Source organism: Paramormyrops kingsleyae, chromosome 19, assembly GCF_048594095.1.
Source record: "Paramormyrops kingsleyae isolate MSU_618 chromosome 19, PKINGS_0.4, whole genome shotgun sequence".
NCBI lineage: Eukaryota > Metazoa > Chordata > Actinopteri > Osteoglossiformes > Mormyridae > Paramormyrops > Paramormyrops kingsleyae.
In genome coordinates this window covers 21,674,176-21,746,264 of record NC_132815.1, presented here as the reverse complement: position 1 = coordinate 21,746,264, position 72,089 = coordinate 21,674,176, and the positions used below count along the sequence as shown (strand labels likewise).

The window sequence follows — 72,089 nt, the reverse complement described above, 5'->3', positions numbered from 1 at the left end:
GAATCAGTTAATTCAATATATGCATGAATACTCTGTTGTTTCAAGTTATTACACAAGAGCAATATTACTATAGTAAGTCACTTCTACAAGTAAGCCTGTAAGTCATATATTGTCAGACGACGTTTAAGCTGCTTTGGTTAACTGAGGATTTCCGGTTAATTTCCGGTCTTGTGATATCTGCTTTAATATAACACGAGATTTCTTCGGTTCTTCTTCAGAAAGCGTATTTTTCATTATCGTTTGTTTCTGTTTTCAGTATCTTACCATTTTATGTTTTTCGTGTTATTAGGTGTTTTCGGCTTTGAATCCATAGCGCGAGCCAACTGTTTCGGCGGCAAAACCAAGGGTTCCTCGCGCCCTCAGGATCGCTGCTACCAGGAAATTAAAATTATAAATGGGGGCTTCTGTAACACAATGGTATTAATAATTTCCTCGCATTTTCACAGTGGTAAAGCTAGTTTAATATTCAACGTTCATTTGATATTTAAAATACAAACCTTTTACGCGCTTCAACCATTTCAGTTCATTTCAAACCAGGGTTATGTTCTATTTTTGGGCCGCTGTCCGGGCATCCGAGTTTGTCCGGATTTACCGCTACAACCCGTATAACCCACTGTTGCAAGTTACAGTGAAGTAACAAGTGAAGGAAAAGTCACCAATTTTCAATATACGGCAGCCACTCGATCGGTATCATCACATAGCGCGTTTGCAAGGTCCACGTTTTTTACTGAACAAGTTTCCACACTTGCATAAAGGATACAAATATATTATATATACAGAAAAGGCAAAGAAAACAGATAAAAGAAAAGCAATTAAATGATATTGCGTCCGTAAACATACATGAAGGTAATATTACTGTACATTGAAATAAGAGTAGCCTACTGTATAAATATTTAACTGTTCAATGGGAAAACAAACTCCACCATTAGTACGCATGCATCTTTTTGTAATAACACAGAGTTCTAGGGGTTTTGAGTACAAGTCAATTTCGTTCAAGAAAAGTGGGAAGGATGGAGCAGAATTTGAAAAATTTTACTTCTGAATAAAAATATTCCCATACAAATTCTAAGTGAGTATTGGATGCATTTTCATAGTAACAACTTATTTTTTTAAGACTTAAGGTGTCAGTAGCCTGGATGGTATTAAATAAATGGTTACGTAAACTGCGAGCCAAAATTAATTTTTACTTTAAAAATTAAACGATATAAGTACGTCTTACGTGTTTAGTTGCCCACAAGTGACGTCAGCTTCCGGAAATTTATATTTATGGACATTTTGTAATCTTTTTCTCTTTTTTTTTGATCTCACCAAATATGGTATCTGAGCAACACAGAGACTAATGTCCTTCATATGTCACAAGGCTTGTTTTTGAAATATTCCTCTTGTATATAATAGCTTTATATGCATGTATATGTCATTTTTAATTCTAAAAAATATGTAGGTATACGAGGAATATTTCAAAAACAAGCCTTGTGGCATATGAAGGACATTGGTCTATATGCTCACAGTTGTTTTGACATCATCCACTGAGATGGCTGAAGCGCAAAATATAATTGTAATTTGAATGTCAAATAAATGTTTAATTAACATCAATCACGTGTTAATATGCTGTTTTGTGATTGAAATGTTTTATTCATTATTAACTTCATGTAACAAATCCTTCATTCATTTTCCATACCTCCTTGTCCTACAAAATATGTTACATATTTAAAGAAAGAGGGATGTGGTTTTGATGGTTACATTCTTGATATCCTTTTCTGTATTTTGCTTCAGACACAGGACACGTTCAGGTTGATCCAGAGGTTGAATCTGAATAAACTATCAGCTTTATTCACAGATACTTGTCTTTGTGCCTCTGGCTCTTGAACATTAAACACAAAACCGCAACTGACATAAAACTCCACACATATAAGCAGAGTAGTGCAACAAGAAATGAATGCATAGTACAACATTAGAACTGTGTAAAAGAGTGAAAAAATGTAGGTCACTCACACAATTACAGTATATGGAGTCTAGGCAGAAATCCACAATAACTAGGTATGCGGATCGGGGAGTACAGAAGAGTATAATTATTCTAAGGTTGCTTCCTAACCGGAACAGAGCTCAGGGGAAAAAAACTGATAAAATGTTGATTATTCTGGTTTTGATGCATCTTTAATTCCACAAGCTAGCCTGCAGTCCTGTGTTCTGGATGAGAGGGACCACCAAAAAAATGACCAACACTCATCATGTGATGACAGACTGATTCAGGGTGATTACATCATCACAGAGCCAACACATAACAGGGGAACTAGTTGTACTGCATCACCTTTTTCAATTTATGTATGAATATGAATAATATGGCAAACAATTCCTAAAGGAAAGTGCAGCTACCTTTCCCCCTAGGTAACCTCAGAATGCCTTGCGACTGACTAAGATGGAAGAAGATTTGCAGGTGGATTAAATTGGAGAAACCACAAGCAATTAACCAGTAGGGGGTGATACAGAGAAAGCCAAATAAAGGCATGTTTTAAAAACAAACGAGTGTGAATAAATTTGTGGGGTATATTCCCCTTTCAACATTAATAACATTCATACCGTAATTTTCCATTAGTATTAGCAATTCTAACAGTTTAATCTGGGAGTATAATACATACAATTAGTCAAAGAGATTCTTTGGTGGACAATGCAGTTCTTTTATGGCTAGACAGTGAACCTGGAGCTGTATCATGATGCAGGATTTCTTGCTTAGCTGAATAACCTGTTGGATTTTAGGTAGTCTGGGCTAAATGTAAATTAATGCAGATAAAGTCCATTTAAAGTGGGATTCCTGAAATCTGACAAGTTATCTGGCTAAGCAAGAAATCCTGCTTTGTGATACAGGACCCTGGTCCTTTCTCATTTTGCTGTCTTCAGTAACTTTGTCATCTCAGCAATCAAAGCAGCAGAATTTATATTTTTGATTTGGCTTCATTTCTGGACAAACATCCATTTCGTTTTTTAATTGATTCGAGTTGCGCCTACTCTAATTGGCCCATAAAAATTATGTTTTTTTTGTCACATTCTGGCTACTCAGCCCGCTAACATCCCCCCAACCTGAAAGCTATGTTCTTTGACTGTTAGCTTCTGGTAAATGATGATGAATGGCACACTGTCGATCTGGCTACAGAGAATGTGCGAAAATGCAGAAAGGAGGCGGAGCAGGTCAACGTGACGTGTTGGCCATGGTGAATCGGGTTAATTAGCATGAACCACAGCCCCATCCATCATAGCCATAACGAAACACAAACAAAGTGTCAGCTCCAGTTAACAAACATAACAGCCGGCTACTTAACATAAATTATTCTTACATGAAAAGCTTCTTCTCAGGCAGCGTGCCCCTCTGAGACATCAGGGGGGCGAACACTCACAAAATTGAAGACATGTGTTCTACTTAGGGTCTACTTTCCAAGACAGCTGGGGCAGTCGCAGTGACAGCTTCCTGCCAATGAGAGCATGGCGGCGATACGGGCCACTCCCAAAGGGCAGAAAAACCACCCTCGCCCAATTTCTGTAGTGCACTGAGATCTCACAAGGGGTCCTTGAAACTGGGCACCAGCATGACAGTGCATACTGGTTATTATGACCCAGAACACCTCCCCAGCATCATGGGGACGATGAATCCTTGATCTTCTCCATCGGAGAGCACAAACTAATAATCAACAAGCAATTATTTACTGTTTATGGGTAATGGGGTTTTCTGCATGGTTTTTCACATTAATTTGCTGTTACAGCTGTCACAGAAGTATTATGACATTAGGCACCTGCAGGTAAAGATAATGACCTTGATTTGTCTTTATTTGGTATGAAAATGAAACATTCTGACCTTTTAAATGTAACCTGAAGCAATTTTCAGTTTTTACCTGCTGGTGTCTAATAACTACATAAATTTATCTTTTTCAATCCCAGTTTCAGTAATACAAAATAAACAATAGTGTTAATAAAACTATAATAAAAGATTTGGAAAAAACAGGTATATAAGTATGAAATTCTAATAAATAGTAGCACAATTGCCTTAAGTCCTTTATACAGGTAAAAACACAGCTGAGAAATGTCATTGTTTGTCATGACGACCTTCCAAAATAACAAAGGATGCCCATTTAAATTCCCAAAATCCCAGTCCTCGGGGACCCATAGACAGTCCAGCAAAAATGTGGACTGTCTGGCAGGGAGCTGGGAGGAAGCAAAAGCGTAAACCGGTTGTTGATCCCAAAGGGCCAGGTTGGGAAACACTACCTTAAGGACAGGCAGTTAAATGCAGGGTTCAACACCACGGCAAATCCTGAATAATGCTGTGATCAAAATGCAATCTTTACCACTGACACATTATTTAGAAATGTAGCCTAGTTAGTTTTTTTTTCTTTTTTCCTTTTATACCACAGACACAGATGAGACAGGTTGACGATCCCTGGTTGAGTGTCTGAGGTCAACAAATGGTGGTTATAGAAAGTATAATGCATTACTTCACAGTCTGGATGAATGCTGTAATAACATCAGATTTTTAAATATTCACAATGTAATACTGTTGCAAATGAATTCCGATGCACACCTTCGGAGTTTCAGTGGCAACAGGAATATGCATGTGAATCTAAGGAAGATCCAACAGTGTTTTTCAAACTGTTTTAGCTCTCCGAACAATATTTTCACATTCCCCTAAAAAAATTCATTTTTTGAAACGTTCATTTTTGAAGCGTTAAAATTCAGTACCATGTGATGACTTCGGCGACTAAAAAATTGCAATAATAATCACTGTCTAGTGTCAAAACGGGCCGCGTTGTATTTCCCTCTCTGTACACTCGGGGGGTTGTGGCGCAAGTTAAAATAGATTAAGGGAAGGTAACTAGATATATCAGGGCTATTTAAATTTGGACCTCGATTCCAAACCCAGGCCGTGTTTTCAATTCTCCCAGGTAGTTAGTTTAATAATGACTGATTCTGATTGGCCACAGAGCGTCACACCTGGCTCACAGGTAAAAGAAGGCTGGAAAAATCAGCAGTGCTCGAACTTTGAGGACCTTTCCTGAATAGCCCTGAGATATGTGAACCAGGGGAAAGAAAAATAATATTATATATATATATATGATTCATCTTGGTGTCTGACACTGAGTTGGAACTAACACTGGCCAATTTAACTATTTAGCTTAGGATGGAAATGTTTCTAAGATCCCGATTGCATTTATATATTATTTTTAATACTCAGTCAATACAACCGATAATTTACTTAACTAGTTACAGACTTATTATGTAACTGACTGGACCAGACTCAAACAGGCTGGAAGCTGTGTCGTACTGAAAGTTTGAAAACATGTCTTCCAAATTTATATTCACATCACGGAACTGTTAAAGCGAATTTATACAATTTTTCTACAATAAAATGTTTTTTTAACTATATCTAAAAATGTACGTACTTTCCCAGCTTACTCCAATCTCAGACAGTTTCTTCTAAAACTACTGTATTTCCCTTCAGCTACTGTAGGCTTCTCTGATCCTAATAGAAATTCGATCGCCTCATACTACAAATTTTATCCACCAATATCAATCCGTCTATTATTAGTGCTTGACAATAATTCACAAAAAAATTCACAGAATGGTACTAATTTTACAAGCTGTATTGTTTACAACAAGGATGTTAGACCATCACTAACCCATTACAGTGGTACCTCGGTTCTCGAACTCACTAGAACTCGAATTTCTTGAAAGTCGAACAAACCAGTTTGACCTAGAAGTCGAACCGTGAACGCTGACCTAATATAAATTGTACGCGCCAGGAAATGAGTCATACTACAATGCAATTCTTACTTGAATGCTTTCTTCACAGACTGGACGGTTAACCAAATAAAGCAGCGCAACATTACAGTAACTAACAATAAATAAACCACTAATTTACGTGTACTATTAGAGCATTTATGTCATTTATTTAAACTTTATTTTACCATGTAAATGAACTGAAAACCAGTTCTCACTGCTTTACGTGATATTCGGGAGAAATAGCAGATTACACATCAGAACTGCCTGGGATACAAACGTCATGCGTGTAACTACTCTTCGGCGACTCTGTCGTCACGGAGGAGGTTCCGGTTTGTGTGAGAGGTCGCAATGCATTTACCCGTAATGCATTGCGTCAAGGGGCGACCTGGGTTCGAGTCTCTGCCTGGGTCACATGTGTGTGGAGTTTGCATGTTCTTCCTCGTGTCGTCGTAGGGTTTCCTCCGGGTGCTCCGGTTTCCCCCCACAGTCCAAAGACGTGCTGAGGCTAATTGGCGTTGCTACATTGCCCTTACAGTAGGTGTGCATATCTGAGTGAATGGTGCGATGGGCTGGCCCCCCGTCTAGGATTGTTCCCAGCCTCGTGCCCGTTGCTGCCGGGATAGGCTCCGGACCCCCCAGTAGGATAAGCGGGTTGGACGATGGATGGCATTGCGTCAGGATCAGAATGCGTTGCTTTAAGCCAGCGCCGTAAGCAAGTCCAACACACCCAATGACCGGACTGGGGAAAAAAACTGAAATGCGGACTTAATACAGAGGACTAATGACAACAACCTTACAGCTGATCACATGGGCACGTGGCACACGGAAGGAGCGGACGATTGGGGCTAAAAAAAAAAAAAATGGGGCATGCTAAAATGCTAAAAAAAAAAAAACATATTAAGGTGTACTTTTGCGGGGCTGGGAACCAATTAATTGGTTTTCCATTATTTCTTATGGGAAAAATTCGATCAGAACTTGAACTTTTTAGGATTCGATCCGAGGTCCGGAACGGATTAAGTTCGAGAACCGAGGAACCACTGTATTTTGTTAAAAGGCTGGTATCTAACTGTAGCTGTCTGCTGCCACCTAGTCAAACATGGTGTGTACTGCACCCCTGTAACCTGATCCCAGGCGTGATAAACCTCAATTTTCCAGTTCCTTGCTCTTTTCAAAAGAGCAGTCCTCAGAGGACTTACAATAAGAAATCAGTCCCCCGTTTAGTGGCATGCCAAACTGTTGAATTGCAAGACATATCGGTCTGGTCACATTATATCAGCATCAAGAACCCGGCATAACATATCCAGGTTTGTAAACCTCAAAGGGCTAAGCAGCGGCTGCTAACTCCCACCTGCCATGCTGTCATGAAGAACAAGACGAGAAGGTGAAAACCTGCCACAACATTTCCGGATTTATTAGTATTGTTTGTCCTGGTTTCATATGGCTAGTTAATTCAGCTAGAGTAAGAGTTACAGAATCACTATATTTTTTCTATGTTCTTTACTGATAATAAAACGTATATGTATGGGTTACGTAGCATACAAATAAGAGGTCCTATATGAGGAGTACATTACAGGCACACGGTGACGCTCCTGTCTGTCTGGTATTTTAACTATGAAAATCTAAAAATTAAACAACCTTCTGAAGACTAAAAATTAAACCTCTGAGCAAATGGAAAAAGCCATTTAATTAAAAGTTATATTTTAAAAAATAACACCATACAGAATTTGCCCATTTTTCTGCTTCACTGAAAGTTCTGCAGAAGACATGTTTCTAGGAATAATCTATTCCTTTCCAGAGTTATCGGGGAGGGTAATGTTTATACAGGGAGAACGGCAATGCTTCGATAAAAAGGTCTTTATTTAGTGTCCCGGTGGAGAAATAAATCTAATATCAGCCTACAGTTGAAGGAAGCCCATGATTCACTTATGGCAGAAGAATTCATCTTTGGAAGAACCTTCTTGGATGTTCTCTAAGGTTCTTGTTTTACAATACATGTGTGGGAGAATCATAACAGCATCAAAGCACATTTAGTTCTTCAGCAGTTCGAGCTATATATTAAAAATAGGCACATTTTGTCGTCCGGTTAACATCAATCAATATTTGCAGCGTCCACAAGTCATCATTCTTTTATAAAAGATTAGCAGGTGGTGAGGTCATACGTCTGTTCAACAGACAATGGTTGTCACCTGCATGCTGGAATTTCTAATCGTGTCCTCATTATTGGGAGACGACTCGTCCTCTTTAGCACATTTGGAGGAAAATTGGTAGGTGGGAAACTTTTATTACTTCTCTTTAAGAAAGCCCAAAGATGAGTGGTATAATTAGGAAAACATCTTGGACAAAGGGAAGCCAGAAACGCAGGAGCTGGCCAAACCAAAACTGACATAGAAAAAAACACAGCATTTTATATATTTTGTATATAAGTTGAGGGATCTTAAAAGAGTCGACATTTGTATTTTCACAAACTCTTTCGGCGAAGTCGGTCGGCAATAATGTTAAAGCATAAGGGAAAAAAAACCGAAGGCAAGGACTAGTTGCGTAGCGGGCGCTGTCAGTAGTGTTTCCTTTCATCCAAATGGACAATGACATGTGATTGACAAATAATGGTAATGTATGCGCACACACGGTATGGAGAACTCATGTACTCACAGCCTGGAACTCATAACGTTCCTCAAAGGAAAATCAGACCGCTGAAGCAGACAGACTTTTGAACACGTGCATCAGTATAGCCGTCAGTGATTCCAGACTTTTAAAATTCTGCGAATCCTCATTTAAAGTTTTCCCATTTACCCATTTTGTCCTCCACAAACACCCAACACTTATATGTCCCTTCTTGCTAAAGTTGCAGTTTGACTACAAAGTCTCTTGTTACTAAATTGCCATATCTGCTTCCGTTAAGTCAGTTTCTTAGAATAATCAGTTCAGATACAGTTACTACTTTTTAATGATTACTATGAGTGGCACTAAATCTGTTTATATTACGTAGGAAGTCTAAGTCGGGCAAAAATGGACCCATTGAAGAAATTGGACCTACATCAGTGTTCATTATTAATACCCATTTACAATGATTTTCATGTGCTACCATTAGAGGGCAGCATGCCCCTATTGCTGCAGTTTCAGCTTCAACTTTTGTTTCGCTCGCAGATCTGTTCAAATAGGGATTTCTACTTTGTAAAACCAGTTAATCGATGTTCTCTATGTTACATAAAAGCCACTATTACTGTTATTGTTCTAATTATCGTTATATTCACTGTATATGTGAATCGGCTTTCCAGAATGGTTCGTAACGCGAAGTAGTTATTTATCTTGTACTTATCGTTAATTAGCACGCGTTTCCCGAAACCCACCTAAAGTAGTTCGTTATCTCGTTCGTAGATTTACGACTGCTCCTACCCACTCGTTATTTTCTACGTCGTTCATTATTTGAAAATTTGCTTGCTGTCCTGTCACATAGACACAAAATTCGGCAAAAGACAAAAACACACTAACGCTCTTTTTTGGACAACGTAATAATGCTGATGATACAATAAGAGGTTAGTATAACAATATAAAACTATAATGCAGTCTATAAAATTTCGCAAATGGGGGTCGTTGTTCTAACACCTGTATGCAATTTGAGTATATAATAGGGTTGTGCACCATTCAGATGTAACTTAAGAATGACCTTTAAAATCAAATTCAATTAATAAATCGATTGAAAACACGGTGCAGAATTCCACTTTGAATATAAGAAAGTAGAATTGAAATGGAATTTATTTTGCATAAATTCATATACATAGTGTAAGTGCAGCTTTAACAATACAGCTTAATATTTCGACATGGATTACCCAGCATGTTAACAGAGACAGCATACACTGAATCCCGGCCCTGTCCCCTATCCATCTGACAGCCCACAGGAAAAGCTACTGCATGGTAACATACATAAACAGTTAAATATGCAAATCAATTAATATATGCACATGGAAAAAGACTTAGAGGGCTGGCATAAACCAAATGCATTTTGTTAGAATAGGCTAAAACAATTACACTATTTTTAACTTACACTCATGCAAATATAAAGTTTCTCACTAGTACATTTTAAGGTCAATATATACATCTACAATATTGGAAGTGAATCTGTTATGTAATTATTCATGTTTTGCTAGATTAAATGACATTCATGTGTTGTATGACTGCATTGAATTGAAATGAATTAAATTCTTCTTACTGTCATTCCAATTCAGCATTTTACAGGGTGTGGCCAAGTCAATTCAAAATCCAATTAATGAATTCTGAACAACCCTGGTAGACTACACAATAAGCTAACCAATCAACAGTGCTATGTGTTCAGTCACAGCTTTTGAATTGGGAAGGTGAATCGCCCCTAATGACCAACAATGGCAGAGAATTGTGCAAGTAAAAAGAAGGCAGCATTTGAGACAACGAGATCCAGGAAGCCAGGTTGCTTTTGCGGGTGGCCATGAAACCCTTGGACCATCTCAGTAAAGCACAGTTCCTAGAGTAAAACAGACTGGACTGGGATGAAATAATGTGTCTCCTTGGTCTGATGCAGGATAAGTTTAAAAGTGGAACACAACAGAATTTTGCCCTCAGTGCACCTAGTGGATTCCTGCAGACCTACAGAAGCCCTCGGCACGGCTGCTGTGTCCTGCATCTGTGCATTGATCACATTTCTTTTGTACCATGTGCACAACTACATACAATGTCCAGCAGGAGAGGATGCCTTGCATGACACTAAAAAATATATCTTTGAGCACCTCCTCAATAAGTTGTTTTAAGGCTTCTTTTGAGAAGTGCTACTTCCATTTCTTATTACTGCTCACCATTGCTCTTTTTTGTAAAGACGCAACATCACGTTTTATATTTTCAACAAATAGATTGATTTATTTTGGCCTTAATTATGGTTGCTTTGGTGTACTTTCATTGATTTTCTAATTAGTTAATGTTTTTTTTATTTGCATGTCTGGTGTGACTATCATATAACGTATTTCACCACTGAAATGTTCCTGTTATTGTCTGTCTGTGCTTTTCTCATGTGGAGGCTGGGGAGGAGCCAACAAAGTTTGTTTGTTAATTCTGGAATAATGGTTTCTGGAAATGCACGTAGGCCTCACTCATTCTGTACTTGTTTTGTTCATTATCTTGTTTATTATTCGCTTAGATCGATCGCTTTCTGGAAAGCCACCCTAGTTTAAAAAACATGGGGATGTGAATCTGGTTACCGGGTGAAATCCTAGGGAGCCCCCCCACCACTGCAGCACACTTAAACCTAGTCTGAACCTGAATCTATAGAGACTGGAGCAAAATATTTTTTTCTGAAATTCAGTTCTCATAATGTTGGCACAAGCTAATGGTTTTTGTCATAATTGTACAGCTGAGGGAAAGAGTTTGAAAAGAACCATTCACTCACTAATGTGTCGACATGGTCTGCATGAACACATAAATGTCTGTTACCAACATGTTGAACACGTAAAGGCCTGTCATCGATATGTATACATGGTCTGCTGGAACACATGAAGGCCTATTGCCAACAGGTCGAACATGTAGAGGCCTGTTGTCGACATGTATACATGACCTGTGGAAAAACATGAAGGGCTGTTACCAACATGTCTACATGGTCTGCAGGAACTCGTGAAGGCCTGTTGACGAGACACCTGCAAGGTGTGTTGGAACACCTGAAGTCAATGCCTGTTGTCAACACATCTACATGGTCTGCAGGAACACGTGAAGGCCTGTTGTCGACATGTAGACCTGGTTGGCAGAAACATGTAAAGCAGGGGTGCCCAACTCCAGTCCAGCACATTTTTGGGTTTCCCTTCATTTAACACACCTGATTCAACTCCTTGTGCTAATTACCACACAGCTCTAGAGTTGAATCATTTATGGTGGAACAGGGAAAGAACTAAGCTACACAGGGTTCCATCCCTCCAGGACACCCCTGATGTAAAGGCTTGCCGTCAACACAGCTATGCTATGACAGTGACAGTTTTTCCTCTCAACATCATCATGTTCTGCAGGATTTCCACTCCATGATCTCTATGGTGATCATCTGTCATGCCTCTTATCACATTCCATGCTATTAATGATTAGAAAAGGCCTTTCTCTAAATCCCAGCAAAATAAAATCTGACACAATGCAGCAGAACATATGCAGGATCAAGTTTCACAAAAAAACTTTACTTTTTAAGAAAAACAGTCCAAGATTTTTATCATGACCTAGGAAACATTCATTTAACAATTATATAATACACTATAGACCAGAAATTGATCATTAAATGGATAGAGAATATGACTAGATACAAAGTAAAATAATAAATCAGCAATATTAGTGAATCATTAGGGTACTTAAACTTTTTTGCCATTTTTGGGAAAACTGTCAGTCAGAAATCCTCTCCTGATCCTCAGTTCTATTTTACAAGTTTTTCTGGAAATGAAACATCTGGTAAACTATAATCATCAGCTAATTGGATCTGACAATGAAGTTCTGCACCAATGAATGAGTGCTTGGCATATTCAGGGAATTTTTGCCCACTTATTTTGTATGGCTGGGTGGTGACGATGCTAACATTTACCCTGTGGTCTTAACTGCTCAGATCCAAATGTGTCCCATCTTCGTGAGTGGGGAACTCACAGATTTGCATGTGATGTGGTCTGACCCAGCAGGTCACACATGGGAGATCGTCTCCACAAGAGAAGGGACCGCATTTACTCACCCCGAGGAAGACGTCACAAGAAGCCCATTAAACCAGAGAAAACACAGTCCCCGATACAGTGGCTGCCCAGCACCGTGAATCATACATTAACTATTTGTGAATGAATCAGCCAGTATGAAAAACGTAGATCTTTTAAGGTGTTTCGGCTGAATATTTAGTCACCCCTGAGATGACACTCCTGGAGGACCGAAGTGGGTGGGAAGAGTCAGTCTGCCTTAAAGAGCAAAACACTTACCTAATTTCCCAGGAGGTCTCACTGAACAGATGAAGCTGATCTCTCAGTACAGGCAAAGTAGCTGGAGAATCATCACTTTTGCTGACAGAGAAGATCGGAGTCCTACAGAAAAATATTTATCTGAAGATCTTATGAATGTATATCGAGTTGCATGGCAAGGATGTTTTTCCCATTTCAGAGGAAAAGCTGGAGGGCAATGTCCCTAAGTGCAGCAAATCTGTCATAGATTCAGACGGGCAGATGATGTAGGTGTTCCAGAAAGTTCCATGAGTCAAAAAACAGAAATCAAGAGTAATAAATAACTGCAAATGCTTCCCCCCCAAATCTGCTAGGGTATCCATGCCCCTCTGATACCCCTGGAGGTGACAGGTGTGACTGGTTGGCTGTTTCACGTGTCCATAAACTGCCCTGTTAACCTCAGCAGCCCCATTGTTTTATGTTTGTTTCATGAAGGGGGAGCACATACAAACATACAGAGCCAACCCAACCCTAAACAAAATTTGATTAACCTAGTTCTCATTTTCTATCTTTCTTCCCATTCTGACAGGCTGATCAGATGGAGGGTCCCCCTGGTGGCTGCTGGGCCCTAAGCAGCCGCTTAGTTTACATATGCCTTGAATGTAAAGCCATGTTAGTATTATAAGCAGCTCGACTCGCTCACCAAAGCAGCTGGAAAAATGGCCGTCGCTGTCAGCTGGCCACATGTGAGTGCCCATCCCTTCCCCCTCAGCACCATCCCTGGTGGTGAAGCTTAAGGCCTTCAACCAAGCCCCAGCTAAAAAACATTTTTGTGTCTTTTAATTAAATAAATACTTTAATTACATTTAATTAAACCCAAGAGCAAACAGTCCAGGATTCTATTTTCACTGTTCAAAGACTGGATTTTACAGCTGCTGTGGGCAATGTCCACGTCAGCTCGCTGCGCTTTTTGTGTCCCAACACAGTGCACTGTGCAGACAAAAGCAATTTAAAAAAAAACAAATAAAAAACAAAACAAAAGAAAAAAAGCAAATAAAAAGACCAAGCAATACGGTAAACGGGATGAGCCTTTGCCCTGACTGGTGCACACGGGAACACAGCATCACTGGATACATCAGCCTCTTCCTGTGTCCCATTTTCTCCTCCTGTGATGTTCATGTAAGACACATCCCTCCATCCCAGACTCTTTCAACTGGCATAATCTTGTTGTATTTAAATACTCATGTAAAACACAACTTAAAGGTGTACCAGTTTATCAACCAGCCATTGATGCTACAGCAGGACCTGAACTCTTTTAGTGCGTGTGTGTGTGTGTGTGCCTGTGTGTGTGTGTGCGTGTGTCAGACTCTCCCAGTACTGCAGGCCCTCAGCTCTATCCTGGCAGCTAAGCAGCCTGGGCCATACTCAGGGTGTAACTGGAAACAGGTGGTGCCGTCGTATAAAGCAGCTCCTTCCCGCGGTTTATTAATAACAAGGTGTCAGATTCGCCGTAAAACAGGCCCCCGTTGCGCGGCAACGACCTCGCCGTTAAAACAAACGCACGTTTCATGGACAGAGGGGCATTTTCCAGGCCGCGCTGGATCCAGCGGCTCCCACAGCTGATCGCCTGTGTGTCTGACATACAGAGCCAGGAGCTGGAGGTGTGAGTGGAACAGTGTGGAGCCATGGTCAGCTATAAGGCAGATGTACTGCCAGATCATGGTTATCACTGCTAACAAAACACAAAATCAGTTTTCAGGTAAACTATAACATGAAAGTCCTACAGCTCTTGCCAGGATGATGGATGGGTGTCGTAGTTTTTAGCTTCATTAGATTTGGGCAAAATATACTGGAACATTTGAAAAAAACTATATGGGCATGCAGAATTACAAGAGAGAGCATGGTTTGTATTGCAGATCTTAAGAAATTCAATTAAAAGTTGCATTATAAATAGTTTTTGTTGTTTTGGCTATTGTTGTTGCTGTTCTTGGGGGTCTATCTAGGGGGAGAATGATTGGTGATTGGTTGATGATGATTGGGGGACTGCAAGACGCTGAACCTGCGGGTTGGCATCAGCAAGGGAGGCTATTTAAGGGGGCGCCTGGCAGGCCTTCTTCCTTTTGGGTGGCTGCTCGGTTGGTGTTAGCAATGTACAGATTGGTAGGGTGCGGCTAACAACAGCAATTTTTAAAGTGTTCAGAGAAGCAGTCTATGTTTCCTTTTAACAAATTTAAATCTTCCATTCAACATTGTTGTACCTTGAAAAACCTGAACAGCTTTATTGCTTTATTCATCTTAGCAGCAATTCTATAAGAGTCAGGAAGTTTACTGCAGGAATGCAATTCAACCATATGTGTTTTGTTGAACATTTCAGAAAATGCCATCAGTGGCACTGTTCTGGAACTTTCCACAAGGGCTGGTTTGGGTTGAGACCTGCTTACCAAGGTGCCTGTGGTATATGGCTTACATAATTTTACTTTCTTTCTGACTATTCACTTGCCACTCACACCCTCTAGATGGTGGCGTTGTCATCCCACGCTCTGTCAACATGATCATTCAGAATGATTTAGTATTCACTGGCATTTGTCTCGCACTCTAGGGGCTTAAGTAAGCCATAGTCATGTCAGGACAATGGATCATACGCTTAAACTAAGCCTCCAGAACCCTTCAGTGAGAAGAAACTAGAATTTGAGTCTGTGTGCTCCTTCTCTCATGCCTTATTCACTGAAAAAAACACCTCTTTCTCAAAATGAGTGAGATTTCTTCTTATAGCTCTGTTGACCAAAATAATGGGCAACTGCCCTGCATTTTTAGATATGACCCTGAGCATGCTGCCGCTCTAATTGCATAATTAACCCAGGAACCAGACCTGTGTGTAATCATCTGTTTTCAATGTCTTGTATCCCTCATTTTTGAGTTGTTTCTTGGTGAAATGTACTATAACCAATCCTAAAAAAAACTGGGTAAAACAAAAACTACAAAAAACAGCCAAACTTGTTAAAGTGAAACTTGAAATGTTGTTCACATAATAAAAAATCAAAAGGAAAAGAAATAAAAATGGAATCAAAGCACTTTCTTTTCAGGCCCTTTGGTCTGCTTTCATAATCGCCTTTTCCCCGATGACTAACTTCCTATCATTGTCTTGGATCCCTTTTCCAGATGTTTCTGGGAACAAATCCAGTTGAACCCACAAGTCGTGTCATCTAGAGCAAAAGATGCAATCCCAGTATAACAACTAATTGTGCAATAAAGAATGATTATTACTATTTTTCTCTTTTGTTTGTTTCTGTGCATGTATCAGAGGAATAAAGCAAGTATTTACGTTGTTGAATTCTTTCGGACTAGTACCATGTACGGGAAATGAGTGTGGTACAGATGCTCCACATCACATTTTGCCACCAACACTTTAAAGTTCCTCTACCCACAATGCATCATTCTTCTGTTCTTATGTTGTCAGCCCGGGACAATGACAAACTGCTTCATCTGCTTAGCACATGCCTTGATCCAAAAATACTGAAGCCTCATAACTTGCAGTTTCACAGTTTTATCCCATTATACCATACTGGATATGTACCAAAGTCATCGCAGAGTGTATTAAAACAAAAGTTTTCCTTACTGAAATATACAGCTACAGCTAACAGCTACAGCTAACAAATCCTGTCTTCACCTAGAAAGACTGCAAGAGGACTCAAAACTTATGATTAAGTAAAGACGTCCTGTGTTTTATGCTTTTTTATCACGAGGGTTTTCATGAGGCATTAACAGCCTTACTTTATTATTATTAAGCTATGTCGATTCCTAAAAAATTTGGAACACAATTAGATAGGGTTAGGGGCTCGAAATCTCTAGCGGCACCCTGAATCCATGACATGTTGCCTCTTATCGAACAGTCCAGAACACTTCCTAATTCTTTTCCAAAGGAGGACTGAAGGCTGTTTTCTAAACCATCACTAGAGGGCACAACACACAGCACCACACACCCAGACAGGCATAACACATGTGGTTACTTTCATCACGGCTGCCCCTTCCTCACTTTGTTGCTTAGTTTTTTGACTGCATGAAATACTTTATACTTTCATATGCATGAAAGTATAAAATATGCATGTAGAGTTTCAACCCCGTTCAAAAGAACAATATCTTTATCTAACTTTGAGTGGTGTGAATGTTGTAATTTTAGACCCCTATAAACGCTATAGTAATGTATTAGTTGCACTCAGATCATTTGCCCGGGGGTCAAAATGCACGTCTTCACCAAGACAAGACTTCAAAAATAGCTTCACACAGGTATAAATCAGTGTGTCTTTAACCTAGGCTACATACATAAAATAGATTTCAATAAAAACATGCCCAAACTTCTCCAGGAACTACAGCCCAGACATCCACACTCATAAATGAACATGAAAGTCGTCCCTGTCAGTTCCCAAAGGTTACGTCTCTTCCAACATCATTTTCCTTCTCCTTAATTGGGCTCCCACATCAGATGCAGATGTAAACAAACTAAGCCGGGGTTTGCTTCCTCCGGCCCACAATGAGACCTTGTTCTGACAATGAATGGAAAGAGCGAGCATCACCGCCACTGATTCTATACTGGAAGGGCAATCACACACAGAGCCTGACAGTCACACGTAATTTGCGCTGCAGCTAAAGGTCAGACTGCATTTCTTTGACAAAACGCAAGCTCAAATGCAGTTTTGCAAGATTGTAATTCTGTGTCTTTAACCTGGGCTGCATATGCAAAATAAAGGTCAGGACTAGGACAATAAAAACAAGTCCCAAATTCTCCCACAGCTACATTATCTCTGTTCTTAATCAAATGTGGAAGCTGTCCTTTTCTGTCTCGAAAGGTCACCATTGTCTCAGTATCACCAGACCCAAAGAGTCAGAGCCTAGCAGTCAACAAGATCACTGACCTTCTTCACACGTGAAGACACTGACTTCACAGTTAGCAAGAAATCCCACACAGCTGCCTACAGAAGAGGTTCCTCCTTTTACCCCAGAGAAGCGGAAGCACGTATTCATGAGTTTTCTCTTTCTTTTCCCAATCCATGATGCCACCTCTCAAAAGCACTTTTATATAACAAATAAAATGAAACCAACAGCTATTAAGCAAAGAGAAGGACACCACGCATGGTTTTGTGGTACAAGGACGAGGGCATCCTTCTCATACGTCCAGTCTGTTAGAGGACCCCACTAATCAGAGGCTATTTACAGTAGGTACATAGCCCATACTCACAAAGACCCCAACCTCTGGTTCTGGCCTGTTAAAATGCCAGATAAGGCTCTCTTTCCTTTGTCATCACCCTTATTTGCAGGATCTTTAAAATAAATGAGGTTCACATAAAAAGAAACACATCTTTAAGGGGGAAGTTTTAAGGATCTCATATTTACTGAATGATGAAACTGGATATAAATAGTTTGGCACTCCAGCATGGAGGGGGGGTGCAAACCTGCCTAATCTCATGGAAGAAATTTAAGGGTTTGCCATTTGCAGAGTTAAACCTACATCATTTACATTTATTATGCCACATGTGGTTTCCAGAGGTACCGGTCCTCCCTGCAGCATATGGGATCTTCTCCCCAACGACCATTGTTGGGAGGCTCATGAATTTTGACTGTGAAAAGCGACAAACTATTACTAATCTGTCTCATTAACAGGTTTACCCAGGACTCAATAAAACATAAATAGCTTACCATTCGCACCACCACAAACGTGCGAGGAGCTTACATCAAAATCACAAAGCCGGGAATGTGGAATTCTCAGCGCCGAGGCCTGCAAGATCATGTGACTGTCAAGCATGAGGAGCAGCACTGCAAGGAGAAATGTGGAAGCAGCGCTGCTTGTACACATCTGCCCGCGTGGCTTTTTGCAAGACATAAACATTCCACAGAGACACCAGTCAATGCAAGTGTTATCATAGCTTTGACTTTTTAACTTTGCTTTTAATTTTCCATTATGTTGAATTTTCATTTGAAATCCAGCCTATTTTTACTTAGTGTGTAATGTGGTTTTGTTTTTAACATATTTTAAAGATGTATTTCTATTTTGTGTTTATATATTTTAGTTTCAATTTAAATTTTAGTAATTTCATTTCTAGGGATAGACAAAGTTTTAAGAGTCTGATTTTTAAAGAATACTACATGAATTGAATACATGAGTGCTCGTTAAGTACTAGAGTCCTCAAAACATGGCAAAACGTGTTCCAGGTATTATTAATGGTCATTAAAGATATTCAAGACATCACTTTAGATAAAGAGTATTTTTAAAGGGTAATGGAAAGTATGTGATGTTTGTTTTTTATAGTTTTGAAAGCAATATTTATAGTTTTTGTTTAGTTGTAATTTTATTTTCATGTCTTATTTTATTTCAGTTCACGAAAAAAATGTTTTCTTATAATTTTCATTAACCTTTATCCATGCAACAAAGAAGTATGGCAGACACATCAGAAAGATGGCCATTAGGCCGTCATCGCCTTTCTGTAGACGCACTTCCTGTTTATATACAGCTTGACTGTGTCTCTTTCAAAGTTTGTATCAACAGCAGTTATTAATTTAGTCTGGTGCCATTTGTGTGTCTTTTACCAGCATTGAGGTCACAGTTTACTGACAAAACTGTTATTGTGTGGCTGCTTACTGAAAATGCCCAAACTTGTGAAAATGAACCTTCCAGAGAAAACAGAAAAAGGAGGACATCGATTAAATAAGTTCAATAAGTCATAATGTGAGTTTGTCACAAAGTGCTTATGAGAGGATTCACATTTTTTCTACAGGGAATCAAAAAATAGGAAAAAACCCCAAAACTGGAAAAAGCTAATTTATTCCTTGGTCCCTCCTAGATAACGATCAAATACTATTCCAGGAAAACACTTACCTTCGCTGAGAGATACAAATAACATGTGCACAGTAATCAGTGCTGCAGATCCTATTAAATTCTCAAGATGCGGATGTTTTGGGGATGATATAAGATCCATCTGCAGTCTGTATGTGTGTGTGGATGAAGTGCTGGACTTCTCTATGAAAACTATGCATTAAGAACCTCTCTGAAGCATGGGCCTATACAGATGTGTATGACGTAATTGTCGAGCCAGTTTCTTATGAGCGCTCTGACCGCATAAACAAAGCCACTGAAGCCTCTCGAGAGGAATGGGGTTAATTCTAGAACATTCTGCTGCTTAGCACTCTGTAGAGACTTGTCAGCCTGAGATCAGAGCGCCCACCACCGATCAGGGTTGAATGAATTGTGGAGGCCTCACCAGAGGTGGCACCGTTCCAAGGGGTGATAAAGCAGACCCAACCGAGCGGCCCTGGCACAGCCGTGACCACAAGGGGCATGCCAACATGGCACAGGACAAGCAGAAAACATGGTTCTGCAGCTTCCTTAGCAGCATCTGGGCTGCAGCTGCTGCCTGTGGAAAATGAGAGGACCTGAACAGCATGGCGGGAAGGCTACAGACCACGTTACTGGAACTGTCCTGGAGTTCAAATGGACCTATCATAAGCTGCACCACAGACAATACACTCAAGATGGACCTATCATATGCTGACATCACAGACAGTACACTCAAGGTGGGCCTATCATGAGTCGGTATAATGTGAAGTACACTCAAGATGGACCTATCGTGAGCCAACATCAAGGGCAAAACAATTTCTGTAGATATTCAACAGGTTCATCCAGTTCACTATATGGACCACGCAGTTCCTTTGATACAGAGCTTTCACGATTACTCGATTAAACTCGATTACCAAAAAAAAAAAACACGTATTTAAAATTTCCTTCTCGATTAGTCAGCAAATTGGCGAATGTAGGTGAAAATAAAGAGCGAAAACCATCCGTTGTGTGGAAACAGTGAATGAAAATGCAGTCGTCTGTCAGTATTGCAAAGCAGAACGTAAATATCACCACAGCACGAATGCAATTCAAATACATCTGGTTTGACGGACTCACCCAATAATGCGAGGTAATTCAGAGATATGTGACATTTAGCCTCTCGGGGGAGCCTTTCTTGTGTTTTTCCATCACTTTGACTTTAATCACTTGCTAAAGTCTGTCTAATAAATTGGTGGTATTCCCGTTGGTTGTGCTAACAGACACAAAGTCGTGTCGACAAGCACTCATGGTTTTGCTCAATATATTATATATTAAAAATATTTCCATACAGCGGAAGAAAAATGTTTTTTTTTGTGAGGGGTTCCTGTTCGTTTTTCTGCTCATTTTTTGATTTCTCACGAACGGGCCATAGTCCCTAACTGACTCAAACGGCAAGTACGAGAATGATTACGATTCTCGGAGAGCGCGTGCGGAGCTCGTGCAAAAGCGATAAACATGTACTACATCATTTTGAAATGGAACCATTGTTAGAATTACAAAGCTTGTAAAATTTTCTTTCCGTTGACTGACCAAAAATGTTTTAACAAGGTATTGATGGTTTGAACCCAGCAGACTATTGAGGTCCGTGCAGTGTGATAATTGCGGGTGCTTATTAGCATCGGACATCATACGATATTATATTATTATAATATGTTATATTATATTATATATGACATTATATATGTTATATTTTATTATAAACGATTACTCTATGAATCGTTAAATTAATCGCTAGATTACTCGATTATCGATAGTGACACCCCTACTTTAATGATAAGGTCTTCTTTAAACACTTATGGAATCCAGAAAATGCACAATCTTGCCTCCAGGGGGCGCTTACAATCTGTTTCCAATACAGTCACAACTCACAATTTTAAGTTTTGATACATGGAAGGAAAATTTTGAAAAGACACTTTTGGCATGTGGTATAACTGAGAACTGTGGGTGTAAATGCTGGAATATGATATTACAATATAATTATAATATTTAATATTATAATATTACAGATTAAAATGCACTGAAAGGCTTTGTTTAGTTTGATTTTTTTATGAAAAAGTAGCAGATACCTGCCCTAGCCCTTCTTGGGAGCTGGTCCTGCTCTGTGATTTGCTAATCTCTCTCACGCCATCTCTCTTTTGCAACATCATGGGAATGGCAGGGAGGGTATTCCATCTGAAGCTATTCACCCAAAATGTCACCAGAGAAACAAAGGGCCAAAGGTCCCTGACCCCTGGGGTGTCAAAATAAGTCCCCACCCCCAGCCCCATCAATTTGCCTAAACTTCCCCTGGACCCCATTAAAAATGCTTTTATTTCACACACTAATGTAAACGCAGAGACACGCACGGCTGCACACCAGAAGCCGACATAAACACCAGCAAGAGGCTCCCTGTGCATGTTTGCATGCGGTGGGTCCTCTGACTTGCGGCGGCCTAGTGCAGGGCACTCTGATACAGAACCAGCTGGTCCTGGGGGCCATGTTGGGGGGGGGGGGGGGTTGCTGACGAATCCCCAGGGACTTCCAACAGTTGCTAAAGGCAACACAGGAATACCGGCACCGGGAGGAGGACGCCTGTCCCAAGCGAACGGGCCCCAGTGCTAAAACTCACACCTCACGCAGGGGGCGGCTGACTGCCTTTTCTTCTGGCATACCTCTGTTCCGCCTCTCTGGGCGGATGGGCTAGTGAAAAGTCTCAGGTTCTCATTAATTAACGGTATTTTTTTTCCTCCCCCCCCCCTCCCCCCAGCCCACAGGCCAACCCCCAGCGACGTTGAGCCTCAGTGGCGTTATTCTCCCCCCCAGTGCGGAGATGGAGGCTGGGCCGTAGCTCATAGCTCTTTCAGAGTGCTACTCTCTCCGTGTGACTGTTGCTCGCTCTTTTGTGTATGTGTGTGCATGCGTGTGTGTAATTACCTCTCCCACTCTCCATCTTTCACAAACACACACACACTCACACGCACGTGCAGTGGTATAAGATCTGCATGTTCAAGGCCTTTGACTGAGGTGTCTGTTGTCTCATCCCAAATCAGATGCAGCTACTCTCTTGCGACCTCAGAAAATGTGACAGTCAGCAAAATTAAACTTCTATAACAACAGAAAACTAACATTAGACCCCAAGTTGCTCCTTGACTCCATGCTGAATTTGTGGTGAGGGTAGTTCTCATTGTGAAATTTCATGTAATTTCCCCACCAATGGAATGTAGGTCTGAATTGTTTCATACCATAAGTAGAGGTTACAAGACCTAAATTTCCTCTAAAAGATACACAGATTATCCGCCGTTTCTCATTTCTCCCGGGAGGAACGCTGTCGTCCCAGGGCGCCCGGCGTGTCAGATATGAAGGGACATGCGCAGACTGTGTCTTCACAGCTGTGGCTCTGTTTCCTGGCACCCAGCCCAGTCAGGTCAGCCGTTCCTGTGCATCCGCGCGCTCGCTCAAGTCAGGCTTTCAAACGCATGGAGCGGGAGGCCAAATCGAGGCCCAGCACTGAGGACCCTTTGTTTGCCGTGAGCCGAAAGCTAACATGGCCACGTCCCTCGAAAGCGCATCCCGATTATCTTAACGCGCATCACAATCGGCCGTTTGTCTCCACTGCTTCAGAACACATGAATGCGCCGCTTAGAGAGTCCCACAGACACCGAATGGCTGTGCCTGAAGACCAGGATTGTTCATGGCTTCCTGTTCTGCTGGGAGCACACAAAAAATAACGGTTTTTCTGCACGACATCTAGATACAGACAGGATAAGGTTTTTTTTCGTTTTTTTTTTTTATTTTAAACTCAAAACACAAGAAAAATAAATAAAACACTATATTGGGAGCAGTGATCTGACAGTTCCGTTATGATATTTAGGGCACAGCATTGCGCTTCGTGACCTTGACCCACATGTCCACCAGCATTATTTTGGTGCTTCAGACTGCCAGTGTCTGGGTGTGATCCTACTAGAGGGCGTTTGCGCGAATGCGGCTGTCAGCAGATCCTCTGTGATTTTTCTCACTTCCTCTTTGAGGAAACCAATTGGCCAGATAACAACATCCAGATTGTGTACATGCTGTGGTCAGACTGACTGACAGTATATTTCTTCTCCAGTTATTTCATTTGCTAACCAGGGATCCAGATTATATGACTGTAGTCAACTTCTGAAATTCCCCCCCCCCCCCCAAATGTAATTATTTTATATATTAAAGTTTGTGAAGTTCTGGGCCCCCTGAATCTGCCAGGGTATCTGTGCCCCCACTCTGCCCCTACCTGTGGCTCAGGACTTGGTAACTGCTCTTCTCGGACAACAAAATTCTGTCCGACATCAACGTCATAGAAGAGGCGTGTTTCCGATGGGAAGTGACGTTTTTCGTGACGTTTTCATCCGAGTTCCGACTTGGAGAGAGATAATCGAACGCAGGATTATGTACCATATAGCGTGGTGGATTGTGGGTATTGTAGGCAGGAGCAGCATGGGAAAGCTTCCTCCAATTATTCAAGCCCTGCACACTGCCTGCCGTCAGACAGAAGAAGCGTCCTGCTGTTATATTATCTGTGTCGCCCAGGGATGCTGTAACTAGGCTAAAAGACGGCTGAGCTCAGGACGGGGGCTACAGCAGCTCTTCTTTTTCTTTGACTTCATCACCTAACAGAAGCTGAAAGAAATGTTGAATCAATGACTGCCTTCAAAAGTACTCTGCATATTGTCCATCTACCCAATTTCTGAAGCCACTTGTCCTATTCAGGGTCAGGGGGGGTCCAGAGCCTATGGGCACAAGGCAGGGAGCAACCCAGAACAGGGTGTCACCCAATCACAGGACACTCACAGACAATTTGACAACTCCAATTAACCTCAGCATGTTTTTGGACTGTGGAGAGAAACCAGAGTATCCAGAGGAAACTCCACAATGGCACCGACATAGAGCCCTGGTAGAGACTCAAACTGAGGTGGAAGGCAACAGTGCTAACCACTGCACCACCCAGCTGACCGATTCTGCATATTACGCAGTATTAATTTGCTTCATGGTGTTGTTATGACAGGCCGAAAGCCGAGATTTGAATCGTTAACGGTTTTTGACTTGGGGCTCCTTCTATAGGAAATCAGTGATGTTGGGTATGTATTGGCCGATTTTTTTAGATTAAGCTAAAGGTGACAATGGGGGTGTCAGAGATGAATTATTGGGGTTTGAGGTTAGTAGAGAAGCCATCAGACTAGATATATAGGATTTAACAGGGAAGGGACACAGGAATCAAAGCATTCATACTGTCGTTACAGGCAGCCCACATCTCAGGGTAGACGATGGCCGTCTCTGGATTGCAAAGTTGAGATGTGTTTTCCAATCACAGCTCCTGACACTGTTCCTGAAAAAATATACAGGTATAAAAATCAACTTTAAATAAAAAAAATATCAATAGCTTACCAGATGGCATGGAATGGGCCGTCCCATCACGGTGGCCCAGTCACCTGATTTTCTGTTTTATTTGCCATCTCTATCTTCGGGCTCCAGCTACAGCTAGTTACTGCAAAACAGGGCTTTTGCCCAATGAGGAAACAGGCTGCTTGTGTTCCCCACTGGCGGAAAGCACAGCTTAGCAGTAAACACTCCCAGGCAGACAGCTGCAACTGCATTCAGTGAGTCACAAACTGCATCCTAGTTCCAAACAAATGTGACTCATGTTAGCTGCCCAGCGTGTCTTTTAAGATTAACCCACTGATGGCATCGATTAAAGTGAAACTCCGTGAGTGACTGAAATCGCTGCATTAAATCAGCTTTCCATTGTAATGTCCCACGGCATGGGAGCCCGATGTCCCAGCTGCAGCCCATCCAAACAGTTAACCTCTGCCCTCAGTGTCACCATATCTCACAGAAAACCAGGTCATTCTTTAAGTGCAAGTCATGAATAGCTGGCTCACAGTTGTAGCTGGGAGTCAGAAAATGTCAAATTACCATTCGAAGGAGGGGTCCCTTTGTAATGACTGCAGACGGCACCAAAGGCAAAGCCTCCCGCCGCCCCCCAGGCTCGCTCATGCGCAACAAAAATAAACACGTCTGTCTAAGAGGAACTCAATGAAATACGAAACTGAAATGCTGCAAAATATGTTATTGTCAAGTGAAATATCATTGTTCCTGCCAAAAATCCTCTTTGAAAGGCGAGGGAAATGTGTGCTGTTGTGTTATTTATGACTAAAATTGAATTATTCATAAAGCATATGTTACCCGTACCTGTACTATTAAAGACAGAGTGGTTTTTCAATTGAAATAATCAAGGACAGGCCAAGCTATGAGCACCTTCAAATCTGCATCTTTGTTCTTCATACATATTTACTACCCTTAGTCTCTATATCTTCTTTTACTGCTAAAACCTTTTATGGACTTAAGAGATGCTATTGGCAGGAAGTGATGCAACCTGGCTCATTCTGGGATTCCAGGTGTTCATTAGAGCTGAAAAGTCACTGAGTCTCCCTGACATTTTCACAGCACCTCCAGACTGATTACAGGAATTTTCTGCAAGTTTCTTGCGTCCCGTGCAGACAGGCGCCTGCCTTTCAAGTGAACGCAGAAGCACTCAGATCCTGTCGTTTTCTGAGGAACTCCCTTCTATGAAACCTTCAGGACAGAAGCAAGCAAGCCAGCCAGAGGAAGCATTTTTTTTAGATAAGTTAGATGCTGTTCTCTGCATTGAATATTCATCATTATGCCTACTGGGTTTACTTTATACTGAGCTTTTACATGGTCTTACGTGACTTCCCTCATGTTATATTTAAAGCAAACCCTTATGTAAGGATACACTTTAATCTTTAATCAAGCACCGGAATTATTCATGTTCCGGCGCTTTATATTTTTAGCACTGTCTCTTTCAGTTGGATTTTAATTGCCAGAAAACATCCAAAGGTCCTGCTTAAAAAAAAAAATCTACAATAGGTCTGGGACATATTCATTTATAAGCCCTGTATACTGGCTTCACACCAGAATGAATGACATCAGAATGAATCTCCCCCTCCTCTCCTTGTAGCCCTGTATACATGCATACCATGGTATAAACAAATATGTGAAACAAATACTGAATGTTGAATTCCATTAGGACTTAAATTGAATGACACCATGGGGTCTGCTGATGTGGCGAGTACTCCATTCTGTATTCATTTATGGATACCGCTATGTATATGAGTATTCTGTGGTGCATTTCACTGTGTATGCCATTGTGTAAACAAGTATTCCATTACCGCTCATCTGGACCTCAATAAAACACCAGTGGTGTAAGTGCTGGGGATTCAGACCACCCTGCTAATGAATGAGGAGATTCATGTTTTGCGATGAATGACCAGGGACCGGAAATGGTGACCTCACCCATGCTCCAGCGTAAATTTAACTCATCAATCTGAGGGAAGATGCCAGGTCGGGGTGCGCCCAGTCGAGAAATAAACCAGGCTTTCTCAACCACGGGGCAGAGGTTCGAACTGCACTGGATGGGAGCCGTGGATCTACAAGCCTGTGACATCACAGAGCTAATCCTAGCGCTCGGTGTAAAACAAACTCCTGTCAACGAATTCCAGAATCACCAGAGCGATCTGCACTGCAGATATAGCTAAATGGGAATTGAAATGGGAGGTGACATTTAGGCCCTGGGGACACCTGGACAAGGCGAGCTTCGCAGTAATAACAGTGATTACCAGCAGGTTCTCAGAAGCAGGCAGCAAACTGTACCCAGGGGGAAGGTGTCACAGTGAAACGGACAGAGCAAAGGCACCTAGGGGAGCGGTGGGTTAGTCTCCTGCACTTTAACCAATCAGACAGCAGCACGGTCACTAAGTTTCCATACGCTTCATTAGTTCCTCTCTCTGCTTAAATTGAAAGGCGCTTTCCACTTTCACTTTCCTGGTATTTTGGCATAAGAATCATAATAAGTTAACTCCTCTTACTCTCAGGCAGTTTTTTTAAAATAAATATCAAAATCAGTATCACTTTAGGCACCCATTACAGGCACTTTTTATGGCTGTGCCTGGCTAATATTCTACATGAGGCTAAGCAGCAGCTCCAAACAGTGCGATCAGCGTAACATGCAGTCCAGTCAACACTGTACCAATTTGTCTTTACAACACAAAGGACTTGATATTAAGTTGGACAATAAATGCTCAAACAAATGCAGTGCATACATGAGCATGACTGGCTATGTGATTTGTTAAAGAAGCATGTTTCTATGTTGATTTAAAGCTGAATTTGATATCCTCAGTCACTCAGAGGGCTGCGAAGGGAGGATCTTTTCTTGCTGTGAGGAGAAGCACTGGTAAGATATGTCTCATATTACACTCTACAGGTGAAAATTACCAGTACAGCGATTTCCCCTCTGTAACCCTGTCCAACCTGGGCCTGGGGGGGGGTAGGGGGTAAGGAGGACACTCCTGAGAAGTGTGCTCCAGGCTGAGCTGTAAGTAGTGTCCTTAAAAGCTACTACAGGGCATGGGGGATGTTAATTCTGACGTGCTGCGGCAAGACCGAAAACAGAGACAAGAAAAACAGGAAAGGAAAGAACGAGGTGACTGACCTTTGCAGGGGAGAGGAGGTGTGCATGCAGGGTGAGGAGTGGGTGAAGGTGCCAAAGGCATCACGCATGAGCAAAGACACAAAATACATTATGGCCAAGGGCTCTGGCCTGGCTTCGGCATGTGTGACTGTCAGGTACAGATTACTAGTCATCAAATGAATGTTCAGGAATGGAGACTGTGAAGTGCTTCATTGCAGACCTTAATAACAGGGTTTCATTTATACTGAGATTTGTGTTTTTTTTTCATCTCACAATAAATCTTACACGTTTATCCAAATTGTACACATTTATCTAGATTATTTCCATCCTGAAGTCCCAGATTTACTAGCTGGTTCACTTCGCTGACTGGAAAGACAACCAAGCAAGCGTCAAATAAGCATCAAATAAACAAATACGGATTAAACTTCCAGCATTTAATGATTGTTCAGCTCCATTAAACAGTGTCAGACTGTTGTTCAACATAACAAGCTGACGAATTATGCTAAATGAGCATGAGGAAAACACCCTGAAAGTGGGATTTAATTCACAGGTGCCATGCCGCTTATACAACCTCTGTTAAACAAAAGCATCTGTGACCTATGGCTCACAATTAAAGGCTCATTACCAAAAAAATATAGGGTATAGGGTATAATATGCAAAGTTTGTCTACTACATGATGATACTGGTTATTTGAAAAAAATATTGTTACTCTTTCCAAACATCAATATATTTCAGTAATATTAAGCAAAATGTCCAATACACATTTACTTCAGTCTAAATTGGTTAAATTGATTTTGAATGCCTTTACAATGTAACAGCCAACCCCATCTATGGTGTGACCTTCAAAGAGCAGCTGCTTACTCGTACTTTCACAAAATAGTGAATCCAGGGCAGGGGACAGCTCAAATATCAGTAAACCCCAGTATTACCCTAAGAAATCTCCAGTTTCAGCATCCAGATGCTTTAAAAGCCAATCATTTTGGAATCTCTGTAAACAGGACACCGCAGACGTACTGTGGAAGACCCGTCATCGTGGGATGTATTGAATGTGAGGTCAAACGATTCTCCATCGTGTGTATGTTACATAATGGTCATATGACATCCATAGACCGCTTGCGTAACACCCTCCCTTAATGTGGGGGTGATGCCTGAATGATGCAAAAATCCTTATTGGCTGGGGTGAGCTTGAGGAGAAATCATTAGAAAAGATGCACAAGAAAGATCTAAGATGGCACTGTGCTGAGCTAAGCCCAGAGAGGTAAATAGCCTTCAAGTTAAATATACACAGCTACTGCTGTTTTATAGATATCTATTTTAACACTGGCAGCAGTAACTTTGCATGGACAAATCTACTCGATGATAAAAGAGACGTGCATATTAATGAGCTTTTCCTGGCTCTTCCTGCTCTTTAATTAGGCACAAAGCTTCCCTGATGGCTGCCCTCATCATGCTGAGTGGTCGTGACCCTCTCAGGGAAGGAGTCTGATGTTAACCTGGCTGGAGTGGACCTGCAGCAGCCATAGAGCTAATGAGACCGAATCAGCATTAGATCCGCAAGCTAGCAGCCCGCTAATTATTTCAATGGCATCGGGTCCTGAATTCAACTTCTTTTTGAAGATGAGAGACTGTCACAAAGTCTGTATGGTAAGCGCTCTGACCCCTGGTTGTGACCTGAAAGCCCTCCATAACTTCCCTCTACATTTCGGATCTAAACAAAGGCCATTAATTAGCTCATTGGGAGCAGATGAAGGGTACTGATAGATACAGGCTAGGCGGAGGATTAGCAGGAACGTACAGCAGCCTAAATGCCTGGAAGAGTGGGTCTGGGTCATTACCCCTAAGGTACCCTGGTTGTGTCAATCCTTCGTGTGGCCACCCGACTGAGCACGGCCCTGACGATGTTCTGGCAGGCCTGAAAGATAAGCCGGGCCAAGCCTGAGATCCACCAGGTTCCTCCCTGCAAAGGCCATCCACTTCCAAGCATGCACTCCTCCTCTGTTCATCTCCACTCACCCATTCACTACATACGTCAGCTCTGTGATTTATGCCAAAGCTCGATAAAGGCTCCCAGCCACTGAGAAAGACAGACAGCAAAGCAATACAGAAACCACAGTTGCATCATGGGTAATAATTCATCCGACCACTGTGTCAAAGTCTGCAATTTCAACAGTATTTACTAAATTATTATAAGGGGGAGGTGAAAAGGTAACACCACAGCTCTAAGACTGAAAGGGGCACAGGGCTTACACAGCAACGAACCACAAGCAGCAATACACAGTTACTCATTTTATTGTCTTAATTATTGTTGCAAGCATAAGTACCATTATTCATCATAAAAAGCATTTCGGTTGCGCCTAATGAGACCAGAGTGCTTGGAGCACTGCCTTGTTTCGGAGGAGCTCAGCACACTGCCCGCTGTTCCTCTCCCTATTTCTTTGCTCTCTCCTCTCTTTTACTCTTTCTTCTACTTCCGGCTGACTTTGTTTTCGAGTTTCCACCTTCACACTTCCATGAGGATAGACTCCAGAAGGTTCTCTGCAAATTTATTTAAAAAGAAATAAGATAAAGCCTCGTGATCCTGGAGCGGTAGCGGTGTTGTTCCGTAAAGCAGAACCGAAAGCTCGGCAGCAACCCCCCCCCCCCCCACCCCCCCTCCCCAACCGGCTTCAACTGGATCTGACTCCTGCTGCTCTTGTGCGAAGCTTAAGAACAAGAATTGCCTTCATTCACATTGGAAAGAACATGGTCTTTGAAGATGAACAAGGGCTTTAGGGATTAAATATACAAAAAAACGTCTTTAAGTGAGAAAATGTATATGTTTCTACAATTTTTACTGATCCTTATCTTGTACACATCTTGACAGGTGATGTTGAGTAGAGTCTATTTTTTTCCTTGAATTGGAAAACAAGAAGGTACATTTCTAGTCTGATCTTTGCAATGTTTCATGAATGATCTTGCTCATGGTGTTGTCAATCTGAGTCTGGACACACTGCAAGATACACCTATCACACACTAAGGCTGATTGCATTTAGCTTCTGAAATCTGAGTGGCTACCTTCACATTGTACTTTAGCCCTGGATTCTCTAGCGTGACACATAAGCATCGTTTTTAAAGCAGTTCTTTCACTTTTACTGAACTCCACTGTTCACTGAACTCTTACTCAGGAAACAGCCTAGAACTTTTTCCAGCCCCGAATCTCCCACGCTTGGTCAAGTATGAAATTTCCACCGGCAGTTGAGGGCACTTTATTTTTCACTCAGGTCGGGGGTTCTGGTGGGGCTCGTCTGTAGAAATATCATAACCCACTCTGGCGAAGGAGAGACACCTTCAATCCCCCACCTCGACGATAGCTTGTGATTGACTATGAGGGACCATATGTGAGTATAAATGACCGTCCTTCACCATGCTGTTTGTCAGCAGAGAAGAGCCCGTGAGAGACCATAAGATGCTGCGAAAGCAGTGACATCATTCTCATCCTCAGAGGCACTGCGCCCATGTAACTTTGCTTATTTGTTACATGGAAATGAAACAATTGGTACAATGCTAAAACAGCAGGGGAGGAGGAAGTGAGGGCTATGCCCAGGCTATTGTTATTTTATATGGAGAATGCTGAGCAGGAGCTAAAGGGGATGAACTGGAAATGCTTTATTTCCCCTGAGACAGTGGTGGGTGTATCTACCCACCACTGGACAATTACGCCACTGAGTCAATCTGGGGGAGGGTTTATGGAAGCTGTCACATAAAGGCAGAATCAGAATCGTGTTCATGAACATTGTCAAATGAGAGCATAATCAGAATTGTGTTTATAAACGCTGTCACATGAAGGCAGAATCAGAATTGTGTTCATGAATGATGTCACATAGAGGCAGAATCAGAATCGTGTTTATCAACGCTGTCACATGAAGGCAGAATCAGAATTGTGTTTATCAACACTGTCACATGAGAGCAGAATCAGAATCGTGTTTATCAACGCTGTCACATGAAGGGAGAACCAGAATTGTGTTTATGAATGCTGTCACATGAAGGCAGAACCAGAATTGTGTGTATGAACGCTGTCACATAGAGGCAGAATCAGAATTGTGTTTATGAACGCTGTCACATAGAGGCAGAATCAGAATTGTGTTTATTAACGCTGTCACATAGAGGCAGAATCAGAATTGTGTTTATGAATGCTGTCACATAGAGGCAGAACCAGAATCACAATCATGTTTTTGAACGCTGTCTTCTGAAGGCAGAATCAGAATCGTGTTTTTGAACGCTGTCTTCTGAAGGCAGAATCAGAATCGTGTTTTTGAACGCTGTCTTCTGAAGGCAGAATCAGAACCGTGTTTTTGAACGCTGTCTTCTGAAGGCAGAATCAGAATCGTGTTTTTGAACGCTAGTAATGGAAAACACCTTAAAATGCAACACATGACAGCTTGGAGGACGGGATTCATCCTTAGTAACAGCAAACAGCACTTTGACACACTGCAGCCCCACCAGCTGTGAATGGAGGCCCAGCCCTGACCTTCACATCAGCCCGGGGATGTTTTTCTCATCACTGCTCCATGAAGGCTTAAAGCCAGTTTGGGGGGGGGGGGCGAGAGGGGGGCTAAGCACCAGCTTGAAAACATCTCCTACCAGGGGAAACCTATTGTCCACCCACAATGCCCCTGGGCTACAGTCCACGCCGCTCTCCTCCGCTCGCCCCATTCAGCGCCGCCAAACCCAGAGAGGGGACGTCCGTGTCCTTTTCAGCAGGGCCGGTAAAATATGCACAGGCCACAGCACTCAAAGGCACCGGGAGAAAGGGGAGAGGGAGCCGGCCGAGGTTTACGACGTTCCCAACGCCCCGAAAAAAGTGCTGGCAGCGGGCCGAGCTGAGGGACAATGACGCACTTTTCAGGCCGCGGATGGCTCTGGCTTTAGCTGCTCAGTGGAGTGTTGAGCCTCCCAGAATGAGAATGGGATTTGGGGCTGGTGGGGGGGGGGGCTAGCAGCTAGGGGGCAGCTGGAGACCAAAGTCTTTGAGGGCTTTGAAGAGAAGAGGCGGTGAGGGGAGGGATGGTGATCTCCCTGGGCCGACCGCTGCTGCGCCCAGGACCCGGGGACAGGGCAGCGCTCCATGGCACTACTGCCACTGGCACCGTCTGAAGGGACAGAGTGGACACCTGGCTCGCACCCGCCCCCCCTCGCCACACCTCCCACCTACTTTATGCCTGTCTACCCTCCCTCCATCTACCAATTAAACCCCCCCCCCCCTCCAAGTGTCGCTTCAGGACATGCAGGGCGTGAATTCCAGAGCTTTCCGAGGAGAGGAGTGGAGCCAGGCACCAGCTAATCAGACCGAGAGCTTCCCTCTGTGCCACCCCCCAACCCCCCCACTCCTCCCCAACATGCGGAGGGCCAATAAAGCGAGGTTGTGCAGAAAGGAGTGAGAAAAGGAGAGCAGGAAGAGGATAAACTCTCACTTTCCCCCATTACATCAAAGGCTCAGGTCCATTGTGTAGAGAGCACAATAGGAGCAGAGGAGGTTCATTCAGTTTATTACTCTGCAGTAATAACCCCCACCCCCCAATAGACCCCCCCCCCTTGACACAGCCCACCTTACAGGCGCAATGGGGGATAAAGGGATTCATTAGAAATGGAGGGAATTTCTTTACGAGCACCCGCGGTGTGAGCTGATCTATACTGTATTTCCCAGAAGAAAGGAAGTACAAAAAAGGCTTTTTCTTCTAGATTCCAGAGCATTTCTAGCTGAAGCTGTGGTGAGCAGTGTTACTACAGCTGGAGGAGCAGGTCTCTAGTCTGCAAAGTCGTGCGTATTTCCTTCCTTATTTTCACCAGCGTCGCCTTTCTGCTGACTCCATGTCTTTGAGCCCCAGGCCAGCGCTGACGCTGGAGGTGGCTGGATCTCCCCTCTCATTAGGCACACAGACCAGCTTCAGTCCGATCCGCTCTCACTTTCGCTCACCAAATGCTGTATATGTATAAATATGCGCTACTAGCCCCCCCACGCAGCAGCGCCAGATGCAGCAGAAATGTGAAACCAGGCCATTACGTCACGTCACGTCTGATCCTCTTTTATTCACTTTTGTTGAGTAACCAGGAGAGCCTTTCTGAAGCCCCCACTCAGAAAAATGCTTTTGTAAATAAAGTCTGTAAATGGGCACCTGACACGTAGAAGGACACAGCCACAGACCTTTGCCAGCTCCGAGAATGAAAAGTACCTGGCGCTTCCCTATGGTTGGGGAACAGATGCCAGCCTTTCAAGCCGGCGTGACTTACAGCCACACAGAAGGTTCCGGAAATCCCTCAGCTTTCCCCCAAATCGCACCCGTGAGACACTCGGCCCTGATATTGACCTCAGAAGTGCCAGGGACCCAGAAAATGGGATTTCCCCGACGGCACTGACGCGAAGAAGTCAGCTTCTTCGTGCAGCTTGTGCAGCGCTCACATCAGCGCGCACACCCACGGCCGCGACTGCACGCGTTTGCAAAGTCGGCACCTGAGGTGTAAGTCCCTGGTCCCGCTGCGTTGAGGGTGTGCAGCCTTGCCACAAGTCTGGGGGGTTGGGCTGTCAGCTGGTGCCATGTACACAGTTCCTAGGAGCTCTATGGTTATCGTAAAGGGGTGGCATTAGCAGCAGCATCTGACAGTGTGACTGACCAATCATTACTGGCAGATTCTAGCCAGGGGATTATTTGATGGGTTCCAGATGATGCAATCTGTTAGGTCTAGTGATTTCCGTCTTTTTGGCCCTCTGGGTTCTGTGTTGAAGTTCTGCCCGGGATTGGGGGGAGGGTGTTGTTTTTAGACTGGCTTAGTCTATGGCGAAGGTATCTCTGTTGAGTGGCAGGTGTACGGTGTTTTGGACTTCTTGTAGCGGTTTGCAGGCTGCCGGACGTGTGGGGGGTGGTGTATGTGGATGGGGCAGGAGCATAGCGTTCCAGTGATAGGGGACTTGGTGACATTCGGCCGCACGTCTGCTTTGCGGGTAACTGGACGACCTTGACGAACCAGGGACAGGGCGTCCGTGGGACGCCCATGGGGTGCCTGCAGTCTGGAGATCACGACGTTCCTCGATCTGATCCATTTCCAAGAAATGCCCCCCAGCCAGATCGACGACGAACAGACTCTGGTCATTCCAAGAAATTTCACAGTAGGATGAAAGGGTTTCGGCTGTTCGTCCAGATGCTGAGATATTTGCGGCTTCTGCGTTGTAAGAGTGAAACTGTCTGGATACGGTTTTTATAGGACTTGGGTTGACTCACCACAGTCATGCTCCAAAAGTGGTGAAGACATGAGGCAGGTCCTCAAGGGAGACTCAGAGCCGGGTGTAACTCCCTCCCCAGGACAGGACAGAGACCCCTCTCACAAACACAGCACAAAGGCAGAATTCTCTGTTTTTTTCTTTTTTCATCTACTTTACTTTCTTCCTTCATTCATAACATGTCTTAATTCTCGATGATGAACCAAGAACAGTGAGCTCCCGGCTCTTTAATCTGCTCAGAGGAGAATGAGAAAACCATGAAGGATGCTTATGGATGAATGAGCCACAATGCACTGTTCCATTAACCTCTGACCTTTGACCTAAACAGCATGCCATTGGAGCCAGGCCCAGCAGCCCCGTAGTCTGACTGACACCTGTTTTTAAAAGGATCCAACAACCCATCCCCCGACATGTACATGCATAAACACACACGCACTGCAGAAATGTCACGCCAGTCCCTCTAGACTTCTGCAGTCCAAATGCTGACTTGCACATGGAGGTAAACAATTGCCACTTGCTGGTTTTCACATCAGCGTCAGAGTTCATGTGCTGTCCCGGGGCTATCAATCTCTCCAGCATATACGACTCCCCAAAAACCATGCATCCTCCAGAATAATCACATTATCAGCAGAAGTCCAGCTGGGAAAACCATCTCGCAGACACCGCAGTACCGTGCTCCCACCAGCAGTTGGCAGACTTCACTGCCGCTACCTTTGACCGTAACTCTGTTCCAGTCCTCCTGGGAGTCACGTCAGCACCAGAATTGCTGTTACTCATTGACAGAGAGAGAGAGAAGCGTGCTGGCCCACATTCAGCAAACATTACGCTGTGTGTGTTTCCCTGAAAATCCGCATTTATCTTAAACTGCTGTATATGCCATAGTTTGTTTGATGTTGGGAATGGTATGCAAATTATATATGGAAATGTTTATAGGGAAAGACAACAAAGATATCTAGTAATTCCGAATCAGGTCAAATACACACAAACAAACGCAGTAACAGTGCCATGCAGGACAGATCCAGCATGGAAACACAGACCAATCTGGTACTGCAAAGCATGCGTGTGACTGAGCATTCCAATGTGCTGTTTAATGCGTTGATTTAATGACGCGTGTGCATGTATGTGTTTGTGACCGTTCCCAGCGCCGTGGGTCAGTGGATCCATGTATCAATGCATTTGACTCCTTTCAGGGAGGATCACATGAAGTACACCCATTATAAATATAAGATTTTTGACATTTTTAGTTTTTGATTGCAGTCACAGATTTTTTTTTTATAATAAAATTTAGTTTCCTTTTGTGGAGACCAAAAAATGTCCCCTTAAGGTCAATTTTTATCATATTGTGGGGATATTTGGCTCCCACAATGTAATATATACATAACCACACACACCCACAGGCACACACACACACACACACACAAACACATACACATTTGTATTTACATCTTTGTGGGGACCGTCCATTCATTTCTATGGGAAAAACCCTGATCCCAAAAATGACATCCTTAACCTCTACCCAGCCCTAACCTTAACCATAAGTGACCAAACAAAGCCAAACAAGTCTTGGCATTTTTAGTTTTTTGATGTACAAAATTTAGTTTCCTTGAAAAATGGTCCCCACAACATCAAAATAAGTTTTTATTGCATTGTGGGAACCAAATGTCCTCACAATGTAATATATACATGATCCAAACACACACACACACACACACACACACACCCTCCCCACCCAGCCGCTGTATGTTCTTCACCGCCTTTATTAACAAGCCTAACATTCCCAGGTATTGTCCTGATTGACGGAACCGTGAATTATTAGGAAATCTGATCCCATAAGACAGCCCGGCTGAGTGAATGGCAGACACACCATTTGAAGAATTCAGTTTCCTTTTGGGAAATGAACCAACAGGCCACAGATTAAAAATAAATAAATAATAAAAAAAAAAAACGGTGATATTACTCCCTCACCCTGTGAACTCCTCCCGCTCTTAAAAAAAAAACTTCAGTTGAGACATGCTGAGCATATCCTGCCTGAACGGCCTTTTCTTCTCTTATGTATCCACTCCCTGATGTATGTTTATTGCACCTATGAGCTACTTTATAGCAGAGTGAAGCCAGCGCACCCTTTCCCACACACACCGACTCTGTTAACAGTATTGACCTCTGTTTGTTTTTGTTCCACCGCTTTCTTCTGTCACTTTCTTTGGATTGTGTCTTCTACATAAACAGATGCTAATGTAAATATTAGACCCTGTCCCCCCTCCCCCACCCTCAAAGGAAGATCCCCCACCCCCTCCCACTGTGCCTCCACAGCTGTCTGACCCCCCCCCCCCCCCAAATCCGTTCCCCCTGTGCAGTCCATCATCGTCCGTCGTACACCAGGCCTCAGACGCATCCTGCAGCAGGCCCGGTGACCTCTGACCTTACCAGGAGTGCCCAGGTCAGGGATCACTCCCGCCTGTGTAAACACAGAGGCCGAGGGCCTAGCAAAGCCTGGGATGGGTGACGAGTGGCGAGGGGGGGGGCACTCAGTGCATGTTTCAGGCACCTCGATGTATGTGTGAGGGGGTCTGTTTACATTTTCAGGGCAGTAGGTGGAGGTGAGTGACCTCTGTGCTTAAACTGACTCTCGTCAGCTGGAGAGTTCGTCAACTCAATGCTCCTCCCATGACTCACCCCCCGAGACCTCCCAATGTAAATCTGTGAGAGAGAGCAGGACTCGTTCGTCAACACGTCTTAATCATAACCGAGAGGCTGGGTGTTGGGGGGGAAGCAGTCCTGGCGCCTCACCCCTCAGACCCTCAATCTCAGCTTCCCCTTACTCAGCACAACCCCAACACTGAGTGCACGCAGCCCAGCACTGTGGCCCTATTGTGTTCCAGTGCGGCCTCTTCCTGGCCATTTCCTAGCAGTGACTCCTGACAGAGAGCCACATGAGAAAGACGCTCTCAGAGTCAACAAATTCATGTAAGAGAATCCCCCTCTGTTCCCTCCTGGATCAGAGAGGCTCCATCGCTATGGCAACCTGTAGAGCAAACCCACTGTCCCTACCCCCCCCAGCCAACCCCCCCCCCACCCCACCCTCGTCTGCCCAGCCAAGGTCTCATTTCCTCACCACTTCTCCATTTTCAATCGTTTGTTTCATCTAACTTCTTTCTTTAAGATGATGAGAGACGCTCACGACATCACTAACTGCATAATAAACAAATGTTATTATGATGGCACATTTAGAAAAATAATTATTCCAAACAGAGGAAAAGACAGATACTGAGAGCTAGATCAAGAATATCTAACCTAAAGCACTGCCTTAAACTCTATGCTCCGCAACTACCAAAACCGTCCAGAAAAGTGGCCTGTTATTGCATGTGAAATCTGAAATAGTTATTAGAGTGCTTTGAGGCTCACAGCCATAAGCCTTTGTCATACCTTGTAGGCAGCGCAGCACATAGCTGTGTGAGATATATAAGGCTGACTACTACAGGCTTTTGTAATGCGATTATTGTACTTGCTCATTGTATTCTGGGGCATTTGCATATCTATACCCCTCTGCTTGACTGAGGCTTCCTTTACTTGCACACAATTGCTCTCCCTCCCCACCTTTCTCCCCTCACGGCGGCTCCATATGCTCAGTATTACTTCAGTGAGGCCCCTGGATGTCAGGTCATCCTCAGTCCCCATCATCCTGGTTGCTGGAGATCAGGTTTTGCTGACTAATAGACCTGGAATGGTCATTTTTCTCTTGAAACCACTTGGGTTTGTTGAACTTAACTGTTTGAAAAGCCCTATTCTCAAAATATTGTACCATTTAAAAATGTTTTTCTGTTGTGTTTCCAAGGTGCACTTTAGAGCCGGACCCTCAGGCGCGTTGCACCGCATGGAGAAGGTGCCCCTCTCCGCTTCCACATACCCAAAATTCCTGAGAGTGACGGCGAACCAAACAGAGCGTGCTCACTTCCTGTCCACTAACACACACACACACACACACACACACGTGTAAATCATTATCCTTTTACTGAAGTCAGCACAATGTGGTGCCGTGCAGCCAGCAGATGCAGCCGATTGGTCTGCTCGGGGTGGAGGGGGGTTTGTTTTCACACACAGCACTGCCCGTCCCGCACCGCACACCCCCGGCTATGCGTCCTCCTCCGTACTGACCAGCCCGACAGCTGACAGCAGAGGAAAGTACAGAAAAAGCTCTTGGGTATCTGAGGGGAAATTTGAGGAAGTTACAACAGCCCACAAGCGTAATGTGTCAAATCATAAGCATTGTTTTACTGTATTATCACAGACAATGTCACAGTTTGTCTGGAAAAATACAGAGGATACTATATGTCACAGAAGCTCATCACATAACCTATGGCTTATGATACAAACAGTACCATTCATATACATAAATAGACATAACAAGAGAGCAAAGTGCTTGACGGAGTACAGTTCCTTCTTGTATATAATGGAAGAGACAGGAAAAACATTTTTTGAAGTTAGCAAAAAATAAAATAATAATACAAATAAAACTCACACTGGGTTCGAATGAAGTGGAAAGGAGACGTGTTGTGTCACATAAAAAGTATGAACAGATTTTCAACGTTCAAAGCCTAAGGGGACGGAAAAGTTGCACAAAAAAAACAGAAGAAATTATTCCCAGCTGCTCTGCGGTTGGTAATAAAGATTCCTCACATTAAAAACATTATGAAAACGATTTTGTCCCCCATATTTTAACTCCTAAAGTTATCTCCAGCAGGTTGCTCAGCAGGAACCAACAAACCTTAAGCCCTCACCAGGGTAATAGTAATACTATTTTGTCACCACTATACATACAATATATAAAGTTAACGTCTTAGCAAAAGTCTTAGGCATTCAAAGAAAATTTTGCTTAAAGGATTTTCATGTTGGTGTAAAAGTATGATTTTATGCCTGTGAAAGTGTGTTAGCTTAGCCATTTCAAAGCCTCTCCCAAAGTCACCCCAGTATTTCCAGTAACCATCCAGTACACCCATGTGTTTGTTGATTCAACTACTAGCACATTCTGTTTGGCTAATCAATTCCTCATCAAGTTACTTAACTAATTTAGATAATTAAGTAAGCTGGAGATGAAATGTAACGAATACATGGAATGGCTGGGCTGCCCCTAAGGAGAGGATCGGGAACTGAAGCAGTGTTCATCGACTTGATAACTTGATGGATTTAAAGTATTCTGAGCTAAATGAACTTCATCTTCATTCACTTACATTTAGCCTTAAAAAGCAATGGTGGCTTGTCCTGGTTAAGAAGTCAAGCCATAAGACTTAACCAACACATCCCAACACAGCCGTTAACACTGTCTCATAATACGAACTGAAACTCATAATATGAAAGCATCTGTTGGCACTCACTAGGCTCAGACTATGGTTCAGTACACAACACAATTGCACACTGCACTTTAATATACATGGATTACAGTACTTAAAATATATACAACAGTATAGAAAGGTATACTATTACTTAAACATATGCACACTGTGTACCTTCTATACCTTCTATATTTTCTATATTTATGCACAGTCTTCGGACCGTTCAGGTATATATTTCACCACATGTTTTACTTGTATAACTATGTACGTGACAAATTAAGGAATCTAGTTATCCAGGTAAGCAAGAAATCCTGCTTCGTGGAATACCCCCCAGAATACCCCCCAGAATAAGTTCTCTTATTTTTTATTGTGCCATTGTTCATCTGCATATATTCTAATGAGAATTTTTTTCCGAGCAAACATAAATTTACTACCCAGATAAATAGCTTTAAACAGACTTTTGCACAGTACTTTATACACAGGCACTTGGGCCCCATGTCCATTTATTACCATTTATTCTGAACATCACTGTATGCAGTCACTGAACGTCACTGTATGCAGTCACTGAACGTCACTGTATGCAGTCACTGAACGTCACTGTATGCAGTCACTGAACGTCACTGTATGCAGTCACTGAACGTCACTGTATGCAATCGCTGAACATCACTGTATGCAGTCACTGAACGTCACTGTATGCAGTCACATGGCTCTCCCCAGTTTTCATGCTGACATGCTAACAGCCAGTAGCCCTAATGACTCAAGGGCAAAAGTTTGTGGTGGTTTTCAAAAGCAGCTTTTTGAGCAACCGAGAGGTTGCACGATATCGAAGATTTCAGAATAACGCAGAGATTTAATCTGCAGAAATGTTCTGATACATCTCACCTTACTATTGCGCAGCTAAAGCCAGCTAGCTGTCACACCTCTGCCAAAACATGGTTTGGTATACTCAGAACGAAACTATCACCCCGCCTTTCCACCACTGCTTTCTAAAGCAACATGCACACCATCATCTCGAGGACCAAAATATGACACACAGATCTGTCATGTTGACAGCGTGTGGATATTATAGTCTGTTTACATTTACATAAATACATGATCTTTCAGTGTATATACCATTTGTCATTTTATTATGCCTTAGAAACTTTTACATTTTCACTAACTTTCACTAGTTTCTGAAGGACACTAACTGATTGGGAAACAGCAAATATGAAGGACTCAACCTAGCATTTTAAGGCTTAAGCTGTGCTATAAGGATCAGATGGCCACAGTTGTTACTCACTTGAGCAGAGGCATCACACTTGCTCACCATTGCACAGTACAGTATATGCTGTGAGCACACAAGCTTATCAACACACATCTCACTGGCCTGGTGTTCAGGTTTCTCAAGGTTAACTGTCTGATTGTATGTGTTACTTACTTGAAAAACCCACAGACTTCATTTCAGTCACCAGGAATAACTCCCTTTCAACAACCATATTAGCACGTCTATATTCTATACACCACTATTTAAAATTTTTCTAATTTATCTTTTATAACACATAGCATCGATGAGAAGCACACACGACTGCATAGGACAAGAGGGTATAGAAAATAGATGGATGGAAGTACAATAACAATAAAGATATTCTATTCTATTCTATTCTATTCAATTCTATTCAATTCTATTCTATTCTATGCTACCACAAAGTCATGTATCATGTGTCATGAAACACAAAAAGTTTTTCCCTAGTTTCATTCAGTTATAATATGCTTTTGACGCAACTTTAGAATCTGTTGTACCTCAGTTCCCAACATGTCTCAAAGTGACTCATCTCAGCGATAAACAGCCGTGGGGGCGTGACGAGTGACGAGCGCTCAGCTCCTTCGCCTCTTCAGGGCATCCAGAGACGCTGCAGCTCATTCAGGGATTATTATTCTTACTGTGTGCTTCCACCTGAGCTGAGCAGAGCCTCAATCGGTTAGACACGCCTTGAGTGCTCCAACAAAGGTCCCGGCAAGAGGAGCATTTTGAAAAGCACGTCAAAGCCACAGCTTTCTCTTAAAAGCTTCTTTTTTGTTCTTCTCGCATTCCTTTGTACCTTTTTATCTACAGTTCAAATTTATTTCCATCAGCCTACGTAGAATTTAGGAGGAGGTGAGATTACTGGCTGCTTCAAGCCAAAATTTCCCGGGACTGAGCCATTAATTTAGGAATCTGCTGCTCGTCAATCATAGAGACGGCCTATGGGAGGAGGAAGAGGAGGAGGAGCAGAGAGCAAACTCTCTCTCCCCACGAGCTGCTGTGTGGAAATGCTTCAGAGCTGCCCTGGTGTCACAGGTGCCCCAGGTGCTTGCGCAGGCTCATGTGCGCAGGCTCATGTGCAGAGGCTCATGTGCGCAGGCTCACACACGCTCGTCTGTTGGTTCACACCGAACACGCTGTTCCCTCACTGTGTTCTGTTGTGGCCTTGCTCAGACTCACTTATAGCAAACGGTTGACGGGGTGCGGCAAGGTGGTGTCTGCCACTGCAGGGCACTGTTGTCACCATCGAGGTGCCACTCCTGCTGTTGAGGTGTAGTCTGATGCCATTGCTATAGAGTGGTAACACACACAGACACAGTCACACAAACACAGACACACACACAGATACACACACAGACACAGTCACACAAACACAGACACACACACAGATACACACACAGACACACACACAGCCATACAAACACACACACACACATATACACACACAAACACAGACACACACAGCCACAAAAACAGTCACACACACAGCAACACACAAACACAGACACACATAGCCACAAAAACAGTCACACACAAACACAGACACACAAACACGTGTGTGCACATACACACATGCAGGGATGGATAATGTGGGTAGAGAAACCTTATAATGGCAGTGAAACAAGTCTTCAGTACATTAAAATTCACCTGTTTAACCACCTATCCTTTATAGCTGCTTGTCCAGTACGGAGTCACCGGGGGCCTATCCCAGGCAGCTCGTGCAGGGGACCCCCCCCCAAGCAGAGCGCGAGGCCGTCGGAAGACACACACATTATTACATACGACAGGCTCTTCAGAGATGCCTTACCACACATTTTTAGACTGTGGGAGAAACCCTAAGTGACTCGAGAAGAACACACACCAAGGTGGGATTTGAACCCTCACGCTTTGAGTTGTGAAGTTGACCAGCATACCACCAGCTCTTGTGCTACTCAGGTCAAAAATAGGCACTTATAAATAGTCTGTGCATAATGTTGATATTTTTTAAAAATCAACACCTAGCAGCAATGAGTATATGGAGAATATGTGTCAGACTGAAATAAGGCAGAAAACATGTCAGTGTCAAGATCAGATATATGATCATCAACGTGGGTTAATGTTTCCTCCTGAAGCTCAGCGAAGCCCCAGTTTCAGTGCATTCTCATGTACGCCTGTGCTTAGTGTGTTTTTCCATCATTACCACCTATGTAAGCTCTGTGAACCCTGAGGACTGTAAGACAGCGTGGGTTTGATGCGACATGGCGGCCGGGCTGCATGATGCCCCGTGAATCAGAGGAAGTGGCCTGTCTGTGAGGTCCAACTGGAGGAGCAAGTGGGGACCAGGAAACAGGATAGTATGGCTTCCTGAGATTCACCTGTCTGGGAGTCCCCGCAGAGACAAAGACACAATGAGAGCCAGGAATAACAGCACAACACCCACAGAGAGCAGTATTACCGTAATCTATATATTATCTGGTTATTCCTTGTAAATTTTCACAAATGTGTTTTCCCCTCACAAAGTGACAGTCTAGTCAAGCTGTCTCTAGCCCTCCTACTCCACAAATTATGAAAAGTTTGCAAAAAAAATTCTTTATCGGTATTTCCAAATGGGGGGAAAATAGTTACGGTAATCCAACTGTTCTCTTTAATTTTAGCAGAGCTTTTCAATATAGAGGCATGTTTTGTTTAATGGTTTGTGGAGCCAGAATGTTACAAATTGCTCTGGATGACATGTTTAGGAAAGCTGGATGACAGGCAGATGGTGAATACGCAGCCCAGCGCTCATAAATCTGCCCAGGGGAGAGGAGCATGTTTTCAGCAGACGCTGTTGCGGGGGACTCGCCGCGGCTGCCTGTCCTTCCTAAATTGGTAGCAAAGCCACCATCTTGAGCTTCTCAGCCGAACGCTTCCTATTGCCTCACTGAAGGCACTGCACTGGGCGTCTGCGCAGTGAAACCAAACCCAGGGCCGCGGACGATAGTCCCCCTACCCCCGACTGACACAGGCCGTTAATCTCTGCACTGCGAATTACAGTGAGCAGCTGCCATAAAACGGATCATGCTGGCACTGCGCATGCAGCACATGACGTACATCAGGCCAAGTTCCTCAAAATCCCCAGGATGTATCTCTTGGTCATTATGAGGCATTATGAAGCACAGATGTCTGCTGAGCATGTGTGTTTTTGTGCTTCGTAACCAGAGTATTGAGAAGAAGCGAGTGAGGAAATAGACGATTGCGGACATATAAAGAGATAAAAACAGTAAACAGTCAGATGTGGTCCAACCTCTATATAGTATATCTGACAGCTGAGGGCACAAACAACGATAAAACATAAACAGTATATGCTGTGAGCACACAAGCTTATCAACACATCTCACTGGCCTGGTGTTCAGGTTTCTCAAGGTTAACTGTCTGATTGTATGTGTTTATTGCATGAAAATGTAATCAAGCTATATTTAAATGTTAAAGCTGACCATAGTGAAACGCCAGCATAAATAAATAACCTATAAGAGAGGAGTAACCAAGAAGCGAAGGAAGCAGAAGCTGAAAGACAGACCAAGGAGGAAATACAGGATAAAAACACTTGTACTTGCTGAAATGACTCTTTAAACCATAAACAATTTACCAAGTTATTTTATTTAAGTAATTCTGGTTAAGTTCCTTGCTCAGGGATATTACAGTAAAGTCCTCCTTCAGCTCCTTAACTGCTGGTACCCAGCATGTGAAAAAGCACAACAGGACATCATAGTCATTCGGTGTCAGGATCTCAGCAGGTTACATAACAGCCCGATGGCATCATGTGACCCTGCAAAGTGTGGGCCAATGCCAGACAGGAACCTATGGGGCCAAGCTTTGACCCATGAGGGACTCCCCCCTCCCCCACTACACCAATGGCTCCTCCCACACACACAAACCTCTAAAGCTCTATTGTGGCTTCTACTGTCTTCCTACTCATCTATATGTGATAGATGAGTACAATTTTTTTTGTCATTTCCAAAGTGTGGCTAGTTATTTATAAACATGGAGTTCCCCGGCTAGCTCATCCTGCTGCTGTGGAAGCAAAAACACTGTATTGAGGAGCAGTATCTGTACTTGTCACTGTATGAATGCCTTCAGCTCACAGGCACCATGCTTAGTCTGTGGAAGTGACATAATTGAAATGCTGAGGTGATCTGTCTGCATTTGCTCCTTTGACCCCCCACTGCTTTCAGCCTCGATTCACGTTCAGCACAGATCCATGAGGGGCTGTATTTTCTGCAACAGTGTTTCTTACGGGACTGGAAAAGAACAAACAGCAGCCTGCGGGCTCAGAACAGGCTATGACACGGGCTCCCGTGCCAGTGTCCCGCCGACTCATGGTAGGACTTGTCCGTCTCTGCTCGGTTGTGTAACCGAACCAGTAGCGTTGTGCAATGGTTAGCAAGTGCGATGCCTCTGCTCCTAGTTTCCTGCCGTGACATGCCGTAAATCACGTCCCTTCTTTCTTTTTTCACTTCAACCGACCGGCCATCGAGACAGGGGACCGCTCACAGTGACACCATTGTCGAATCGTAGCCTGGTTTTGAGCATGGAGAAAATATGAACACTAAGAAGAGTAAGGGGGGAAAAATGGATTTTTGTAGTGGATTAAGAGCTTCTTTAAGGCTGATATAAAGACTTGTTCAACGTAGTTACTAATTGCGTGATGAAAAATAAACATTCTGCTGGATATGCCGCACATGTAAGCATCTTCTTTTGATTTAAAAGTAAAACATTCACTCAGGATTTGGCCTGAAGCCTCCTTGCATGGGATGGTTCACAGGCAGAGCAGAGCTGGGGACGGCCATGCAGCAGAGTGAACTCTTGGACTTCAGTTTTCCATCAATGTGTTTACTGTTCCAGTCCGTGTCATGTGCTCTACATCAACTATAGATATTGATGCATTAAACAGAACTTGAGGTTCTGCCCAAACGTTTTTCTTTTAAACCTCCACACTAACATACATCTACGATTAATGTCTATGTGTGGGAAAGACCACATTCTGTGAAGTTTTGTAATTTAAAAATATTTTTTATATTATTTAATGTTATAATATATAATATTTGAAAAATAACTGTATACTAATGGAATTGCATTAACAAGTGGCAGCGGACTGATTAAAACATTTTAAACAACTGTATTTGGCATTAGTCACAGTATTAATAATTTGAAGTTATATGTAAATGAGTAATAGGAATCTTTTTCCCAAGATGCAGTGCCTTCCAGGTTTGTTGAGAGCTTGTTCTAACATTTCCCCAAAGGTAATATTTAAACTCTGTCATTGCTTGTCTTTCCTTGGTTTGTCTTCGAATTACCGCTGGCTGGGCAGATGATTAAACGAGGAGACGTTTAGCTTGTCTCGCAGCCCCCAACCCCCCCCACACACACACACTTCCTGCCCCACTTAGAGTGACCTCACACACCTTACACTTCCCGCAGGTCCCCAGAAAAGCGTGCTCAAAATGCAGCTAGGGCCTCAGTGATGCAAAGTGGCCGTGATCACCTCCATCCACGCGGGTCACCACTGGTACCGGTAATGGCTCAGTGTCTGTGTGGGCCCACAGCTGGCCACGGCGTAACAGAGCCCCGTTCATTCATCCGACTCTGCACTGCGGGGTCTGTGTGTGGGGGCTTTAATATAAAACACATCCCTCCTCAGTGCCACCCCAGGACATCTGCCCCTGTCCTTGCTCTTATACCCAGGCTCCTCTCAGCTGAGCTGGAAAGCCCATACTGCTTGACATTTGTTTACAAACAGTACGGTCTGCCAAAGCTTTTTATACATGAGATTTTAAAAATTGCCACAGCACGCTGAACTACAATGGGAAATCCTGCCAGAAGAAGATCAGAAGAGATACAGTGTACAGTATGTCTCTTGGGTTATGGCATAAAATAACTAGACCCTACATGGGGACATTTCCAACATCTGACACGTTTTGGAGATCTGGTTTTGTAAATTTCGGAAAAACTTTTGTTCGATTGTCCGTGACATTTTCTCTTCCTACTTCGCTATCTGGACCTCTTGCGCTCTGCCTTTTGCAAACAAAATTTCCCTCTTGCCATTTCACATTTTTTTTCTGCATTTTGCCTCGCAGATTCAAATTTGCATCTTAAAGACAATCTTTATCTGTATTCCTAGCAGCCTGCACCACTATTATAACAGGGAGCGTCAGTAAATGAATGTTGTGACATTCCAAATTAAGCAAAAAAAATTCTCAGAGCCCACTCTCTCCATTTGAGTGGGTGTATATGTGTGTTTAGTCTACCTCCCAATCAGGGCCCTGTCTGCAGCTCAACCTGAATTGGGTTGGACCAGCCAAGCATGGACCCCACCCCGGAGAAAGCAGGTCAGCGAGTGGCTTCTCTTGGTTTGGGACAAGCTGCCACAGTCAGCAGTTATTTGTGGGAAGACCTATTGCCCAACTTCCACCTCTGCTCCTTGGCAACATGAATTACTCATTCGCTTATCGCACGAGTTTTTAAGGATCGTCGGGAAAAATACAATTTGATAGAAGTTCTGCTCTTTATCTGATAGCTAAAAAGAAATTCCACTGTGGGTTTGCAAAAGAAGTCATGTGGGAGGCAGAAGTCGAGAGGCTCCTGAGAGTTACGTGACTTACTGTAATCGCGGCCCGACGCTGCTCGCACAGGAAGGGAAAGCGTAAACGGCACTAATGGCCACTGATGCCCTATTTGTTCTACAAAGAGGAAGTGACTCAGGTTATCATGATTCCCGCCCTGCTGTCGCGCTTCGGGGGAATATGTGACGTGTTCCGGCAACAAGACGCTCTTCCACAGTTCCTCAGGCCACTGTAGGTGTCTGCAGGAGCCTAGAAAGCAGACGGAGGCAGACGGCCACAGCTACTGTCCCGGTGACGCGGAGGGCCGGCTCTACCCTCCTCCCCACAACACGGGCAGTTCTGTGTCACCTAATCCTGCAGCATCCTGTTCTTCTCCCCTTCTGGACACTCTGAGAAAAAAAAAATATATATAATTAAGCATTAAAAGTGAAAATAAAAGGTCTACTCACCACTGCAGAGAAGTGCTTAGGTCTGCTGCCCCTCAAAGTGAACACACACACGTGTCCTACACTGTGTTCAACATCAATTCCAAGATGAGGTAAAGCCTGCCAGCAGAAGCGTGCATCACTGAGGAGGCCCTGATTCGGGAAATAGGTGCAGGTTTGCGAGGGAGCATCTTCATGTATTGGGACACGAGGAAATCTGTGACACTGCATCTGTTGGTAACTGTAAAATTAGATATAAAATATTTTTAGATATAAAAATAATCACAGTAGCAGAAACCTCTGGTTCCTCCTGACAGAGCTAATCGTATGGACCTTTAAGCATCATGGAAGGTGTGGTCTACAGCACCACCAGGTATTACCGGTTATTGAACCGCTGGATGTCGTAAGCATAGGCTTGAAGTATTTTAGTTATTGGTTTGGTTTCCAAGCGAGGTCCAGACTAAACAACAAACAAACAAACAAACAAATAAAATGCCACAGAAAAAATGTTCCCTTCAATGAACAGAAATTTCCTGTACATTTATTTCTGGAAGTCACAAGATGAAACATGTTTGTCTTTTTTTTGCCTTTGTCCATCTTACCTAAATAAAATATAGTATAAAAGTAATATTGGTGTGACGCTGGTACTGATGCTGAATGATATTTCTTTTATTTCTATTGTAGCAGCAATGTGACAAAAGCCCCCCCCCCCAGCAGCAACAGCAAAGTCCCAGAACATTGACGTCTCTCTCAAAAACCAGCCTGCTGCTCTCATCATTCCCTGACACACTGTAATGCTGCAGGTTTATCTGAAGCCTTCTCAACAGACCTTATACTGTCACATAAACACAAACCCTTATCACATCTAGTTAACTTTTAAATGAGTGGAACAGTGACGGCAGCAATGAATTTGACTCGACCCGAAGAGTTATGGTTCTGCAAATTGACCTCTTCACTGTTGTGTACGTACATTCATGGGATGGAGATAGTTTGTTCTTTAATTGATTACTTTGGATTTTTGCCTGGCTTACTTTGGGGGAGGGTGGTTGTAAATAGCACACTCTTATATAACTAAATAATCAGACTGGTGTTTAAATAAAAAGTTTAAGGGTCAAAATCAATATTAGTGGGTCATTCATTGTTTACCTGAGCAATTGCGTTGTTCGCAATAAATAATGAACAACAAATCCCTTAATTATTCTTTGGATTATTATTATTATGATGATTTTAATTGTTTAAGCATTTTACTTAAGGCAGTAACTGTTTACTAGGTGATTAATATAATGCACACGCCCTTTATTCACAAGTACTAGACTGCAGAAACACAGATTCTGTAATGACGTGTTTGCACAAGTCTTAATTCTAAAATGATCAGTATTTTTCATTAAAATGCACATTAATCATGTAAATGTCTGGGAAGTCTTAACTCTTATACGTTACACGTTCATTAAAGACTGGCAGTATTCATTTTAAAAATTCAGAAGTTCAGAAATCAGAAGTAGTTACTGTCTACCACCTAACACTATGACATGATATAATATTGCTTTTTGAGGATTATGGTTTTATTAGGTAACATAATCCAAGATATTATGTGTCAAGGGTCTGCGTTATGTCATAAAAGGCTCATCTGAGTAGCTCTGTGGTGAAACAGGAAACACGAAGAGCTCCAGTACGTGGGAAGACATGTGCTTTGTAGAACTACTGTGGGAAGTTCACGGTTCGTCATTCACTTTGATCCACTATCCTCACACACAAAATAACTTGAGTACGTGATTCCTTGGGGTTAAAGAGTTAAACAAAAAAGTTGTGAAATGAGTGTTTGAACTACCTCCTCAGGGACAAGGTTCACAGTCTGCTTTTGGTGTGCTGTGGGTCATCTGACCATATAAAGTTTTCTGAACAACAAGAACACCTGGCAAATACAGATATAGGGCATTTTGGAAAGTACCTGGACCGTTCCCCTCACCGCAAATCACTTCTTTCCTCATACTTTCACTTTGGCCTCTAGTGAAATTGAACACAGTAAATCACAGGAATCCCCTTGCGGAGCTGCGTTCCAAACGCTGCTGAAGATAGTATTTTTGATGCTAATTTGCAGTGTACTTGCATATTTAAAACAATGTAATGGCTGATTATAGGACATAGATTTGGTTTTATGAGAACTGATATGAAAAGAGCTGCTTTTCATGTGTGGGTATTTACCAGAGATTCAAAGACACACCTTAGAATATACAGCAGGACCCAAAGCCAGGTCATTTCCCAGCTATCTGATGCAGTCTCAGGATGTGTGGATGCACTCATGGCTGATACTGGGAACTCTTCCTTTCCAAATAAAACACCAGGGGAGACAGGAAACAGTGCAGGCAGGCCACACTTTCCCTTCTGTTTGAGGATCGAAGTCCTCCGGTTCAGTGTTTGCCGATGTCGCGGGGTCTGGGCCTCAGGCAGAACACCCTGTCACATCACAAGCCTGTTCAATGCCACTATATGCTACAGGGAAATCTACTGCCCCCCCCCCCACCTTCCCTTTACCCCCAGCCTGTGGGTGCAGAGAGCCACGATACCAACAAGCAGCTTGACAGAACCTCAGCTCAGAAATCGGCTCAGCGGGGGAGTGCATGATGCCGAATATCCGGAAATGATAAACCTGAGGAAGAACATTTAAAAATCCATCCATCCATTTCCTGTAACTGTCCGGGGCCTATGGTCACAAGGCAGGGAACAGCCCAGGATGAGGCGCCAACCCATCACGAAGCAATAAAATCCATCAAATTTGAAATATTTTTAATCCATAGTGTTTCAGTGCAAGTATACAGGCTGCGTGATATGTGACACGCCCTTCTGATGGTGTGACAAACACAGACTCGAGATAGAAAGCATGAATTATGTCCTGCCACCAGGATACCCGGCAGAACCCACCATTATTTAAGAAACCATACACCACAGTCCTTGTGGTCACTGCTCAGCTTTGTCTTAACAATCGATACCTTGTGCTTTGACCACCCCCATTTCCTGGTACCCGCTGCTCAGTCACATGACCTGTGTCATTCACAGCACATGGGGCCAGTCGGTGAACACCATTATGATGCTGCTTCCAACATCCAGACGCTTCGGCATAACACCCACAAAACGGGCTTCAGTATATATTAAACTGACGGACCGTATGAAAGTGACTAATGCTGTGAAGGATGCTGAAGTCTGGAGTCTGAGACGACCAGACATCTGCAAGTCATCGTGCTGCGCTCTGAAAGTGGGTATGGGGGGGAGGGTTAGGGAGCTGTCTGAGGCACACAAATAGAACCCCCACTCCAGGCAATCACATGACTGGCAGGAAAGTGAAACCTTCCCTGTGTTACGGCTTTCCAGAATGCAGGGTTAGTACAGGAAGGGGGTATGACAGTGAGGATGGGGAGGATTTGGCACTAGGCTGCGTGACACAGGACACAGGTGTCTGCATGCACCGTCCCCTGCAGCACCGATTCCCAGTCCAGTCCTCAGGGACCCGCAGACAGTGCAGGTTTTTGCTCCCCCCTGGGAGCTGGGAGGGAGCAAAAACGTGTACTGTCTGTGGGTCCCCATGGACCGGGTGGGGAGACACTGCCCTACAGGGAACTTAAAGAGAGGCATCATCATGGGAGAACCCTGGGGCTCTGCCGCCCCTCCCCCTCCCCAGCGCCATCTCACCGCCCCGACTCTGACAGCTGCCTCAGATTGCGCCTGTCAGAGTCAGTCCGTCACGCCAGCACCCTCCCCTTCAGCGTTCCACAGCCGTGACGGGGCACTTTCTCCGCCTGCTCGTCCTGGTCCGACCCCCCCACCCCACCCGGGCCTTCTTGTATTTCCACTGCGATACATAGCTTCGTGACGCCTCTTCCCCACTAATCCCGCACTACAGTAATTTTTTTTTTTGTTCCGGTAAATTCTCATCAGGCTGTGGGAATTCATGGGAATAGCACTTGAGTTCCTGATCCCAGCGCGTCCCCACCCTCCTCCTTGCCAGGACCTTACTCGCAATTCCATTCAGCAGCTGACATGAAAAACCAGGGGACGAGCTGCGCACATACACAAAGGAATCCCGTAATGATATATGACTCAGCAAGACGGTGTCGCATTCAGATTGACTGACCGCCCGGCAACATAAGAAGCCTGTGATTACACAGCCCTAACGTAATCTGCGGGGACAAACACCTGCACCTTAACGCGGGCACAAAGGAGGGGTCTGCCCAGGACAAAGGAGAGCAGTCGATGTTCGGAGATGGCCGACGCTGGAAGGTAGAGGGGAGTGGGAGGTGGCAGGGGGGCTGGGCTGCAGAGTAGACTGAGCAGTCACTGTGCTACAAGAAGATCCCCCCAGCGGCTGAAACAAACCCCGAAACAGGACACCAGCCCAGGCAAGACACCACATCCAGGCACACAGGGACAGGGGGTATCTTCACGCGAAAGATGGCGGCCTGGCCTCAGTGCCTCTTTAGGGCTGTTGGTTTGTCAGGCCTGAAGAAGCCCCCCCAGGGCTGCATTAACCTCCCCACATGCAGACCTGCTCATACCTGCAGAGCAGTTTGCCCCCCTGCCATCCAAAAAAAATCAGAACCCAAACCCGGCCATTCGAGCTACAGACTCGAAGGCCTCCTCTGGACTGCTGGCCGTAGCCATTTACTTTCAAACTCACTGGCAAATAAATGACAGCCTAACATACGAAACACAGAGTATTAGCAACAAGAAGAAATCACAGCAAATATTATGGTTTAGTTTTTTTTGGATAAGACGAATAAGGCCACAATTTTTACAAGCTTTTAAACCCAATTATAGGGGAACTTATCCATGTTCTATTAAATTACTGCACATTTTTACAAATAAAAAACAATGGACTGTCTTTTAAAATGTCCATCAGGCTCTGGAATCTTTCACTACACTTCAAAAACAAAGGAGAATACTTCAATCAGATGAACTGTTAAATACAGGGCCTTTATCTTGCCAAATATCTAAATTATAGATGGTCAGTTTACCGCAGTGTCTCAGCTGAAATAAATCATAAATTTCTGCTCAGGAAAATGATTTTCTCTGCCTCCGCGAGTGGCTGAACTTACTCACCACCTCAAAAACCCAACCAAAGAGCTGAACTGAGGGAAAAGGAGACATACCAGTCAGGCTTATATTTTATTAACAGTCCTTCCCAACCTACGCAGAATGCCTCTGACACAGGAAGTCCACGCCATTTTCTAATGCATCGCTCTTAAATTCAGAGGTCTTCGCATAACAGCTTCTCATACCTGCACCACACTTAACTGAAAGATTACACTGTAAATGGAAACTCAGCATGGTAGAAAAATGCAGTCTTTGTGTTTTGTTTTAAGCCCGTCTTTTGTTTTTGCCCTCTGTGTGTGGCCCTCAGTAATTATTACATTTTTTTCCTTCCCATGTTTGGTTGTGGTTTGTTTACCCCCGGTGCTATTTGCTGTTCTGTTTGACTTGCTCTGGATATCAATTGCTTCACTTAAGGCTTTTCTGCTCAGGCTGTATATGCAAAGGCGTCTTCCAGCACAAAAACAAACTGGCTCATCAGCAGAGCAACCATCTGTGTATTTATTTTCCATCATGCCCCCTACATAACTGCAGTGTAATAAATAAAAAATCGAAGAAAACCGTCTGTGTGAGATGAATGTGTGAGTTTGGTGCTGGGAGGGAGCCGGGCCCTCTGGGAGGGGCTTGCCGGGTCCTGGTGTCGGCGCTGGGTGATGGGGGCCTGTGGGCCGTGAGAGGTGCTACGGCACATGGGTCCACAGCGTGACACACCTGCTTTATACACACAAAACCGGTGCCATCACCTGCCTATAGGGGGCAGTGTGAGAAAACGTCACACCCCCCCGCTCCCCAAAGACAAACTGCAAGTAAAGATGGGATGTCGACATTCCCAGCACGATGTTGGAGGGATAAGGTGTGTGAGGAATTAGCCCACAGTGGAGGGGGGGGGGCATGGAAACTAATGGGGCCTGGTTACTCGGAGCTCTTTATACGCCACATAATACACACAGGAAAAGAGACACACCTCATTACCACCCCCCCCCCATGCCGAAAGGGGTTTTTTAAGTGTCTTTTCTAACCTCCAAGCACTATTAAGCATGGAAACATGCATGCAGGCTGCCGCGTGTCCACGGCCTTTATAACGTAAGCAGCCATCGTCTATTTACCTGCCCGGGAATTTCCTTGGTAATAAACATCCCTAGACAGCATCCTCTCCCTCATTCTCCCCCCTCTCCGTCATCCTCCCGTCTCTCCATCGGCACACTCTCTCACTCTCCCCCTCTTTTCTGCCGTGCCGTAAGCTTTAGGTCTTCGGCCGGGTCACAGGGAACGTGGCGCCACAAAGGAAACGTGGCGCAGCTCAGCAAGTGACGTTCTAAGATGCCAAACAACATCTCACGACGGCTCATCAATCGACTTTGTGCTTCACCATCCCAGAACTTTTTCTGGGCCGCATCTGTATTTGTAAACGATGCCGGTGCCGGCATACATCCGCCTCGCATACGGGCAGTGGTGGGGGGGTGACTCACACTTCTGAGTCACACTGCAGCCTTAAACCATCACCTTACGCAACAGCTGCTGTTAAGAGCGCGGTGCCACACTGTTCACTGTCTCTACATCTGACAGTTTAAGATACTAATGAATGTACGTGGGTCTGGATGTTTCTTAGTGGCACGTAGCCTAAAGTCACCCCAAGAACAGAATCACGTCAACCTCCGACCTCATTGGGTAACATCACTGCAGCCTTATCTCGTCAATCAATCCTGGGCCAGCTCACAAACATTCTTTAGGGTGCCAGGAGTATCAGCTTGCTCCGAGACTAATGCCATTTTTTTCTGATATTCCTCCTTGGGATTTCAGACATTCCCGTTTCCCACTCGCATAGTTTACTCAGATCCTCATCAAGCAGAGTCTGGCTGATATCTCCCTAATGCCTATTCATGACTGACACCTTCCAAGCCCACAAACTGCCCACCCAAAAAACAAACATGCCCACGTTTCATGTTCTTATTCTGTCTGAATTACTGCACTAACATCTCGGGCCAATAGGCAGTTATATGATACTATGACCTTTCATACAGTAAATACAAGCGAATCCAGCATATACAATTTTCTGGAACAGAAAACACTGGAGGAGGAAAAGAAAGTAAAGAAAACAAGAGACCCGTGACCATTTCGAGCTGGGCCAGCGTTAGGCGATACCTTACATTTTCTTCCCTAACATCCAGCTCGCTTCCTGATTGCTGTCGGAATGACCCAGCACCTCAGGCCAATCTCCTAAACGCAGAACACCCTCCACCCAAAGGGAGCAAACAAATATCCTAACTGCAGGAGCACTGGATTTTAGCAGTAAAAAAGAACCGTGTAACAAAGAATTCAGCAGAGGAAATTACACTGACACAGGGTGTTTTCTTAGGCTCTTTGAGCAAACAGGCCCTTTCTCTGGCTCGTAGATGGTTTCTGTTTCTTTGCTTTCCTCGCACGCGTCTCTCTTTAAAATTTAAGCAACTCAATTTGATGTCCTCGCCGATTCTCAAGCGCCAGAAAGAACAGCGGCGAGAGGACCGGTGTGGTAAGGGTGAACCCAAGCAGCTCACGATGACAAGAGCACAGCTGTGCGCCTCTGACAGACCATAATGTAAATCTTACTCTTTCACAAGACTATGAAGAAAACTGGCTTCGGTTTCAGCAAAGGGAGAAAGGAATCAGGGGGACTAGAAGCAGTTTTTTGTACTGTTCCTTGGAAGCATAAATTCATTTAAATGTTCAACAGTTTAGATGCAGGTAAAATTATTAGTTTCATTCGCTGACATGTTAATAACTGATTTTTTTCATATGTCTTTCAGAGTAAATTACATTGGACTGTACTATTTGTAAAATGGGGGGGGGATCAAGGTTTATGAGGCAAACCTGCAAAGAAGCAGAATTTGTTCCATGACACAGGTGGGGTGAGGCCAAGAACCAACTGCTGGTTCCAAATGGAGAGGGCGGGAAAGAACATCATTCCCCCCCCCACCCCCACAGACGGTCACTTGGGTCCTTCTCAGGCTGCTCACATGCCAGGGTGAAAGGGCTCACAGGGGAGGGTGAAAGGTACACATTTAAAGTATACCATATCAATCAGAAATGACCATTTGGACATTTGACCCTCGACCTTCGCCAAACAGTGGAACATCCACAGCCAATCACAGGGCAGGGGGTGGAGTTCTGACATATTTAAAAGCCAAGAGGTCAAAAGGTGCGAGTCTGATGGCTGTGACTAGGGTGTAGATGAGCTGGGCAAAAAAGTAGGGTTTGGGTGCAGTAATGAAGTTTGATGTTGAGTACTGAAGGACGTTGGCCATTTGCCGCCATATTGGTAATATCTGGATCATTCTATGGAAGGCCCGCACAGAGAATCCCACAGAAAAGCGAAATACAGAGCAAAACATTTCTGGAGCTTCGTGCCATGACTTAAATGAGAGGGGAAACTGGTGTGGTCCCCCAGGACGGGTCCAAAGCGAGAGCAGCGCAGGAAACGCCGCGGCCAGCTGCCAACTTGCCGGGCCGAGAGCCTGACAGTGGCTCATGGGAATGTGGCTCTGAGCGTGACGCCTAAGCAGCTGCGCATCTGCCTCATCCTGCAGGACGCTGGGTCTCATGCTTGCCATCTCATCCAAAGTCAAGAAAGGCCTCGGTGCTCGAGGGACACATTGTGCTTTCTAATAAAATTTCTTCACTCTCGTTCTTTCTGCGTCTTCCTCCCATGTCTGGGATCGAAAGTCAGGCGTTCCGTTATTCCATGTCGGTGCATTTCCGAAAAACCACTTAAGGGCCACGTGAGCCTGCAGCCTGTCCCAGCAATCACAATGCAGGGATGTGAGCTAATCAAAGAACACACACACACACACACACACACACATGCATCAGCAATTAATCAGGGAGAGTATCGATTTCCCCATAATTGCTTTTCAGCCGCATACTTCTGCTAGGACTCATCGCTCACTTCTGTCATCAGCAGGAGGGAAAAAGGACATTTTACATGAAATTAAACAGCAGACAGAAACAAATCCAGTGTAACATAGAAATATGTTGAACAGAGTTTCTGCCCTCTCTCACCGTGAAGTTTCTATGCCCCAGACAGGACACTTAAGTACAGCCAGAATGAGAAATACCCAAGCACTTAATTTGCATGTAATTCTGTTTCATGGCTCGCCTGCATACGGTCATTAATCGGGGTAAGTGCAATGGCATGTTGTGTTAACAGTTTACTGACAGTAATCATGCCTAGAGTCAGACAACAACAGCGTGAATTATACCTGCAACAGGATCACCCAAAATTCAGGAAAGGCACAACTCAGTCAGTCCATCACTATGCACAACAGAGGGGGAGACACACACTGGACACACTCATCATCCGCCCTCAAAATAATGTTACCCACAGTGCTATACAACATAAAATAAAGAGCAACACATTAAATAATAAGCACTTTTAAGAGTTGTGTTTCTGAGCAGGGAAATCTGCAAACTGTGTTGTAGCCTGGCCCTCCAGGACCGGAACTGGGAAACCCTGCTTTATGGGATGGAGGAACCCCCCCCCCCACCACCACTCCATACAGCTATAGGTGTATTGTTCAGAAATACAGTTTAGCGGGTTACGAACACTTAAATGAGCCCACTATGGAAGAGATTGCTGCATCCTCCTTAGCAGTGTTCCCAACCCAGTCCTCAGGGAACCCCAGATAGTCCACATTTTGGCTTTGCACCAGTCAGTGACTGAGAGCAGGTGATGACTTCACCCACCTGCCTCATCACCAGCTGATCCATTGTTGTTTGGACACTGCTTCATGCGTACAGTACATGATCCAGTTTGGAACTGACAAGGTAAAGCAACAAAACAGCTATTTGGAGCTGCTAAACACTGGTTACTGGTGCAGGGCGGTGTTTCAAGGACTAACATCAGTGGAAGGCTGTTCTGAACAAATAAAAAATGAGTTGTGGTTTTTTCCACCAGATCTCTATTGAGAATTAAAGAGCAGATGTCATCTTTCCTTACATGAAACCCACATGGTTGTAAGAACATTTAATATAATGTTTCTCAGGAGTATTTCTGTTTTACTTACCTGCCATAACCGTTACGATCATTATTTTCACCTGACAGAACCATCTGTAACACTCCACAATGTAACACAAGCTATGCAGTTTAAAGAAGATTTTTAACATCAAGAATAAAAATGCAAAAATGTTTTTTCCATCTACTGCAACTAATCTCCCTGGGAGAAAACAACGGCAAATATCCGGCATCACATATTTCTGCGTGCGAGCTTGCCACGACCGGCAGTGCATTACGGAGAGCACACATCCAACATCGAGCCATCACTGCTGATGCGGACTTTCCTCATGAGGCAACCCGTGCCAGCAGGTCCTTATAAACTGACCTCGCAGTAAATTAACAGCATGGGATAAACAGGATCCCGGACCACGTGCAGGCCGCTTGGAGACCGGTGCAAAGACGCACTCAAAAATGCAGAGCTGGGTTCTCTGACACCATCAGACGGAACTGGACCAAAATGGCAGGCATAAGAACCAATTACCAGGCACAAACCAGCTGAAGAATGCCCAGATGCGAACAGTCTGACTGATAGTAAAACGGCTGACTTCCTCGATTGACATTCGTCCCGTGAGAGCTTGAAGTGGCTTATTTTTTCACACAAAATAACAAATGTGTTTTAGTAGCATCTGAATTAGGTGCTCATCGTGGATCTCGTGCTGCTAGCTCAAAACGAGTCGCTTTCCTTCCCCATGATACGGCCCTATCTGGTCACAATGAGTTCTGGACCTGAGCAAGCACCTCTATCGAAACATCACAAGCAATGTCCACCCACTGTTAACAGAAGCCACGATTACTTTTACAGATTAGGATCCTTCAATTGCACAGCCTAAACTCACCATATACTCTCCAGATAGCTGGTCCTTTTAAGTCCCTCCATGACTAACAAATGGGAAGTGAATCCGGGCATGTGTTCTGTAACAGTAGCTGGCCCCTCATGTGACCTGCTTTATAGGGGGGCCTATATAAGTGACCTCCGGGTACAGGTGTTCATGGGCAAACAAGCCCATGTGTCCTTCACCCAACACAAAAAGGCTGGTTAAGAGGACACCAGACCTTGCATTCTGCTCTTTGGCTGCACCCAGGCCTGCTGGGAGATCGATTTTAAAACCATGGGTGGAAGAAGAAGAGTGTGATGCAAGAGACTAGAGCAGAACTACTCAAATCACGGTCCTCGAGGTCCGAGCCCTGCTGGTTTTCCAGCCTTCCTTTACCTGTGAGCCGGGTGTGAAGCCTCTGACCAATCAGAATCAGTAATTATTAAACTAACTGCCTGGGAGAACGGAAAACAAGGCCTGGATTGGGAATCGAGGTCCAGATTTGAAGAGCCCTGCATCACACTCTTCTTCTTATGAGCATATGTTGAAAGACAAAAAGGAGCTGAAGGTCCAAGATAGTAAAGGTGGGAAGTTCCGGTCCAGAAGGTACAAATCCAGACCAAGATTTTGTTTCAACCAAACAGTTTCAAGATACCAGATTCATCACAGACATGTACATACACTTTATTTGTCACATACATGGTTATACAAGCACAACATGTATATGGTTGACGATAAATAGTCACATTCACAGAGTAGTCAGCTGGTTGATTGAAACAAAATCTTGGTCTGGATTTGTACCTTCTGGACCGGAACTTCGCTGCAAGATATTATCTGGCACAGAAGCACATTGATTCTGACGATAATGTGTGGCAGAAAAGAGCAGGATCAGAAGACATAATAAAGGAGGGATGATGAAAACAAGCACAGATGGTTTAGCAAAAGATCCACAGAACCTCTTCAGAAGCATAGCTCTGCTGAGAAGGTTCCGATATGAAGGAGCTTTCTTACGCACAGTGACCAACTCAAAACACTACAGAAACACGAGGCCTAGCAAGTCATACCGGAGGCTAGCAGAAACCGTCGCTCTGATCCACATCAGTCATTATCAGAAGCTTTATGACTCCTCATTTAAGGTGCCTATTAGTAATGCATACATGTCTCTGTTAAATCTGAGAAACAGATCATTCTGGGATAGAAAAGGATCTCAATCTGTGATGAGTGAGAAGATCTCACTGCCAGTGTTCAGGACAGTTGGAGTCATTTCCAGTTATGCAACATCTGGCCCTATTCACCCTCTTCAGGTAAGCCTAGATAAGAGAAGGACGGTGTTACAAAAGAGGACAGTCTTATCAATCCTCTAAGGCTTATGGGGTCTGTGCGTCCAGTCTAAACAACCACCAGCTCAAGCAGCATCACATATTAAATTATTAAACCCTTTCATTTGTTCCATACTGTCATGTATGAACTTTAAAATCACAGAGATTTTAACATGATCAAAACATGTTGATTTCAGTGCTACATCTAAAATACAGTTCTCACTAAAAATGTGCAATATGGAAGCTTTAAATCTGCTCCAACAAATGTCGTCAGAAATACTAAATCTTGATTTCATTTTTAAAAGGCAGATATAAGAAGCATGTTTCGTTGACCAGCACAGCACGAGTTGGACAGGGTTTCCACTTCCTGTTTCAGTCCCACTCCCCCTGATCACTCTGATTTCAACATCTGAGATGCTTTGATATCACCGCATTCTTTTTCCCTGACAGACACCCTTCCTGGGTCTCTTAGGCCCAATGTTCTCGTCAGCACATAAAAATGGTCAGATGCAGAGGGACATCGCCCCTTGTGCCTGACATTAAGCTCACAAAGACTCCTTCAACAGATTCTTCATAAAACTTCATGCGTGACACCATTCCCTGTGGGATGTTCAGTTCTCTCTTGTGAGAAAAAGCGACGGGGAGGTCTTTGTGGAAAATGGCCCTGCAAGGACGACAAATCAAAATGTACGTTCCATTTATTCCTCAACATCACTTGCAGCAAAAGTTACTTTTCTGTTGCATCTGCAAGGCCGGTGACACCGAAGTCATAAACAGATTACTTTAAGGCACCTTAAATGTAGAATCTGAGCTCCAACAAAGACTTGAGATGACTTGTATCACAAAATAAAAATTCATGATGCATTAACAAAAGAAAGAAAAGGTGTTAAGCAGCAGCTGTTCCTCATAAGCCGGGCAAACTTGGTGGGTCTGATTACCATCTCAGGTACTGATGTGTTTTCCCCCCGTCTGTCTGCTTTGGTTTTGGCCAGGTACACAGGATGCTGACACATCCCCCAGTACCCTTCAGCATGTGAGGCCACCTCTGATTGGCACACACATTTCTAACCACAATCCAAAAGCCAATAACAGTGTTCCACTCAGCTTTGTGACTAAGAAAACTGACAGAGGCGAGTGGTTTACATCTTTAAATTCCACACAATGGGAATCCAAACACAGCACATGACTGGGCTAAAATCCACAAAACCCATCAGTGAACAATAAAAATCCCAGCTAGTCAGATGACATATGATTGCCTCCTGTTTTTCCAGCAGATAAATCACACTTTTTTTCTAAATGAAACTTTATTTGCCATTTGTAAAAGTACACTGGAATGTGTTTTTTCCCCCCACATTGTTCTTTTTTTTGAAGTATTTACATAAATATATGGAGGTGAAAGCAAAGCTTGGGGTTGGAGTACATGATCGGTCCTCCATCCAGCACCCCTAGAGCATATTTGGAGGGGTTAAGGACCTTGCTCAAGGGCCTACTGGTGATTGGACTATTCTGCTGAGGCCACAAACCCAGAGGCCGAACCCATTGGGCCACACACTACCCCCAACCCCTTCCTTTTGAAAACCCCAAACAAAACAAATGCAACTAAAGGAAAAGCAGAAGGTGAAAGACTAACTTCCAGTAGCCTGCACCTCTAAACTTTCATATCTGCAATAGCATAGTCAGGGTAATTAGTATTATTAGCAACTTAGACAAAAGTCTAAAAAAAAGTCAGGAAAAGCTGTTTACTCTCTGCAACTCCTGTCTTGCAGTACATTTAAAATTTGTTAACCATAGCAGGTTTACGGCTGTAGCCATTAGGAATTTATTACTGTCATATGCTACTTCTTGCACATTTAGTCTCATTTCACTGCTGTATACAAATTTGAATGAGGTGCTTCTGAAGGTCTCTAGATAATCTTCATGTAGTGGCAGGACTGAGCTATTGCCCAAATCTGACTTGAGACCATCAAAATATGGTGTAAATACTTACTTGTTTCAGGAGAAGCTACAATTGTGAAGTATTCTGAACATTGTTAACTGATGGATATTGAATGCGGTCCCCTTTTATCCAAACGACCGGCAGTCTGTAGCTTTCCCCAGAACTACTGGCCTCTCTGTGACACCCCTATAACTTCCCTCCTTGCATGGCTGCCTAGTTTTAGATAAGCTTTAATTTAAACTGTGTCTGGAAGGTAAAATGAGCCAGTAAAATACACTGAACAAACAAAATGACTCTTAGCACAAACAAATACCACACCAAAGGAAAGTGAATACCTTAGCAAAAGCCTGGGCCTAAATCCCACCGAATGTCTGTGCTACAGCTTCAAAAACCATAAATCAATAAATAAGCAACTTGAGAAAATCTGACCAGAAGGGGCAATCCTTCTTAAAACGCTTCTAGAAAAGTACTGAGTTCAGAAGTGTATATGCTTATGCAATCAACATATCCCTCTTTTTTCCATGAAATTGAAAATTAATCTCAGTCCCAGAGATATTTCAGATTGATAATTCATCTCAGGCAGTTTTTCCAAAGTAACACACACTAACACCCTTTTTCTGTCGTCTTGAGTGTAAAAACCTAAGCTTCCATATCAATTGCGGTTATAGACGTCTTTTTCAAAAAAGCAGTTGTCATGTTTTGATGCTTTAAAAGTAAATTCAACGCTGGTTATGCCCCAGTAATGTTTTGTCATTAATAGGAGTGAATAAAGCTAAATTTATAACAGAAAAATGACTTAAAACACAAAAATCATATAAATAGAATTTAAAAAATCGCCCACATTCGACGCTCGCCCTCCGCTAACGTTTTAGGTACGATAGTTCCGTGAACATACTAATATATAACAACTGAAAACACTGTTCAGTTGGAACTTCGTTGCATTGCATGCATCTGGAAAGCAGGGCACCAGTGGAATTTCCGTTCTTCCCTTTTGTTTTTGGTAAGATTATACCATAAAATACCACGACGATATGCGGACGACACAATCGCTCCTTAAAGTAATTTAATGAAATGCAATTACGTATGTACACCAACTTTTTATAGCATTCTTGTAATATTCACACCGGCACATGCACCGTGTTTAATCATAATGGCGGATCTGACATCCAAGCGGTTACACACTCCTCGAGTCAAGGCGTTTCCTTCCGGACAAATGTTTTACCCTGAACAAAATCACGTATCACTTCACACCCCCTCGCACTATCAGCGGCATGGCGCAGCGTGTCGGGTGACTCGCGCCGCTCGTCACGTGACCTCAGCGGAACCGCGCCGCGCGTCCAGTCGCCGTAACTAGTCACGTTAAACTGAGCGAACCACCCCGCAAAAAAACTTCTCGAATACAAAGCTGGCCAAAAGAAAATTTGGCTCCGGGTAAAATAACTAAAATCGTCTAATTTCTGAGTAAAACAACCACCCTCTAAAAATGAGCAGCAAATTATAGTTTAGAACGGTTTGGGATTTACGCAAGAAATGTGTGTGGTGGCCACTATGTTTGGATCACTAAGTTACAGTAAAGCAAGCAGAAGAATTAATCAGAAACCCAAAACCTGGAAATACCGTCGCCTCGCCATGTGATTCGGGTCGAATCTCCTTCCCAGCGCATCGAAATTTATTACACAATGGTGATTAAATTCCAAAAACAGTTTATATAAAGTCTATCAAGGCAAATGAAAAAACACGAGAGGAACTGTATAAACAAAACATGGCGAACATGCTTCCCCCAGAAACAATGAAGTGGTAAAAACTATATTTTGACCAGATCGAAACAGTCATTTCAAGATAGACATAAAGGGCTGTTTTGGAACAAAAAATATCCCCATCACTGAACTTTGAAGTTTAGTATTAGTTTAGTTTAGATGGCAGTCGGCTGAAGCCCTTCCTCCTTTTTCTATTTCCACAGCTTAAGGAAGAGGAAAGAGCGGCGGACTGACATGAAAACGCCAATCATGAGGGGGTGGCCCCTCCCGCGATGAAAGCCGCCACGGAGATTATAAACGTTGAACGTCGCCTGTGCGGCAAAGGATCGGAGCCCGCCGGCCGCGCAGCACGCAGCTTTATACCACCGCAGACATATAGGTCTCCGTTCGCCGAACACGTTTCCTCGCAGCGGAGATGACCACGGCCGTGGTGTCGCCCTTCGTTAACTTCAGCGAAGTGATCAACAAGGTACGCGCTCCCCACCTACCTTAATTTCCAACTTTTTCGTTTTATGGGTCTTTCCTCCGCAACGTGAACCGGCGGCGGCACGTTTATATCGAAATCAGACGTAAAGGGTTATTGTTTGTGATCCGTAACGCGGTTTTACATGGTTCTCGTGGCGACGGCGTTTGCGCTGTTTCGTTTGCGGCTCCTAAGTTAGTTGCTTAAACGGCCGTGTGATTCAATCTTAGGTTGGTTGGGGGGGGGAGTCGAGATGAACTACTTTGCCAAACAGTTAATTTGTGGATGGCTGTTTTTCTTGCAAAACGTTTTAGTATCTTTACAAGTTAAGTATGCCCGTATAAAACTTTAACTTACCGGACTTTTGTTTTAGTTTTTAAACCAGTGTGTCATTCCGGCGGCGTGAACCCGAGCGAGACGTAGGGGGGGTGGTAACGATGTCCTGAATTTTTTTAAGTTAAATTTTGACTGAATCGGGCAGCGTTGTCCGTATTCATTGTTTGTGGCGCGTTAAATGCTGGTAAAAAAGTTTTCAGGTTTGTGAGTCTGATACGGATTATCAGTGTAGAATTATTTGCGTTTAAAGGAGAGCTGTTTTGCAGAGCCCGTTTACGTGCTGGAATGAGAATCCGAGTAACTTTTTGTCTACCCGTATGCACGCTGTATTTAAGTCGTGGGGGTTAACCATTGATATACGAATTGAATGTATTTTCGAAAGTTCTCTCGTGCAGTTGAGCGGCCCTGCTGTGCCTCGTACGCGGTGCTCTCCGCTTGATCGGCGGCCGCGGGTGTGGAGGTATGCGGCGTGCCGAGCCCGGGGCTCCGCGGCGTGGCCGTGCACACACGCTGCCGCCTAATGGCTTGTTAGAAACTGCCCTATGTATTATCCCGCTGTTTTGCCACGATAATTGTGCTCAGACCTTCGCGATCGGGCGCTTTCGGTGTCGGACCTCGCGTGCTTCAGTGCCATTCATTAGGGCTGCATAGGCCGACCAGCGGCCATGCATGAGGCTTTTCATAATGCGCCTTTCCTGCATCGTGGAGCCGTCCCCCACCCTCCTGCCAGCGAGGCCTCCTGTGCGCTGGAGCGTATCGTCCGACGCGTACCCTCTTCCCGGTTTATCCATCGTTTAATTTGTGTCGTGCAATCGCCTGTCGCCCCCCCACCCCTGGTCTGAGCCATGCCCCCATACTGTCTGCCTCATGGGGCAGGAATCCTTAGTTGAACAACTCCCGTCAGCACAGACCAGCTGAAGGACTGTACCCATACAAAGGCTACCATGCAAACTGCTGACTTGGCAAGGACGTTTGATGTTCTCCCTCTTAATAAGCTCTCAAGGTTACCTATCCGTAGCCATGGAGTTTGAGTATGGCACGAAGTTGTTTAAGGGCTAACTTTAGTCTTTAGGTTGAAGTGGTGGACTTAAAACATTATGTTTTCTTGCCTCACGTAAGATCACGCCCTGTCACTTGATCTCCAGTAATCTTTATCTGGCTATTCCTGGGCTAGTAAGCTATTTGTGAAATGTACACGGGTTCAGCAGTTTGTACCACATGTAATGATTAAGAGCAAATTGTGCAATAGTGACTGTACATGTGGACCTTCAAACTACCTTAGTAGACACTGTTACGTATTCAGTGTAATTAATACTTTGGTATTCCTGGGACCCAGTGGATGATGAAGTAAAAGCGGTTTGTATACAAATGCATATGGTTTCATTCATGAAGCCAAGCAATCCAAACATTGCAGCTAACGTTTTACTGGAGCTGTGTCGAAGGAAGTACGGTAATGTTTCATCAAACATACGAAATAGGTGCTCTTTGATATGGACACTTAGGCCGTGTTGGTTTTTCGTTTTTACTGTTTTTCCTGTATGTGCCTCAGCCTTCCCCCTAAGTCCCAGGAGAAGCTTCTATAAGGCTTCCCCTTTTAATAAGCAGCCTAGTCACTCATAAACTCGGCATATTGGTGCAACATCGATTGGTTTTTCAAAGGAATCCAGAATTTGTACTTACACTTTTCTCCTGCATAAGACGGGGACACAAACATTCTTGGAAAGTAACTATTGGCTGTTAGACAAACCAGCATCCTAGGCATTCAGCTCCTGTTGTAGTAAAGTTTAATGTAATTGATTCTGGTCAGCACTGTATTACTCCCAGATTGTTGTGATGAATGCTGATGAACGTTCTTAAATTACACCCTTCATAGGTCCTGTAATAAGAAAGCTGTACTAAGACGCTTCTGTCTCTGTTTCTGCAGAACAACAAAATGAACTACAACAACAACAACATCTTAAGTAATTCCCATCAGATACCGATGTCCTGCACGGGTGTGAATCCCCCCATCAGCTCCCCCACCGGGACCCTGCTGGACAGGAAGGCTGTGGGGGCCCCCACGGCTGGGGGGCTCTATCAGCGGCGACACTCGGTCACGCTCCCCAGCTGCAAGTTCAACCAGAACCAATTCATCGGCGGCCTCAAGATGGACCCATCATCCGGCCTGAATGGTGGCAGCAATAAGGAGAACCGCTTCCGCGACCGCTCGTTCTCGGAGACCGGCGAGCGGCTGCTGCAGAAGCCCCTGGGCACTGTGGGTAGCGGCACCGGGGCTCAGGTGAACTCCAGCCGCTACAAGACAGAGCTGTGCCGGCCCTTCGAGGAGAACGGCTCCTGCAAGTACGGCGACAAGTGCCAGTTCGCCCATGGCATCCGCGAGCTACGCAGCCTCAGCCGCCACCCCAAGTACAAGACGGAGCTGTGCCGCACCTTCCACACCATCGGCTTCTGCCCTTATGGCCCCCGCTGCCATTTCATCCACAATGCGGAGGAGCGCCGGGGCCCACCGCCCCTCTCTTCCTCCAACAAGGTAGAGAGGCCACGCCTCCAGCACAGCTACAGCTTCGCTGGCTTCTCCAGTGCTGGCAGCCTGCAGGACAGCCCCACCTCAGTAACCCCACCTCCCATCTTTCCCGCCGAGGACCTCACTGCATGGCACACTAATTCCTTAATGTACTCCAGCCAGGAGCTGGCCAACCTGTTTGGCCCCAGCCTGGGGCCCCTTGGAGGAGGGGATCTTTCTGCCCCGGCTCCCCATTCGCCAACGGCCCCTTACTTCCGTGCCATGTCGGAGTCGCCCCAGCTGTTTGAGTCGCCCTCTAGCCCGCCAGACTCGCTTTCGGATCAGGAGGGCTACCAGAGCAGCTCGGGAAGCCTCAGCGGCTCAGAGTCCCCGGTGCTGGACGCCTCGCGCCGGCTCCCCATCTTCAGCAGACTGTCCATCTCCGATGATTGAATTGCGTTCGTGTGGCAGATGCCTGAGATGGAGCGAGAAGAGGCCAGCAGCGGGCACTTTCCTGTCCCCCAACCTCTATCCCTCGACTTCTGTCTTTGTTTACAAGTGAGGGACAGACAGATTTGTGTACAACTGTTTTAAGCTAAGCTAAGGGCTCACCCACTTCACCTGCAGTGAGTCAGGACTGCAGAACCCCATCCCCTCCTCTCATCACTGTAAGTCAACAGCATCCATGAGACCATGAGGAAGCACTCATAGAACTGTGATTTCTAAATGAATCAGTTTTGAATCAAGGAAAATGTCCATTCAGATAGAACAAAATCTACTGCCATTTTCCTGAACTCAGCTCTGCTTCTGAACACTTGGCTTCTACTGTGTTTGACAGTGCCAAAAATGGGTGAAGTGTTGCGATAAAGGTATTTCATATGCAATATACCTTTCTGACACCTTAGCCATGCCCTGGCTTCTTGCCCTCTAGTGGCCACTCCCCTGCATTGCCACTGCTTTGAGACCCCGCCCTTTTCTTAGCTAGCGGAACGATGCTTTAAAATGACAATGAATCCTTATAACTGCAGTATCATTTGCAAAGTTTTTTTTAAAAAAAGAAAAAAAACAGCAGCTAAAGGAATAAAGTGCCTGGGGCTAGAACAAGGACCCGTTTTCTCCCCCCATGTTTTAAATGGAACATTCTGCTTGTGAAGAGGAAATGGGCTTGGGAAATTGACAGGAAAACAAACTTTTTCAACGCGCGTTTCCTTTTCTTCCAAAAAACTGTAACATCCTTAAAGCTGTTGCCTTAAGACTCTAAAGGTTTTGTAGCTCTCTTTCCATGTGTGCCGAGAGGAAATCTCACCCCGATCACTTCCCACCGCCCTCCGTATTCTGCCGACAGCGGGCGAGTCATGCGTATTGCCAGTGGCTCTGTGTGACCCGCCTCAAGTGATCCATTCCCGTTCGGGATTCCACTCTGTGGAGCACTTTTTAATCCCACCCATAACCTGCTTCATTTTTTCTCTCGTTTTTGATTATTATTATTATTTTGGGGAAAAACTTTCAAAATGGAAGGTTTTGCTTGTCACTGCTTATTTATCAAACCGTATTTATTGCTGATCATATGCATTTTTTTGTTAATTTTTTATTTATCTGGATAATGAAACGATAGAATATATTTTCTTTTATGTTAAATTATGATCTTCCATATTAGAGATTGTGAAGACTTTTTTTTCCCACAGTTTAATATATTATACTACAGTGACTTTTTATAACTTCACTTATTTTATCTTGGAAAACAAAAGGTTTTCATTTTAATTATTTATTGTAGTTTTTCCATCTTTAATTTTGGACTGCAATTTCAGGATCTGTAGTGGCTTGATTTCATTCCTAAACTGTACTAGTGGGCGTGGCCTAATCGCTGCCCTCCGTGCTTTAGAATGTGTAGCCTATACGTTTTGCCTTGACAGTAACAGTCCCTGCCTGTTATTAGCTAAATGTGACGTGGATCGTCTTGACAGAACTGGTCGGCTAAGGTCCTTGTTGGTCAATGCTGTTCCCCATGTGGACGTACTGAAATTTTGTGCCTGATGTCCCAGAAACTAAAATCTTAACCGGAAGGGTTGGAGTGCAGTGTCTCAGTTCATGGGATCCATTTTTTTTTTGCTCCTTACAAAAAGGATTTTGTTAGTGAAAGGGGATATGTTACCCCATCTGTAAATATGTATTTAAAAATTTAAGAGAATTACGTGAGGAAAGTGCCTGAAAAGACACCAGTTGGCAACCAAAATGCTTATGGTTTAGCATTTAAAGTTGAAACAGCAGCAATCCTGAGTGAACAAATTTTTTTTTTGTAATGGGAGGATGGGGTCATATGGAGAGTAGTCAAGCATTTTGTTACTGTAATTTTTTTTAACATTTCCTAATGTGAGTTTTAACACTGCATTTATGTTCAAATTGAAGGTTTGCTGGTTACGGTGGGTTTTAAGACTTATGGGTAATGGAAGCAAATCGACCCCATTTACAGGCGTCCTGCATGACACACAGGTAACTTTGACTTACTTTTCTTGTTGGATCATCCATATTAAGTGCCTCTTTCAATACATTCCAGGTTTCTATTTTTGTACATGGAAGTTTTGGGGGGGGCAGGGGAGTATCTGCTCATAGTTAGAAAAGTTCATATGAGTGACAAAAAAAGCAAACTGTTGAATGTATTTTTGTTATTGCTGTTCATTGCAGTAATTTGTTTATGAACTTTTTGTAACGACCGATTTTGCAGTTTGAATAAACCCCATATTTTTTGAAAAGATGTTGTGATCATTTTGACTTGTCCTTAAAGTGCGCAAACATGAAGGTGGGCATTGCAGTGAGCTGTCAGATGTGGCACCAGGGACTGAGGGCCAGCTGTAGGGCTCCAGTCAGGTTTGCACTGGCAGTGATGGGCTGTCTTGCCACTGGAAGGGAAAAGTACCAGCAGAGGGGTGGCAGACAGAGTAAACACCTACATCACTGCTACCCTGCTGGGGCTGCTTACGGCCTCCCCTTCTGAATTCCCTCTGCGCAGTGGCCATCGAGCTACTGCTTCTAGTGATTTGTCTGTGCTGTTAATCTCCTTTGCATGTATGTTGACGTGAAAGGAGTGCCCTTGGTCAGCCCATTTGTGGTGGCTTTAGGCCCTGGATGGATGTCCTTGGGCATGAAGCCACTGGTATTTCTAATGGCCACATGTGGACCTGTGAGGGTGGTGCTCCTGTTGGTCGTTGGGCCTCATGTGACTTGGTTGCTAAGCAGGCATAGACACTAGGCTAATGGCAGTACCAAGCTGTGGAACTGGTCTAGGTGAGGCTGTCAAAAGAAGAGGTCCTGCCCCTTTCACTTTGAAAAGTTATGCCTGAGAGGCAAAATAAAATACACATGTGGGGGGGTGTCTGTAAAATCCAAGTTCAAGGGCCTATGTTAGCACACAGATTACACCAGTCATGCTATGAAGGAAGGGGGGGGGGGGCAAACACCACAGGCTGCTTACAGCTCCTGACACAGCTGCTGCTTGTGCTACATTTTACTTTCTGTAAAGCAAACGGGTCACATGTCTGCCTCTCCGAGACAGGTGTTTAAATGGCCCAAAAAAGGCAGCAAATTCAGCTTCTGTTTTGTGGGACATTGTCTCCTAAAGCCACTGGGGGTGTTCGGGAGAATAGTGGGGAAGGCAGGGGGGGCAGCAATGTACATCTTTAGGGTTTTTATGACAACATTGCAAAAAAGGCATAGATTCATGTCTTTTGACCTTCTACTTCAAGATACAAGCACTACCTCAGTTAATTTCCAAATATCATGTAATCTTAATGGATACCAGAATGGTCAACAGGTCGTTGAACCTCTAACATTTTTCATTACACCGATTCAACAGTGAGCACCCTGCTTTCCATTGTTTTGGAGTTTGTCAGACATTAAAACTTCTCCTTCCTGTGTAAGATAAGGGCACTTCAAATTACCTTTAATACAC

General features: G+C 43.9%; 1 protein-coding gene and 1 long non-coding RNA gene across 2 annotated transcripts; one reads left to right on the top strand and one right to left on the bottom strand.

The window, feature by feature from the left end:
- Positions 1-45,491: 45,491 nt before the first annotated feature.
- LOC111858988 (uncharacterized) lies at positions 45,492-65,507 on the bottom strand. Its single transcript, XR_002841716.2, has 2 exons — positions 65,330-65,507; positions 45,492-48,864 (listed from the first exon to the last, which is right to left on the bottom strand). It is a non-coding gene; the product is annotated as an uncharacterized lncRNA (long non-coding RNA).
- LOC111858986 (mRNA decay activator protein ZFP36L1-like) lies at positions 65,059-70,893 on the top strand. The gene is made up of 2 exons (XM_023841255.2): positions 65,059-65,310; positions 67,565-70,893. The coding sequence occupies exons 1-2, from the start codon at positions 65,257-65,259 to the stop codon at positions 68,594-68,596; spliced, it is 1,086 nt and encodes a 361-aa protein (XP_023697023.1). The 5' UTR covers positions 65,059-65,256; the 3' UTR covers positions 68,597-70,893.
- Positions 70,894-72,089: the final 1,196 nt, after the last annotated feature.

Coding starts and splice junctions, on each gene's coding strand:
- LOC111858986 (XM_023841255.2), top strand. CDS start 65,257: ATGACCACGGCCGTGGTGTCGCCCTTCGTTAACTTCAGCGAAGTGATC. Junction 65,311..67,564: donor TCAGCGAAGTGATCAACAAG/GTACGCGCTCCC, acceptor CTGTTTCTGCAG/AACAACAAAATGAACTACAA.